The sequence below is a fragment of the Manihot esculenta genome, chromosome 2 (assembly GCF_001659605.2).
Source record: "Manihot esculenta cultivar AM560-2 chromosome 2, M.esculenta_v8, whole genome shotgun sequence".
Taxonomy (NCBI): domain Eukaryota; kingdom Viridiplantae; phylum Streptophyta; class Magnoliopsida; order Malpighiales; family Euphorbiaceae; genus Manihot; species Manihot esculenta.
This window is the reverse complement of record NC_035162.2, coordinates 1,154,558-1,209,725: the sequence shown is the minus strand read 5'-3', so window position 1 is coordinate 1,209,725 and position 55,168 is coordinate 1,154,558. Positions and strand designations below refer to the sequence as shown.

The window sequence follows — 55,168 nt, the reverse complement described above, 5'->3', positions numbered from 1 at the left end:
ATGCTCTCATGGAATGCAACACATAATCACATAACCTCGGCCGGACGGATCAAAACTCCCTCTATCTCATCTGGGGTACCTAAGTACCATGTGCCTGGTCCCCGTAGGGCTGTTCCAGGTCTTTATATATGTGCCTGGTCCCCGTAGGGCTGTTCCAGGTCTTTCCTCTGAGGGCTAATGAATCCTCACGAAGTCCGTGCCGTCTCACATAAGCAATGTACAAGGAGCAATGCCAAGTACAAGGATAAATGCAATGCATCATCTTTGTGTACACTAATGCACTCACCCTATAGCATATTCATGATGCATGAAGCATGATAAAATATTCAGTTCTCAGATTAAAACATTAAGTTAAATTCCACTCACCTGGTTATCTCTGCACTGACTCTGCAGGTTCTGACACTGGACTCACTGCTGACCTCCCTGATTCCTCTGGTCCGTACCTACACAGGTGGACTCAAATGAGGGACTAAACTCACTCAAGAACATCTCTACGAAACTCCCCAAAACCCCTCTAAACAATCCTCAAACCATCACATAAAACATGCAAAAGAAAGCTGGACAGGGCACTTTCGGCGGCAGGTTCGGCGGCCGAAACCCCACTCCAGAGACGAAACTCATGCATGTTCGGCGGCATCTTCGGCGGCCGAAGGTCTCGTCCAGAGACGAAACTCACACACTTTCGGCGGCCGAACTCCCTCTTTCGGCGGCCGAAAGTCCCTTTCTAAACCGAAAGCCTAGCTTTCGGGGGCAACCTTTGGCAGCCGAACTGCCTCCACAAAGGGTTCGGCGGCCGAACCTTCCTTCGGCGGCCGAACCTTCCTTCGGCGGCCGAACCTGGTTTTGCCCGAAGGACAGAACCCTGCTCTGTTTCATGCAAACTTTGCCCAAAAACCTACAAACATGCATCTCAACTACTCCCAACTAGCATATACACATATATATGCACAAAGGGGTCTAAACCTATCCTAAAACCCCAAACAAACATAGCACATAACACTTAAACATGTTTGAACACCACAAATCACCAAAAACCTCACCTAAACCTACACATGCATACGACCCATACAAACTTCATAAAACCTTTCAAAATCATCAAAGAAGCTCAGGATCTTCACTTACCTCTTACACAACTTGAGGATGAAGGATCCTAACGTGGAGATATGAAGAAAAGCTCTTCCAAAGCTTCAAACTTCAAAACTTGCTTCTTTTGCTCAAAACCTTCATAAGTCACCAAAACTCTTAAAACTCTTGAAAGATTTGATGAAAATCATGGAAAACATGAAAGTCAACGTAGGAGAGGCTGAAACTCACCTCTGGCTGCAAGTGGAGGAGAAATAACCTCCTTCCACCGACCCTTGGCCCTTTTATAGGTGGCTGGCCAGACCACCTTCGGCAGCCGAACGTGAAGCCGCAACCATGCAATGTTCGGCGGCCGAAAGTGACCTTCGGCGGCCGAACCTTTGCATTTCTCCCTTGTTGCTTTTCTTTCAAACCTCAAGTCTTTTAACCCTTCAAAACATGAAAACCAGTGAAAATACATTGAAAAACATATGCATTACCCTTTTCGAGGGTTCCGACACCCGAAATTCCACCGGACTACAGGAAGTCCAATGCCGGACTCGAGCCGGGTATTACAAACTAAGCTTACTCACACACACCTAAACCTGACCTCTTTCTGGATCTCAGATAATCAATTGGCACCATCTGTGGGAAACGAAGGAGATTTTTCTATCACCAGTGTTTTCATTCTCATAATACCTATTGAGATCCACATGGCTAACCATAACAAAAACCATACTACCAATACTCTAAACGACTTGAGTTCCACTCATGAAGATCAACAGTTCTCATTCTCCAGCCCTACAGCCCCATCAAACCAACCACCTGTATTGTTTAATCCCTCGCCAAGTTCGGCAGGTAACACACCCAGAACCACCCTATCTGACCAAGAGTTGCAAAACATGGATCTCCAGCTCCAGAACACCGCCCAATGTCTGGGGCAAATGCTGCAGCAAAGGGGTCTCAACACCCCGCTGAATATACCACTTGTAACCGAAGGCTTTAATGCTAGTGAACTCCAACCCACCTTAAACCACCAAGTTCCTCAACAAAGGAGCTGAAGGATGAGCGAAAGGAGTGGAGAGGCCGACGAGGAAAATGAGCCCCCTATGGCTAGAGCAAGAGGCCGGAGGGTAAGAGAGCTCATAAAAAATGACGAAGCTGAGAGCTATTTCATTGAGCCAACAAGAAGGTCGGAGAGTGAAGAGTTGGAGAGAAGATGCCATCTAGAAAAGAGGCCAAGGCAGGAGGAAACAGATGTAGACCAAAAGCTGGAAAGGTTGAAAGAATAGCTCTTAGCTGAACTGGGGGTACAAGACAACAACCACACCCTGCTGCCTACGTCCTCCCCTTTCTCAAGATGGATACAGCAGGAGACCATCCTTAAGAAGTTTATGATGCTGCCGATGGCAACCTATGATGGCACAGGAAACCCCAGGGAACACATCCTAAACTATAAGACGTTCATAGAGCTCCAAACTCATTCAGATTCCCTAATGTGCAAAGTCTTCCCTACCACCCTCACAAGACCAGCTCGAGCGTGGTTTAATAGCGTAGAGGCAGGAAGCATTAAAGGCTTCACGGATTGGGCAAACATCTTTATCAGTCGATTTATTGCGGGAGTCCCAGCAGAAAGAAAGACAAGTTACTTGGAGACAGTCCGGCAGAAGGAATGAGTCTCTAAGAGAATATGTAGCCAGATTCAACTCGGAGGCCCTGCAGATCCCTGAGCTAGACAAAGCAAGGGCCGTGGAGGCCATGCAGAAAGGCACCACATCTCCTGAATTTTTTGGCTCATTGTGCAGGAAATCGCTCAGTACCTTAGCTGAACTGATGAAACGGGCTGAGAAGTACATCAGGCAAGATGACGCCTTGACCATGAGCAAGTTCGCCAGAGAAATGGGGGACAGAGGAAAGGCAGTGGAGGATAGATGGCCTGAAAGGCAGGAGAGGAGGCAGAACCGGGGGCTAGAGATGCACAGACAACCGTGGGAAAGGAAAGAGCAGAGGTCGTATCAACCCCGGATCCCTGAGGCAATCACTCCTTTAAATGTATCTAGAGTCGAGGTGCTCATGGTTGTACAGGATAAAGATTTCATACAGTAGCCTAAACCCATGAGAGCCGAGACCAGTCGAAGGGATCCGGACAAATACTGCCAGTACCATCTTACACATGGCCATGATACTAATAGTTTCTACCAGCTGATAAACAAAATAGAAAGGCTCATTAAAAGAGGGCACCTCAGGAACTTCATGAAAAAACGGAAGGCAGAGAAACCTCAGCAGAGCGGTGGTGGAGAGACCTCGTAGATAGGAGGCAAAACCTGTGAATGACGGCTCCAATGGGATGATCAACATGATCGTGGGAGGAACAGGAGGATGGATGAGTAGGAGAAGAAAGAAGAGGAACCAGAGTAGAGAGGGAAGCAGCAATGAAGTCATGCAGATAGTAGAACACTCCCCGGTGACCATCTCTTTTTCTCCTGAAGATACCCATGGAGTCCAAATGCCTTATGATGACGCCTTAGTCATTGAGGCCGTCATTCACAACTTTCGGGTTCGCAAGGTCCTGGTGGATGACGGGAGTAAGGTAAACCTGCTGCCCTACAGAGCCTTTCAACAAATGAACATCCCGAAAGAGCAATTGGTTAGAGATCAGGCCCCAGTTAAAGGGATAGGGGGGACTCCCGTGGTGGTGGAAGGAAAGGTGAAAGTGGCCTTGACACTGGGAGAACTACCTCTGTCGTGCACCCACTATGCGGTATTTCTTATGGTGAAGCTGTCCCTGAGCTACAATGCTATTCTAAGAAGGCCGGTGTTATACGACTTTGAAGCAATGACCAATATCCGATACCTAACCATGAAGTTCCCTACAGAGGCAGGGGTAGGCGTAGTCCGAGGAAGGCAAGAGGAAACCCGGACTGTATATTTGGCCACAGTGGTAGAACCAGGCATAACACCAAAAGAAGTAAAGCGCGAAGGTTATAGAGGTTCGGGATGAGAAGAAGGAAGCTAGGACGGAGCCTGTTAATGAGTTAGAGACATTCTCACTGTCTGAAGAAGAAGATGACAAAGTCTTAAGCATCAACGTGAACCTTGAACAAGATCAGAAAGAGACAGCAATGGCTCTTATCAGAAAACATGCCTCAAACTTTGCTTGGAAACCTTTGGACATGCCAGGAATAAATCCTGAAGTGATGATACACAAGCTGAATGTCCTCTCTGGAGCCAAACCAATAAAACAAAAGAAAAGAGTATTCGAAAAGGAGAAACAATAAGCCACAAGAGAAGAAGTGCAGAAGCTGGTGGAGGCCGGCTTTATTAGAGAAGTTATGTACTCGTAGTGTTTTGTAGCTGGAGGGTCATGTTTTGCAGCTCCTGGTCAGATAAGGTGGCTCGAGGCACGGTCCCTACTGAGCTTGGTGAGGGATTAAACAACACGGGTGGTTGATTCAATGGGGCTATAGGGCCAGAGAAAGAGAACTGTGGTCTTTCCTGAGTAGAGCTCAGGTCGTTTGGGGTGTTTCCGGTATGGTTTTCACCGTGATTAGCCATGTGAATCTCAACGGTTGAGATAAGGATGAAAACTCCGATGATAAAAAGATCTCATTCGTTTCTCACAGACGGCACCAATTGATACTCTGAGATTCAGTAAAGGTAGGTTCAAAGTGTATTTTAGTAAACTTTCCCTAATTGGCTCATGCCTTCCTTACTTTATTCTTTTCTTTTTTGTCCTTTAGCGATGTATAACTGCTATCTTGCACCTGTACATTTTGTCATTGTCATATGGGGCCGTATGTACAGACATACCATGTCCTTTTCCATTATCTAATGGCCAATTAATTCTCTCCGGTGCTATGTTTACATGATCCCGAATGTTTAGGGGTCTGTTACCCAATGGGTCCATCAAATCGATCGGGTCGGACCTCCTTCATTCGAGCCCGATCCTTGCCCTATTCGGTCTGTTTAAGCAAGATCTAAGCAGTCCACTAAAGGATAAATTTATGTGTTGGATTTTAATGGATTACAATCCAACCTTCTAATGTGCATAGCCAAAATATCGAAAATCCGGTCGTGATCAATATTTATCAAAATAAAACACATCATAAGAGAAAAGCAAAAATTGGAATTTGTTTAAGAGCTATCCATAAAGCACGTCAGAAAAATGGGAAGATATTTATTTTGTTTACAAATAATTTGTCCAAAAATTTGAGAGACAAAATCATCAGCGTAATTATTATCCACGGTATTTTAAAGCATTCATTACTTAATTATAATTATTTATTAATAATGATTACTCAATCATCAGTTGATCTATATATCCATACTAATGGGATATATTTATCATTCAAATTATAATTTTCCATATCAATTACACTTATACTCATTAAAAAAATAATCTATAAAATACACATATAAATAATCTCTATAAATACAAATATAAAATAATCTTTTTATACCAAAAAAAATTCTATAAATAATAGTAAAACCAAATCACCATAAAATTAATTACTCTCCCATATCTCATGTCATTTTTTTTATTTATTGTAATTATAATTATTTCTTCATTTTTTAGATTAAATAACTAAAGTGAAATATAAAAATCTCACTAAGCTATACTTTTTTTACATTTAAATGTTATATAATTGTTTTAATTGTAATTATTATTAATTTCTTAATAAATTGAGTATAATCTAATTAGAAAACTTGATTATAAAGGAATTATGATAAATATGAAAACAATTAAAATTATTAGAAAACACAATTTGTAATAACTCAACTAAAATTAAATTATTTTTTATTTAATTTAAAATAATTAATTTAAATTATTTAATAATTTCATATTAACTATTGTATATAGATCCATTATAATTTTTAACACCTAATATAATATACATAATTAATTTCATAAAATCAAATTCAATAATAGTTAAATGTAATTATTCGTAAATTAATTAATAATTTAAATAAAATAAAATATTATTTCTGTACTAAGAAAAGCTTATTCGTTAACAAAAAAATCAGAAAAAAAAGGAGAGAGAAAGGTAAATTGACGAGATCCAGTGATCGAGGGAGTAAAAGACTGCCAGCTACAGCACACTAAGTACAAACACCCATCTTACTGGTTTTTCTTGTTTTCCCACAAATAACATATTTCATGTTTATCCTAGATAATGTCTTCAATGTCACTTCCATATTAACTCTAGACAGTTAACACCATTTCTTCTTCCATTGTTGTTTGTTTAGAGGGAGCTTGAGCGAAGCACAGCATTGAAGGGAAATGAACTTAATTTTGAGGCTATGGTCTCTTAACAAGCACAACCACTGGCTATTCAAGTTAGCAGTTGCTATTCTCTCGATGTGTCTTGCTTTTAGGCTCTTCTTCTATCAATCTACGAGATTTGAACCCAATTTGGATGACCCTTTTGCTGATAAAACTGAAGTGTCAAAGCCACCTCTTCCTGTTGATATTCGGAAGCCGCATATTGCTGTTGACATTGCTGTAGATATTCCAAAACCAACTCTTTCTGCTGATGGGCCACAACCTGAAGAGGTGGAGGCGCCCAAAAATGGTAATCAAATTCGATTGCCTTGAGTTGGGTTTTTGTTGTTTTTCTCTTTTACTTCATCTATTCGCGTTCAGTGCGCTGGCAAATTGAGTCAGCTGGGAGGGGACTGACTGTAAGTGAGAAGCGTGGGCTGTGTTGTTCATAAACGAGAGAAATAGCTTGAGATCTATGCAGTAAAAACAGCTACCCTTTTTTTCTAAAGAACAAATTGAAATTTGAGGTTTTTGAGGGGTTTGAATTCAGTTTGGTTGCTGCACAAAATATGGAAAAATTTAATCGCTTTTTGTCTAGTTAATTCTGCGTCTTTGGTGGATCTTTATCTTACTTCCCACAAAAATCTATCATTTCAGATTTTAGTGATCCTCTGTGAAGCATCCTTCTTTAGTTGAGTTCTTTAAAGAAAGTAAGGTTTGCTTTTGCAGAACATAATGCTGGGAAGTGTGATCTTTTTGTTGGAGATTGGATTCCCAACCCGTCAGGACCGATTTACACAAATGCTAGCTGCCCTTTGATTGATGGTCACCAGAATTGTATGAGGAATGGGAGACCGGATTCAGGTTATCTATTCTGGAGGTGGAATCCACGAGATTGTGAATTACCACCATTTGATGCACGAAGATTTATTGAGTTAATGCGGAATAAATCATTGGCATTGATTGGTGATTCAATATCTCGCAACCATGTGCAGTCATTGCTATGCATGCTCTCCACAGTAAGTTGAGTTTGAAATTTGGTTTTGGATGATTGAAATGAGTTTCTTGCCATAAATCAAATCAAATGAACAGTTTCTTACGATTTTATGCTTATTTTTTGCCTTGGTCTCTGAAATGCATTTCATGCTTTGATGCACAAGATGACTTTTCAGAATTTATTAATGCTTCACATGGATAGTTTCACTTTGTAAAGGTTAATATTGATCTTTTATACTGAGGAATGTTTGTTCAAAGTGGCATTATTTGGTATTCCTTGGAAGTTTCATTATGTCATTGATGTAGGCGAGAGGAGATTAATTCCTTCTTCTGATGGGGCCTGGAATTTGATGATTTTGTAGCTTCTTGCCATGTGATATTCACCCTGCCATTAAGCCTTTCTATGTTTGTAATTCATCTTCTAGGTTCATTTCATGAATGTAAAAGGAAACTATTAAATAAGAAAGCATGTTATAGGGGTTTCATCAATTTGTCCTAGTGAATGAACCATTGCCTGGTCTCAGGTTTAGTTAATATATGTTGTATTGTTCTCTTCCATTATCCACAGTTTCCAGTTTGTTGGTTCATAAGACGGTTGTTACCTCATGACATTTTTGCTTCATGTCACATTTTGATGCCAATTCATTACCTGATGCGTAGCAGTTGGAAGACTTCATAAGAGTTAGCCCTCATGATGACAATGTTTTCATGAATTGCATGATACTCATTCAGAAATTGAGGAATACTCATATAGAGCTTCTGAATTGTCGCAAATTATACCCAATGCATACGAGTTCCAAGGTGGGTGTTAACTAGAGCTGATTTAGGAATAAGATTCCAATCCTTTTCTTCGTATTGGAACCAAAAAGTTCTAACTGATAAATCCTATGATAATTGGACGCTACTCGAACCTTATTTCCTATTAAAATCCCTTCTTCTGACATTGTGAGTAGTTGTTTTGATCACAAATTATTTCTAGTGGACTTGCAGACAAATTGATAATGAGTACAGTTTTTTCTTTTTCTAATTTACCAACATTTGGCAGCTGAAAAGTGCTTTGATATCCATAGTTCGAAACTCTTACTAGTACCAACTGATTTTAATTTTGCAACACCGAATGCTTCTGTTACTATGTTTACTCTGGTGTGGCAGCATATAGTCTCTGTAATATGCCAGTTGTTACTGTTGCCCAAAACCATATTCTTTTGCCTGGAAGAATGATAGAACATTTATGGTATCTCCCCCCCTCCCCACCCCCCCCACCCCAACTCCATACCCCCCCCCGAAAGGAAGGAAAAATAAGAAAATTGATGCACAGAGTTATGTTTTATTTTAGGTTGAGCAAGCAGTCGAAGTTTATCATGACGAGGAATACAAATCAAAAAGATGGCACTTTCCTTCCTACAACTTCACCGTATCAAATATCTGGTCCCCCTTCCTTGTTGAGGCAGCAATCTTTGAAGATAGTGATGGTGTATCAACAGCTGAAGTTCAGCTGCAGCTTGATAAACTTGATAAGAATTGGACAAATTTATACCAGGATTTGGATTACGCTATTATCTCAACTGGAAAATGGTTTCTTAAAGCTGCAATCTATCATAAGAATGACACAGTAGTGGGCTGCCATATATGTCCTGGAAAGAACTTTACAGAGAAGGGATTTGTCTTTGCTTATGAGAAAGCCCTCCATTATGCGATGGACTTCATAGCAACATCCAACCATAAAGGGTTGATCTTTTTTAGGACATCAACTCCTGATCATTTTGAGTATGGAGAATGGCATAATGGAGGCACTTGTCCAAAAACAAGGCCTGCTAAAGAGGGTGAGATGCAGTTGAAGGACTTGAGCAGGATTCTGCGTGACACTGAATTAGCAGAGTTTGAGAGGGGATCAGCAAAAGCAGCTGAAAACGGAGTAAATCTTAAACTTCTCGACTTCACAAATCTTTTAGTATCAAGGCCTGATGGGCATCCAGGTCCATACAGACATTTCTATCCATTTGCTGAGGATAAAAATGCCACAGTTCAGAATGACTGTCTACATTGGTGCTTGCCTGGGCCAATTGACTACTGGAATGATGTGATAATGGAGATGGTAGTTAATAGTTGAGAGAAATCAGCAAGAGTTCTTTGGGGAAAAAAAAATTCAGCAAGAGTTAAAAAGGACTAAACCTGCTGCTTCTTGTCCTATAACTTTGAATTATATACGATTACTGGTGATGTTTTCCCCTGGAAGTCACAGATGATGGCAGCTTTCCGACCCCGTAATAGCCAAACCCGCATGGCACAGTTCATAGCTTTCTTCTTTTTAGGCTGGAGGATGTCTATCTTCGGTGTTCATTTGTTACTTTTTTAGTGGATTTTCACCATTCAATATATGTACCATTTGTGACCTTAGCGAAGATAGTTTTTTTTTTTTTTTTTTTTTTGGTTTCTTGTGGAATGGTGAGATAGTTAAGATTTATTATAATCCAATCTGTTGTTTGATCATGGCATGGCATGGATCTAAACAACCAAAAATTTTTTTGAATGATAGATCTAATAAATTTTTTTTTCTCCGGAAGTCACCCTTGATTTGCCCAAAATTGTGTTTTTCCAGCTCAAAACCACATTGCAAATATTATATAGTATTAACTTTCCAATTCCTTAGAAGAACCATTCGAAGAATTAACAATTCCTTAGAAGAACCATTCGAAGAATTAACATATCAATAAACAGAGAATCTTGCCAACGGTAAGAAAAATCAATAAACCCTTCATGGTAAGAAAATATACAGAGAATCTTGCCAACGGTCAAAAATCAATAAACCCTAAATCGGACGTCAAATACCTCTTAAATTTTCAACAATCCATTTGAATTTGAAAATACAACCGTTGCGCTCCCCCCACCCACAACAAACCCCAATATAAATGTTTTCACAATTTCATAACATTATCCTCAGTTTCTCGCTTTACGTCTCAGACGACAAAACTCTTTCTTCCTAACCTTCTTCGGGTCGATCATGGCTGATACTGCAATTGCCTCGCTCATCAACGTTGAGCCAGTCCCCACAAAGAAACCAAGAAACAATAGGAAAGCTCTGAAACAGAAAAACCCATCAACAAATGAGGTTAATATCATGGCTCAGAAGCTCTCCGAGATCTCTCCCGTTCCCCCTCCACCATCAGACACTGATCCTTTGAAAGAGAACCACGAAAGCCTCTCTCAATCTCGCTCTTCTCCCAAGAAATCGAAGGCTAAGGCCCCAAAGGCTAAGCAGACAAAGCAGACCTCTTCATTTGAAAAGGACATGCAAGAAATGCAAGAAATGCTTCAGAAGTTGAGGATTGAAAAGGAAAAGACTGAGGAGTTGCTGAAGGAGAAGGATGAGATGCTGAAGGCCAAAGAAGAGGAGCTTGTAACCAAGGGCAGAGAGCAAGAGAAGTTACAGATGGAGTTCAAGAAGTTGCAGAAACTGAAGGAGTTTAAGCCCAACATGGTTCGTTTGTTTTCTTTATTCTATTTTATTGATTTCACAGGTTTAGTTTCATTGAATTTTCTTGTTTGGTTTCAAAGAAAAGAAAGTGAACTAGAACTTGCATAGTCTCATTGTGATATGATATAATTGAAAATCTGATTCCCTTCAATCAAGAAACCCATGAAAATAATCTTGTTTTCTAGGACAGTTCTAGTTTTAATATGACCTCCCTAATTAATTATGATGCAGATTCTGCCGCTTGTTCAATCATCGCAAGATGACCAAGACAAGAAGAAGAAGAAAAAGAAGGGTGGCCTTGAAAAGAAAAGGCCATCTCCACCTTACATCTTGTGGTGCAAAGATCAATGGAATGAGGTAAAACAAGAAACGTGTCCTGACATTTTGCTTGAGTTGTTTTGATCTGAACTTGTTTTGGTTCTTACACTGTATCTTTTTTTTGGGGGATGCTGTTGCGTAGGTCAAGAAAGAGAATCCAGATGCAGAGTTCAAAGAGATCTCAAACATCTTGGGGGCAAAGTGGAAGAGTGTTAGTGCAGAGGAAAAGAAGCCTTATGAGGAAAAGTATCAGGCTGAAAAGGAAGCCTATCTGCAGTTAATTGCAAACGAGAAGCGAGAGGGTGAAGCAATGAAGCTGTTCGAAGAGGAGCATAAGCAAAAGACAGCAATGGAATTGCTTGAACAGTACATCCAATTCAAGCAAGAAGCAGAAAAGGAGAACAAGAAGACCAAGTAAATACAGTAATTTTACTTCTAGCTAAGCTTCTTGAGCATAGAATCGTTACTTATTTGTTTGTCCTGTTTACTTGTAGGAAAGAAAAGGATCCGCTGAAACCAAAGCAGCCCATTTCAGCTTTTTTCTTGTTCTCAAATGAGAGACGGGCTGCTTTACTTTCAGAGAAGAATGTTCTGGAGGTAATTGGAGATCTAGTACATCATTTCATATTGTTCAATCGTTGGTATTAACTTTTTTCTGAGAATTTGAAATTGCGATTTGTTAGGTGGCAAAGATTGCTGGTGAGGAATGGAAGAACATGACGGAAGAAGAAAGGAGGCCTTATGAAGAGGTTTGCTCTACAGAAAACAAATTCCTTTCCTTTTTCGATCATATATAATGCAGACAAAAGTTGTTTATCGAGTGATCTCCTTTCTTATTAGATGGCAAAGAAGAACAAGGAGAAGTACTTGCAAGAAATGGAGGCCTACAAGCAGAAAAAGGATGAAGAAGCTATGAATCTAAAGAAAGAAGAAGAAGAGATGTTGAAGCTTCAGAAACAGGAAGCCCTGCAACTGCTTAAGAAGAAGGAGAAAACAGAAAACATAATCAAGGTTAAATTGATTATTACTTTTCCTCGAGGCATCCCGTCATGTCTTTTTGTTGGATGTGTTTCTGTTGACTAATTTTGTACAACAATGTGCAGAAAACCAAAGAGAAACGCCAGAAGAAGAAGCAGCAGAATGCTGATCCTAACAAGCCCAAAAGGCCTGCATCTTCATTCCTTCTGTTCAACAAAGAAGCAAGGAAATGTTTAATGCAGGAGCGGCCAGGGATCACCAACTCTACCCTTAATGCACTGATTTCTGTGAAATGGAAGGTATGTATCTGGAAACCAACCTTGAGATTATCCTATAAAAGGAACATGGAAGCATACAAATAGGAGGAGTAATGTTTTTTTCTGGGTTTTGTAGGAACTTAGTGAAGAAGAGAGGCAAATCTGGAATGTTAAAGCTGCTGAAGCCATGGAAGTATACAAGAAGGAAATGGAAGAGTACAACAAATCTGCTGCATCCTCAGATGACAAACCATAAATAGCTTTTAGCTAATAGGCTGCTGTAGTTAAAATGATGTTCAAGTGTTGATTTTTTGAACATCTTGTAGCTTGGCCATCAGTTCCATGGCCTAATTTTCCTTTGTAGCAATTGACTCACTATCTCTTTTTTGTGCTCAATCTCAATTCCAAAATTGCGATTCAGTGAATTGCTTATCATCAACGACTCTGAATTGGGATGTTTTATTTTGTCATATTTATTCAAACAAACCATCAATCCTGCACTGTTCAACAATAATGAATGAAATTCTGGACGCAGCAATTAATTATAATGAAATCTATGTGCGTAAATTTTTTCTTCTTGAATTAATGCAGGTCTCTCAAAAAGAAATTAGTAATTTTTATTAGGTCTCAAGTTTGAATGAAGGAGACCTAACATTTGCAGGTGTGAATTGCTAGTTTTCGGGAGATGATTAGCTCTTCCTTCCATATTCTCTTTTCTTAATTTGTTCTTTTTTTTTCTTTTTTTTTTCTCTTGTTCACACATATAATATTATAGATATGAAAGAGAAGTCAATAAACATTTTAAATATGGTAATTAATCATTTCAAAAAAAATATGGTAATTAATCAGTTTCAAAAAAAAAGGTAATTAAAGAATTTAATAAAATTAAATATTGATAAATTTATTATTTAGTTTCTTTATTATAATGAAAATTTTTCTTTTATTTTTAAAAATATATATATTTTTTAAAAAATTTATTAATTAATTTATCAATTAATTTTATCCATTAAATATTATAAAAAAATTTAAAATTTCTAAAACTAATTAGTAAATTTTTTATAAATAAAAGGAATTAATAATTTTTTTTAAATTACAAAAATTAAATAATTAATCATTAAAATTAATAAAATAACTAATTAATTTATTGATATTTTAATATATATTTTAAAATTAATAAATTTCTCCTTTAACTTAGAAATTAAATTGTAATTTTCTCTCAAAACATTTAGGTTAATCTTTCCCTTCTTTTCTATACTTAAATTATTAAATTCAATTCTACTTTAATTTTAAGGAAGGATATTTTGGGCAACACGGGAATTTAAGCTGTGATTATATGGTTTACATATATGTATATAATATATTTTTTTCTTTTTCTGTGTGATTATTATACGCACAACGTTCATTCTTTTTATAAAATATATGGCTTTTTTAAGCCATACCCATAACAGTCAACAAAATTTGGTAAGAAAATTAGTTTTTAATTAAAATAAAATAAATGCCATTCTAAGTATATTTGGGAAAAAAAAAACTCAATTTTAATAATACAAAACAAAATAAAAATTACTTGTTATTTCAATACTTGAAAAACAATAGCTGATAGTCAATCTTAATACCTGGAGACTCTTGTATTCACAAACCACATTTCAATTAAAAATTACCCAAATAATAATTTTAAAAAACTATTTAGACAAATTATACATATTAATTCAGAGCAGTCGCTTGCATGTAACAAACAATGAACATGTGATCACCCAAAATTAAGAAAAAAAATTAATTAAAAAAAAAAAGAGTAGCAAACAACAGTTCACAGCACGGCTGTAGGGTAATATGGCTACTGGATGATGGACGATGTGGATACATATCCCTGGGGATGGCAACAAATTGGGTATCTTAGGTATCCGATCCGACCGAACCCTAATAGAACGGATTTGGATAGTTATAATTGAATTTGGATGAGTTCGGATTTTAAAAATAATACCCGTTACGGGTTCGGATCGGATTCGAATTTTATGTACAGGATACCACTGTCCGAACCCATTTATATAAATAATTAATATAATATTTAAAATATATTTTACAATAATATGTATAAATTTTTTTTTATTTTTTTATTTAAAAATTTAAATTTAAATATTTTTTAGAAATATTAAATTTTTTAAATGAAAATTATTAATAAAAAATATTTTTTATATAAATTATTAATTAAAATATATAAGATTAAACGGATTCGAATTTTATTCGGATAATAATAATTAAATTTGAAACGAATTTAGATAGTTTAAATTAATTTTTAATCGGGTTCGGAACGAGTTCAAATATTACTAATATAAATCAAATTTAAATTCGAATAATTTAATTTTTGCGAATAACCTACCATTTACATCCGTACATATTTCACTCAATTTACCTTTTTTTTTCTTAGCCTTTTAAATAATATTATTATCTTCGAAAAGAAAATTTTTCCCCCTTTTTAATCACACCCAGCAAATAAATGTATTCACACATACCCCTTTCCATTACTATCAAATTATTACTTTAAAATCTATCAAATTGGTGACTTCCCTCTCAATAAATGCAGAGTTAGGCCTTTGATTTTCCACCTACCTTCAACAAAACTCCTCTACTAATATATATATATCCCTCCACTTTCTCCTCTTTCACCTCCTCTCCTCCTGGTTATGGAAAACTTACAAGATTCAACCCACCAACAAAATCCCATTACTCATAATCCTCCTTCTGTCTGGGATTGTGGAAGCACTCTTTATGATTCCTTTGAGCTCAAATCTTTCGAGCGTCAACTTTATTCTGCTATACATTCCAGAACTTTATCCTTGCCTCATTTAACTGATCGAAGAGTGTCAGCCCCGGTTGAGTATTCTCTTCCTTCTAAAATTTCTCGCTCACTTCTCAAGTTCTTGAAATCCATGTTCAAGTCTAAACAGAATTCTAGCGACATTTTTGGTGTTAAAAATTAACCTGGCCATGAATATTATGATAAGTCCGGTGCTCTTTCCACTATCCTGAGGGGCCAGAGATTGATTTTGGTGATTCTCTCTGGAGATTAACTCCTTGGTGAGGCGAAGTGGGTCGGAGAGGTTTACAGTCACTTCTATGATGGGTATTTCATGTGCTTAGTGATTGTTTATAGATTATATAAATATAGTTTTTGTCTAATTATAATTTTTTTTTTAATTTTTAGCGGTCTATATATTTTATGTTTTTATTTTCACTTTCATGCATTGTTATTTAAGGGTTCAAACTTTGACCCGTTTTAATGGTTTATTAGAATAATGATCGATGGCGAAACTCAACTATATACTTAGAGTTGTTTTGATGATGAATGATTTGCTTTACTTTTTTTTCATCTCCCATTCTTCTCTGAACTTGCCTACAATCATCATCAAATAATACTTCATTTTGATTTCTAGGTCCTTTTGTTTTTGCAAAAATAAATTGTATATGAGATATATATTTCAAGATATAATTTTTCTTTAAAAAAACATTTTTCATTATTTTAATCTATTAAATAGAAATGAGTAATGTGGAAAAACATTTTCCCTTAATTTTGATACTTCACTTTCTCAAATATGCACTGGGAAAGGAACCTTTGCTGAGAAATAATGCCAGAAAGTAACAACTCATAAATCATAATTTACTGTATGTTTCAATTTGAATGCAATGATTCAAACTCCGTTTATTTTATGAAATTTTTTAAATATTTTTTTAGCATGTAAACTCTCAAGAGAATTGATTAATGAAAATTAATTTTTAACAAAAAAATTATATCATTTCTAAAGAGAATAACATTGTATTTTGAAAATAGTAAATAATTTTATATATTATTAATATTATTTTACATAAACTTATTAATATTCGATATTTTTAGTATTATAATTAAATAATAAAAATAAATTATTATCTTATTTATATATAAATTATTTTCCTCAAAAACACTGTTAAAAATCAGTTGAAATTAGTTTTTGGGTTTTACGTAAATGAATTGAAGGGTGGGTATTAAACAGTGGGCCAATGCAAGAGGCCCCAAATTTATTGGAAGACTATATTGCCGAAAGCAATGAGACCCACCAACTATTAGCACAGAAAAATTGAAGGGGAAGGTGTCTCTTACACCATGTTTGATAACTTTAGGGGAGGAAAAAGAAAGAAAGAAAATAATCGAGATATATATTTTTACATTTACCGTTCAGTGTTTTAGATAAATAAATAATGAAAGGAAATTTTTTTTTTTATTTTTTACAAATAGAATAGTTAAAAAAATTAAAATTACTATATTATCTCATTTTATAAACTACTATTAATATTAATCAATGTGTCTTGCACGATATCTTAATTAATTAATAATGTAATTATTATTTATATATATTATTTTAAAAAATTTAATATATTCAATTAATATTTTTTTGATACTATATAATTGTTTTTAATTTTTAATATTATTTTTATTTTACTGATATTGAAATTATATATTAATTTATCTATGTGCGTAAATTTTTTCTTCTTGAATTAATGCAGGTCTCTCAAAAAGAAATTAGTAATTTTTATTAGGTCTCAAGTTTGAATGAAGGAGACCTAACATTTGCAGGTGTGAATTGCTAGTTTTCGGGAGATGATTAGCTCTTCCTTCCATATTCTCTTTTCTTAATTTGTTCTTTTTTTCTTTTTTTTTTCTCTTGTTCACACATATAATTATAAATATGAAAGAGAAGTCAATAAACATTTTAAATATGGTAATTAATCATTTCAAAAAAAATATGGTAATTAATCAGTTTCAAAAAAAAAGGTAATTAAAGAATTTAATAAAATTAAATATTGATAAATTTATTATTTAGTTTCTTTATTATAATGAAATTTTTTTTTTTAAAAAAATATATATATTTTTTAAAAAATTTATTAATTAATTTATCAATTAATTTTATCCATTAAATATTATAAAAAAAATTAAAATTTCTAAAACTAATTAGTAAATTTTTTATAAATAAAAGGAATTAATAAATTTTTTTAAATTACAAAAATTAAATAATTAACCATTAAAATTAATAAAATAACTAATTAATTTATTGATATTTTAATATATATTTTAAAATTAAAAAATTAATTAATAAATTTCTCCTTTAACTTAGAAATTAAATTGTAATTTTCTCTCAAAACATTTAGGTTAATCTTTCCCTTCTTTTCTATACTTAAATTATTAAATTCAATTCTACTTTAATTTTAAGGAAGGATATTTTGGGCAACACGGGAATTTAAGCTGTGATTATATGGTTTACATATATGTATATAATATATTTTTTTCTTTTTTCTGTGTGATTATTATACGCACAACGTGCATTCTTTTTATAAAATATATGGCTTTTTTAAGCCATACCCATAACAGTCAACAAAATTTGGTAAGAAAATTAGTTTTTAATTAAAATAAAATAAATGCCTCTCTAAGTATTTTAATAATACAAAACAAAATAAATACCCATTGGATATATTTTGTTATCCTTGTGAAGCTACTTGAAATATAAATAATCCAATTGTTATTTTCTGATGAAATAGAAAAAATATTTTTTTCCAAATTTCTTTGATGAGGAATTTAAAAAAATAGATCAATATGTGTTGATAACTAATAATTAAATATTAAAATTTGCATATGCTGATTAAGTTTTGAGTATAGTGTTGGTTTGGACTTTTTCGATGCCTTTCTTGATCCGTTGGTTAAGTTCAACACCACAATCAAGTAAAATAAACCTACCTTGACGATGTACCAATATGATGCAACAAAAAATTTGACCAAAGACTGAATAATTAAAATATAAAATATTCCACAAAGTTTTGTATTTCGTTTATTTATTTTTACATGTCAAAAATAATTCAATAAAATTAATTTAGTCCATAAAGATGGGATTTCTCTTACTTAAAAGATTATGATTTTATTCTATTTCAAATACTCTAAAATTATTTATCTTGAATTTATTAATATAAAGAATGTACTTTTAAAATCATTAAATAATATGTTAAGCCATGACAAGGAAAATTTCTATCACCATCAAATAACAAGACCCGCAAATTATGTTAAGTTAAATACAGACATATTTGTATCTAAATGGGAGCATTTAGCCTTTAGAAAAAGAGTGTTCAAATATTTGATAGGACACTGGTTAAGAGGTTTCTTTATCTCTCTTGGGAGAAACTCTCAGTAACGCTAAAATAGATATATTTTTTATTGATCTTACAATTATTAAATTTTTAAAATATAGTAAATTTATTATGAAATTCAACAATAAAACTGTAGGAAGTGTTTTCAATTGTTTAAATCAATAAATTTTTATTGTTTTGAATTTATTCGGACTAAAAATATGTGAAATTATCGTTGTACCGATAATATGGCTACATTTATCTTGCGCATTAGAGTTTCGATCGAAATTTAGAATAATCTTAAATTATCTTTGAATTAGACTAATTTATAGTTGATTTGCTTAAAAAAATATTAAATTATTTTTTAAAATAATTTTAATGCATAAAAATAATCCTAAAATATCTGGGATAAAAGGCAGATAATATATTCTTATATTCAAACTTGTTATTTCAATACTTAAAAACAATAGCTGATAGTCAATCTTAATACGTGGAGACTCTTGTATTCACAAACCACATTTCAATTAAAAATTACCCAAATAATAATTTTAAAAAACTATTTAGATAAATTATACATATTAATTCAGAGCAGTCGCTTGCATGTAACAAACAATGAACATGTGATCCACCCAAAATTAAGAAAAAAAATTAATTTAAAAAAAAAAGAGTAGCAAACAACAGTTCACAGCACGGCTGTAGGGTAATATGGCTATTGGATGATGGACGATTTGGATACATATCCCCCTCAATTTGCCCTTTTTTTTTCTTTAGCCTTTTAAATAATATTATTATCTTCGAAAGAAAATTTTTCCCCTTTTTTTAATCACACCCGGCAAATAATTTATTCACACATACCCCTGTCCATTACTATCAAATTATTGCTTTAATCTCTAAAATCTTTAAACACTTTTCCACTACGCGTTGAGTTGTACATTTTTTTAATTCAAGATTTGGATCCACGTGTACGGCCCTGATTAATATCTGGCTTACCACTGGGATAACATTAGGGTCACATCATCAACTCTCAATTACAAATACATATAATGATTAAAAAAAAAAAAAAGGGAAAATTGCTGACTTACCTCTCAATAAATGCAGAGTTAGGGGCGATGAAGAAGCCTCTTACACGGAAATGGAGAATTTAATGGCTCATATGCATTCGCCGTGAACTCTGAAACGCTTCCTTTAGTTCATAACCAACGCCTTTGATTTTCCACCTACCTTCAACAAAACTCCTCTACTAATATCTATATATCCCTCCACTTTCTCTTCTCTTTCACCTCCTCTCCTCCTGGTTATGGAAAACTTACAAGATTCAACCCACCAACAAAATCCCATTACTCATAATCCTCCTCCTGTCTGGGATTGTGGAAGCACTCTTTATGATTCCTTTGAGCTCAAATCTTTCGAGCGTCAACTTTATTCTGCTATACATTCCAGAACTTTATCCATGCCTCATTTAACTGATCGACGAGTGTCAGCGCCGGTTGAGTATTCTCTTCCTCCTCCTGTATCCAAGAAGCCTTCTAAAATTTCTCGCTCACTTCCCAAGTTCTTGAAATCCATGTTCAAGTCTAAACAGAATTCTAGCGGCATTTTTGGTGTTAAAAATCGACCCAGCCATGAATATTACGTCGTTTATGATAAGTCCGGTGCTCTTTCCACTATCCCTGAGGGGCCGGAGATTAATTTTGGTGGATTCTCTCCGGAGATTAACTCCTTGGTGAGGCGAAGTGGGTCGGAGAGGTTTACGGCCACTTCCATGATGGGTATTTCATGTGCTTAATGATTGTCTATAAATCATATGAATATAGTTTTTGTCTAATTATAGATTTTCTTTTCTAATTTTTAGCAGTCTATATTATTAATTTCTTTATTTTCAATTCCATGCATGTTGTTGTTGCTTAAGGGTTCAAACTTTGACCCGTTTTAATGGTTTATTAGAATAATGATCGATGACGAAAGTCAATTATATGCTTAGAGTTGTTTTGATGATGAATGATTTGCTTTACTTTCTTTTCATCTCCCATTCTTCTCTGAACTTGCCTACAATCATCATCAAATAATACTTCATTTTGATTTCTAGGTCCTTTTGTTTTTGCAAAAATTAATTGTATATGAGATATATTTCAAGATATAATTTTTCTTTAAAAAAACATTTTTCATTATTTTAATCTATTAAATAGAAATTAGTAATGTGGAAAAATATTTTCCCTTAATTTTGATACTTCACTTTCTCAAATATATACTGGGAAAGGAAGCCGGAAAGTAACAACTCATAAATCATAATTTTTATTTTGTATATGAGAAATTGAAAATTGAAAGAGTGGAAACCTCTTAGATTTATTCATATGCACTCTGTCACCGAATTAAACTTATAAGTGCTCATAAATCATAATATAATGCACTCTATCACCGAATTAAACTTATAAATGCTCATAAATATAGCATTCAAATTCTGTGTATTTTATGAAATTTTTTAAATATTTTTTTAGCATGTAAACTCTCAAGAGAATTAATTAATGAAAATTAATTTTTTTAAAAAAAATTATATCATTTCTAAAGAAAATAACATTATATTTTGAAAATAGTAAATAATTTTATATATTATTAATATCATTATACATAAACTTATTAATATTCGATACTTTTAGCATTATAATTAAATAATAAAAATAAATTATTTTCCTCAAAAACACTGTTAAAAATCAGTTGAAATTAGTTTTTGGGTTTTACGTATATGAATTGAAGGGTGGGTTATTAAACAGTGGGCCAAAGAAAGAGGCCCCAAATTTATTGGAAGACTATATTACCGAAAGCAATGAGACCCACCAACTATTAGCACAGAAAATTTGAAGGGGAAGGTGTCTCTTACACCATGTTTGATAACTTTAGGGGAGGAAAAAGAAAGAAAGAAAATAATCGAGATATATATTTTTACATTTACCGTTCAGTGTTTTAGATAAATACAGACGAAAGGAAATTATATACTTTTTACTTTTTATAAATAAAATAGTTAAAAAAATTAAAATTACCATATTATCTCATTTTATAAACTACTATTAATATTAATCAACGTGTGTAATTATTATATATATATATTATTTTAAAAAATTTAATATATTTAATTAATATTTTTTTGATACTATATAATTGTTTTGAATTTTTAATATTATTTTTATTTTACTGATATTGAAATTATAAATTAATTTATTGCATTTAATAAAATATTTTTTTATTAAATTAATTTATTAAGAGTAATATTTATACATATATAAACACATAAATTAATTTAAATTCTAAAATTAATTTAAATAATCAACATATAAAACAATTTAAATCTAATAATAAAAAAATATAAATTTTTATATAATAATAAAGGTAATTATGATCTTTATATAAAAATCACGTAAATAAAATTATTTATTTTTTTCAATTTATTTTTTTTTTGAAAATTTTAATTTACTCCATCATCTTAAATAAATGTCGACGATATATTTTTTATTTTTTTCTTCAATTTTTGACCTTCTTCATACTCCAATTTCTTGAGATACTACTATTTTTTCTCCAACCTTTCAAATCTTTATTTTGATAAAAAAGTTATATTCTTTCCCTTAGTATAAAACTATTATTTTATAAAATAAATTCTTTTCGTTGTGAACCGGCATAATAAAAAAAATATATATAAAATATTTATTTAATTTAAATTTAAAATTATAAATTTAAAAATTATATATACATATCTCTTTTTAAATGTATTTATTAACTGGACATCCAATTAATATTTCAACATTATTAAATATGACAGTATAAATTACTTTCTCTTCATTTATAATATTATTTCTTTAAAATAACATTCAGTACTATGAGAAATAAATATAAAATCTTTATAAATAATCAAATAATTTGTTAAATTTGTAATTAAATATTATATGTTAAATAATTAAATATTCTATAAAATACTTACGTGAAATGTTATATCAACTATTTTTTAATTTAATTTTTAGTACTCCAATAAATTTTATTGAATTTGATAAAAAAATATGAATTCTTTCAATTTTATTACAATTATAACTATAAAAAATAAAATATTATTATAAATCGTTCTATCTATAATATAAGTATTGATCACCATTAAACTTCATCATTTCAGTTTGAGGTCGAGTCTCAAAAAGCAGTATTGACTTGAAATCCATGAAACTACTTTAACAGACCGGTCCAACATCTTCAGCCTTGATTTAGGCTCACGGAACGGGCCGGATCACTCACAAATCCAGATCCACTAACTACAAGCTCAGCCAGGTGACATGACGTGAGGAGGGATAATAGATCCAGTCATCTCGCAGTCCTACCTGTATGCTCGTCGGGGGAAATTAAATGGCCGTCTGACGTGGAGAGGACATCTGATACTTTCATATGTATAGATCTATACAACAGAAATAGGTGGCACTGTAATAAAAAAACCGTTACGCGTTACTAACAGACAAAGGAAAATTGATAAAAATAGAGAAACATACTCTTCTAATAATAAATTTATTATACAACCATTGTAAACTCTATTATTTTGATCTTAGAATATCAACTATTATAAAAATTAACAACTTACTCTTTACGAAATTTATCTTAAAAATATTTATATCAAACTATTATTATACTTGTCGAGATAGTTTGCTGTTGTAATTCACCTCTATATTAAAAAAATTAATAATTTATAATAATAACATTTATTTTCAAGATAATAATAATTACTTGCATAATATATCATATAACTTAATATTAATATTATCTATATTCTCTATATTAAAAAAAATTAATAATTTATAATAATAACATTTATTTTCAAGATAATAATAATCATTTGCATAATATATCATATAACTTAATATTAATATTACCTATATAGTAAGTAGCATGAGCATTTGATAATGCTATGAAAGTTTTAATCTTTGACAAGATTCTTTAGAATATGACCTTCATTATTAGCAATATTTTTTCATAAAATAAAAAATAAATTCTTCAATTTAATATTAAACAAAATAAAATAATTAAATAAAGAAATAAATTTAATTAAATATTAAAAAAATTATTATATATATAAATATATAAAATAAAAAAAGCTATAGTTAATTTTTTTTGACAATTATAATATCTCTTTTTCTTTCACCTTTTGCATTGTACGTTTATTTCACATGAACAATTATATTTAAAAACTCTATACATAAAAATAATAATTTAGTACGAAATATAATTTATTGAATAAATAAAAAAATAAAAAAATCTCTAATTTTAATTTTTTGACATTATATTTTAAATTATCAAAGTTACCGAAATAAATTTCAGTATTGTTTGGAGAATTACAATGGTACATTCTTTAATAAGAGTATAAGCGATATTTCAAACTTTTTATGAATATAAAAATAAGCTGTATTAATTTCCCTAGCCGCATAATTTATTATAGTATAAAATTTTCCTCTATCAAATAATCTTTTAAATATTTTAACAATATAATTAAATATGACAGCTTTCATTTTAATTTATTGCAAAACAACATGAATCATGAAAAGAAAATTAAATATAAAATATTAAAAAATATAATAAAATAATATTTACATTCATATCAGCTCAGCGGATATTATTTTTGTAACTCTTCTCCTCCGCTTTTAAAAGATTCAATAGATTAAATTCTAAAAATCAATAATTTAATACTTAATTGTTTTTTGTCCTATGCGTAAGTTATCAATTAAAATTTCTATCTCTACATTTTTGTATTTTTTTTTATTATTTTATTTTTTCATCATGGTATTACTATATATGAAATAAAAAAAAACTAGATAATTATATATAAAATTTAAAAAATAATAAAAATAATGAGTATTATGAGTTTATTACTTATATATAAAATATTATAATTATTACATGTTTACATGATTGATGATGAAAAAAAAATAAAAAGCTTATAAATCAAATAAAAAATTATTTTAATATAATTTCTACGGTCGAAATTATTTTAGTATAATTTATGTAATTTTAATTTAAAAACTTTTAATTCATTTGATATATATGGATTTTTATCCAACACCATGCGAGGTTTAGTAATTTGAGTAATATCAAATTTAGAATGAATTAGATTTAAATATTAAAAAAATATTTTTTTATTTATTTTAAATAGTAAATATAAAAATTTATAAATAGAAAAACTTTTTAATATTTACTTTAGACAATAAATATTTTTTGATATTTACTTTAACTAATAAATATCAAAAAATTTAACATAAGACGTGATTCAATATTGTTTAGAAACTTTTCACCATCCCTTATAAAGTTTAAATTTATAAAAAAATTTAATTAAAAAAATATTTCATAATAATTACACAAAAAATTATATATTATTTAATATTAATTAGCGTGAATTAAAAAATATTTTTATTCGTATACAGGCCATTTATAATTTTAGCTAAAATAAAATAAAATATAAAAATAATTCCTTAGCTAAATATTTTTAACTAAAATAAAATTAATATTCATAAATATTAAAATTATAAAAATAAATTTTAGCTAAAATTAGTTTATTATCATTATTTTAGGAAAGATTAATAATTATAAAAATAAATTGCGCTGATTAATTTTAGCTAAAATATTAACCTTTTTATTTACAATTATAATTAATCACAATTTGCATACACTATTAATTTTTTATTTTAAATAATTATAAATGCACGTTTAAAAATTTTAAAATTACATATGAATCTTTATAATTTTAAGAAATTTTAAATTAATATTTAGGAAATTTTAAATCAATATTTAGAAAATATTCTATCACCATGTTTAATTTTTAATATATATTTTTATTTTTTATATTAAATTAAATAATATATTAATAAATTTAACATTTATTTTTTATTATTTTATATTAAATTAAAAATTAAATAAAAATACTAAATAATATAAAAAAATAAAATCGATCATTCCAATATTCTTTCACGTTTATATATTGTAGATTATAGATAATGAGTTATAAGGACAAATAAGAAATCTATATAACTTCACACTTTTCAAAATCAAAGTCTCTCCTACGTTATTATTATTATTTTTTTTCTGAAATTGAAGAAAAATAAGAGAAAATGAAATTGTTTTTTCCTCTATATTTCCACTCTTTCAAGGTAAAACAAGGTAAAAATCCTCATTATTTTCCATCTTTTATTTTTCTTCTCTCCTAATTTTCTTATATATATAAAAAAAAAAAAAGGGTTAGGGCCAGCGAATTACCAATATCCACCTGGATGAGACATGCAGAGCCATAGATGGCATGGGAGGCCTTAAAATAATCTCACCGAGTAGTTGAGTTATTTATTATAGAGATGGGATTTGAAACCTTTGCAACTGAAACCCCATGTGATTTCATTTAATGACCTTAATCTCTCTCTCTTTTTTTTTTTCCATATAAATTATCTCATTAAAGCTTTTTTTTTTTTAATTTTGAAAAAAATCACAGATAAAAGAAGGAATTTCCAAGAATGACAGCAACTGAACCTTTAAAGGAAGACAACGAACAAGAAGAGATGTTGGATTAATATATAGAAACGCTACGCTGTAATTGATCTGAAAAAGCAGCTCCCAAATATTTAAAGTCCTCGTCGTACTCAAATTTTATTAACATTTTTAATATTTAAATCCAACCTATCACTTTCAATTTGTTTTACTTATTTTAAGAAATTAATTGGTTCTGAATTTTTGAATCAGACCAAACTGTATCCACCATTTTTAGTGAGGGCCCTTTAGTGTCACATTAGGCCGACAGTGTATACCCACCATTTTTATGAAGTCCGTCATATTAGGCTACCTTCACAAGGCGGCCTCCCAGGCCTCATCTCCAGCGCTCCAATCTCGATGGGCTTGACGAGTGACAATACCCTAGACACAGCCTAGGCGAGAGGTTTTAGAATTGGGGGGTTATGCTTTTCCGTGCAGTGTTCAAGGAACATGGAGAAGTCAGTGGCAACGCTAGACAAAGGCACGACTTGCTCGGCATGGAACTACTGTGGGCAGAGGCTGGCCGCTGGCTCCGTCGATGGCAGCCTATGCATTTTCGACGCGTGTGACCCCGCTTCTTCCTCCTTTTCCCGCACCTTCAAAATCAAGGTCTTGATTCTTGTTTCTTGCGAGCTCGTGTTTCCTAATTGCTATGATCCTATATCCGGTTCCTAAATCAAATTAATTTAGTGAATTAACACAGATTTTGTTGCTGAAAGTTTTTAAGTGAAGAACTCTTGTAGTTTCCCAGTGGATTACTTTTGTTGCCAGTTCTCATGTTTTTCTATTTCCGAGCTTGTTTTAGGTTCATGAGGCTAGTATTGTGAAGGTTGTTTGGGTTCCTCCTGAACATGGTGACGCAGTAGCCTGCATTTGTGCTGATGGGAGTTTATCTTTGTGGGAGGAGGTAGTAGAAGGTAGTTATCTAGTTCGTTATGATTTTGGTCCACCATAGATACTTACATTAAGGATGATATCAATCCAACAAGTATGATATTATGGTTCCTTTACCCAAGTGATGAAGCTTGTTAACAGTGTTACTATTGCTTTAGTGTTGAAGATAAATTCCTTGCATAGCATGTATTTCGTTACTTTTTTTATTAAACCCTTTTTTCTTGCCTAGATTCACAACCTCTTGAATGGAAGCTTTGTAAAAGCTTTGAAAGCAAGGCGACTAAAGTGTTGGATGTCCAATTTGGAGCCTTGCAGACAAGTTTGAAAACGGTGAGTTTTGCCAAATTTTGTTTATGCCACTGCAACCAAGCGATAGCTGCTACCAGTTTGTTTTACAAGCTTATGTAGCATATAAGTGTTTATGGGATTTAATTCTTGAGGGAACTGGCCTAATGAAGTATGCATATATGTTAAAATTACAGAACCTGTGTCAATAATTGTAGTATGGACTACAGCTAGAGCGGAGATTAGAAGAACCCATCAACTGTCATAATAATATAAAGTCACAAAAAAATAGGAAGTTTGACATCAGAATTAGGCTCTTGATTATCCCAGTGGTTATATCTTCTATTTTTGTGGCAATTCCAGCATCAGCTCTCTAGTCCATTAGGGCTCACTCCAGCTGGTGGAGCCCAAACAAGAGAAAAGCAATTAAGAGATCCTAATATACTAGAAAAAGTGAAGCAGTAGATGTTCAAGTACTTTTGCATTCACATGCTCATATAATTTTTTTTTTCAAAGTCAAAGATATAAAGATCCAAGCCAAGTACTAAGGTCTTCAAAATTGTTACTATTCTCTGCTCAGTATATAATTACGTTTATATAGTTTATAGGTTGTGGCATACTCAGATGGTCATGTGAAAGTCTATGAGCTCTTGGATCCCTTGGAGTTGAAGAACTGGCAGCTTCAGGTTATCATTCTCATATGAGATGCTAATTTAAAATCATTCAGACTTAAAAGACTTTTCTTTCCATCTTATTTTTCTCTATTTTCTCTTAATGAACAGGCTGAATTTCAGAATGCTATTGATTCAGTATCTACATTTGGGAGGGCTAATTGCTTTTCTGCATCTATTTCTTGGAATCCACGAATGGGTGAAAACCAGGAATCAAGCTTTGTTCTGGGTTTTAATTCAGATACACCACAACTGAACTCCCCAAAGGTAGGTCATGAATGTGTTGCTTGGAAGCAAAATTCTGCTTTTCTGTATCATTGTTGATGGGGAGCTTTGTCAATTCAATTTTAACAAAATTTCCTACAAAAAAGCCTGTCTTTCTGGTTACAATTCTTTTTATCTGATGTGACAATAATGTTGTTTTAGGTGCAGAAACTATCTTGTCCTTTAAAGTTTTCCTTGCAGCATTGCAAGGAATAACTGCCTGAGCATAAATGATGATGATGATTGTGATAATAATAATAAAAGAGTTAATGAGCTATATTTTGCTTAAAGTAATTGGATGGTAGATTTCTACAGATATGGGAGTTTGATCTGGCCCATCAACGATGGCTTCCAGTTGCAGAGCTGGCTTTGCCTGTAGACAAAAGCGATCAGGTTTTCGCTGTTGCATGGGCATCCAACATTGGCCGGTAAGGGATTTTCTGTTTTTGCTAGCCAAATGAGACTGCTTTTTTCGTTGGCAAATGGTAGGAAGCTGAAATTAGATGATGCAGGATGCTTTACAAATGAAACACTTGGGCCTTATTAGTGGAAGAGGTATAGACACTATGTGGAATGTTGGTGAGGAAAGAAATATGGCTGGTCCCAATCCATGAAGATTCAGTACAGGAACTAGTTTGAACCAAATTGCTTCAGGCTTTCAATGTCCTCCTTTTTAGCAGTTGTGCAAGTTATATTAGTTCCCTGAGTTTCACTAAACTTGGTTGTATTTTGATGTAGGCCATATGAGATGGTGGCTGTTGCTACTCACAAGGGAATTGCAATATGGCATCTAGGATTGAACCCTGACCTGGATGGAAGACTTTCAGTGGAAAACGTCGCCATGCTCTCTGGTTTTGAAGGCGAGGTATCAGAACAATAGTAACTTTTAGTATCCGTTTACTAAATTTTATTATACTCTTATGGAAATCGGAAATGGTACAAGCTATATGCTATGTTGACAACATCCTGATATGTTTGTTTTGAAGTTGCTTTATTTTGATTAGCATATTTTTAGTGAATGTGGCCTGTTTATGCTTAGGTGTGGCAGATGGAATGGGACATGAGTGGAATGACCTTAGCAACAACAGGAACCGATGGGATGGTAAGACTCTGGCAGTCCAACTTGAATGGCGTTTGGCACGAGGAAGCTGCATTCGATACCAGTTCTTAGACCTTCTGCTTCACATTTATATATCGCTGGTTTTGGTGGTAATTTTTCTCTGCTGCCCGAGGGAGAACATAGTTTCAACTGCTAAGGTTTCCTGTTGTGATTGGTTATCGAAATTTGTTGTACTGTGTGATGTGTTTTTGTTTCAATCTGAAAAGAGACACAAGGACTGGTCCATTTGCATTCAACGGTCCATTTGCATTCGCTTTACTTCTGGATTTATCATGATGTAGTTTTGATCATTCACTTTTACGGAACATGTGGGACATCTATATAAATATAAATATTGTAAAACTAAGCTCAAAAATAAATTAACATAATATGACAAGTGTAATTTTTATTTTTTGATCAAATGTTAAGAGAGAACACTTTTTTATCTTTTATTCTTTATCCTTTAATTTCCACCTTTCAACACAATATTCACTTTTTCTCTTTAATTCCTTTAATTCCTCCTTGATGTTTGTGATCCGAGAATGAGTTTAGAATTAAGTTAGTTTTGGTAAACTTAATTTCTATTTTCTTTTCCAGAGTTCTAAATGGCCTGAGGCAGAAGTCATTCTCAACATCACAACTAGAAATGTGATAGACTTTGTATAGGGTAATATCATCCATCGATTTGAAATACCGAGAACACTTATCTTAGATAATAGAAAGCAGTTCGATTATAATACCTTAAGAGATTTCACTATAAATATGGGATATGACACAAATTCTCCAAACAAATGGTTAAATCGAAATGACAAACAAGATTATAGACTTGAAGAAGTGGTTAGATGGGGTTAAACCGAAGTGACAAACAAGGGTATAAACTTGAAGAAGTGTTTAGATAGGGTTAAGAAGAATTGGGTATTCAAACTATCCAGCATCCTGTGGGTATTTAAGACCACACCTCGGACGCCTACTGGAGATACTCTATTCGCGCTGGCATTTGAAACAGAAGCCGTAGTTTTTGTGAAGCTGCAAATCCCAACACATCGAGTACAGTTTAACGATGAAGAATTCAATGGTGAGAACAACAATATATCAACAAAGAGCGGCTAGAAACTATAACCAAAAGATTCACGAAAGAAATATGAAGGTTGGGGATTTGACACTAAGAAGATTGGAAGACATTGGGAAAAGAGTTAGTGTGGGCAAGCTGGCACTGACTTGGGAGGGTCCATTCAGAGTCACTAAAGTCATCAAGTTAGGGGTATACAAAATCGAGGATCTGCAAGAGAACTCAGAGTCTTACTCCTGGAACATCCAACATTTAAAGATGTATTTCCAATAGAAAATGTAATGTTATTGTAACATTGGAGAAATGAAATTCCCCTTCTGAGTTCATTTTCTCTTTGAAAGTTTTCTACTACAAAATTTTAGAGTCCAACCACAGCAAATGTTGGTCTCAGAAAATGACTCCTGACACCATATAAGCCGAATTGAGGACTTAAACGAAGAAAGAAGTCTAACCACGACAGGTGTCGACCTCGAAAAATACCCCTAGCACCATATAAGTCTAGTTAAGGACTTAAATAAAGAAAGAAAACCAATCACGACAGGTGTTAGCCTCGAAAAATGATCCCTAGCACCATATAAGCCAAATTAAGGATTTAAACGAAGAAAGAATCCCAGCCATGACAGGTGTTGGCTTCGGAAAATGACCCCAACACCACATAAGCCGTGTTGAGGACTTAAGCGAAGAAAATAAATCTAACCATGGCTGGTGCCGGTCTCGAAAATTAACTCCTAGCACCATATAACCCGAGTTGAGGAGTTAAGCGAAGAAAAAAGTGCAACTACTGCAGGTGTCGGCCTCGGAAAGTGACTCCTGACGCCATATAAATTGAATTGAAGAATGAAATAAAGAAAACCTAAGGTAGGTGCCTATCTTGGAAAATAACTCCACGCACCATGTAAGCCGAATTGGAAAATTAAATAAAAGAAAGAGACAATTGTGGCAGGTGCCGGCCTCAAAAAATGGATCATGGCACCAAACTAATCCAACTAAAAAGATAAAATACGCGTAAAAGAATCTTAAAACTTAACCTTGGAAGATGTTTACATAAATAGTACCGATTGATTTCTGAGATTTAAGAATGAGTTTAAAATTAAGTGAGTTTTGGTAAGTTTAGTTTCTATTTTCCTTCCCTTTCTTTTATTTCCACACCCTCTTGTCTTTTTTTGAGTGTGCTATCACTGTCCTACACCTATACTCTTTGTCACATTCACATGAGCAGCCTATATATATGTATTCTATCCTTACTCTTATCAGACAGATATTTAATTTCTTCTTGTGCTATTTGTATACGATTATTATTATTATGGGCTTTATTTTTATACGGAAATCGATGGTTGTTCGGACTTGAATTGTCTCGAGTCCATTCAAATTTTATCTAGTCCGCAGAACCAGACCTGAACTGATCTGAGGTGGTCCTCATATTACGTTTTTGGGCCTGCTTTTAAGTTGACCCAGTCCCTTTTTGCTCGAGTTGCAGTAGGCTCCAATGAGAAGCATTGGCACATGCTTCAATTATATTTTTTGTAGAGATTATTAGACATTGGTGATTAATGATGCTATAATTTGAAAAATACTTGAATCATGTACTCAAATCATGTCTTGATTACTAATTATCTGAATGAAGAACTGAGTGTCAAATTAGGTTTCAAAGTCAAATTATCAAATTATCTGGTGTTCATATAATTCCTTTCTACACATATGCGATTAATTATTCGAAATTCAGTTGTAGAGACGTATAAGATTCCAACTCTCAAGCAGATATAATTACCAAACCTAGTTATGTGTAATCTTGCTCGTTAATGAGCCCTAGGTCTAATGATAAAGCTAGTGAAAGAGAAGTTTTAAATGAAATTTTGTATGAAACTAAAACTTAAACATGTAGATAAAATACAATCTCAAAAAAAAAAAAAAAAAAAAAGAACCATAGAAAGTAACTATTAAACAATTTTTTAAAATAATTATATTTATTTACGTGTTAATGTTTTTAGTGGTTTGCCATATTTATAATATAGTCACCTCTGAAAATTTGACGATATAGTGATTTGCCACAATACTTATAATGAGAGCCACACATGCTCAATTTTCGTGTTTGACCAAAATTGCCCTTGGAGCAATGGTACCCCTTGGAGCAGAAGCCAACCTCATTCTATTTCAAGCTGATATATACAATGACAACGAGTTTGAACCTGCAATTGATGGCTGTGAATCTGTTTTTCACGTCGCTACTCCTATCCACCATGGCCTCGAAAGCTCTCAGGTAGGCATGAATTTCTTCTTCAGAATTCTCTCTTTATTTTGGTGGGGAGGCTACTGCCTAGCTCCTAATTATTAACACATATTAAATCTTGAATCTCAACGTTACAGTACAAAGACAGAGCTGAAGCAACGGTGCCGGAGCGAAAAGCATTGTTGATACTCGCATCAGATGGAAAACTGTTAAGCGTCTCATCTACACAGCAACAGTTTTGGCAGCTTCTCCATTGAATGAAGCTGGGAATGGCTTCAATACTTGCATGGATGAATGCTGCTGGACAGCTTTGCATCTCTTTTTTTCTCATGGCAACGACTACGTAATGGTATTTTTTTTTTCTTCTCTTCTAGTTCTTACTTCTCAGTCTTCGTGGCTTCTTTTTGCTTAAATCCAACTACTTGGGAAGTCGCCATGTATATCGCACAGTATTACCCAGTATTCAAGATCGAAGACAAGTAAGAACCCTTTCAATTTAATTTAATCTTCACCTTTTTTATATAATTTTCTTTTGACATTCAATTAATTAGCAATGAGATGATGGGAATTAGATTAATAATTTTATTTTGACATTCAATTAATTGCAAATTGCTCCCTTTAGTGAATATGTATATATTATGAATGATGACTCTGAATTTAAAGTTATGGATTTAAGAAGGATAAAAAATTAATTAATTACTAACTAAAACACTTCATTTATTACACTTTTTATTTCTTGTTCGAAATTAAAGTGGTCTTCACGTCCACATGAGAATATATCAGGTTAGAGAGTCCACCATATCCTCATCACAAATTATATAATATCAGTGATAGTTAGAAAACCATATTTATTTACAAGATCAATTATTTTATTCTTAAATTTTATCCCTTGTTACAATTGGATTATTGTTTTTGGAAAATGAAATAATGTAGTCAATAGTTTTCAAAAGCAAATTGCCGTTAATTAGGTGAAGTACAAATATATACCTTTAACTTAATTAAATTATTTTAATAATTTTATTCCTTTAATTTTTAAAAATGGCAAATGCATGAGATTTAAAAAAAAAAACTCAAAATGGGAGACAGGGATTAGTATTTTAATCATGTAAAAGCTTGAAAAATTATTAAATTTTGTCTTAACTTAGTCGTGATCTGTACGTGTGCTTTCTAGAAATCATAGTTAATTAATTAATACATTTTAAAGATTACATCAATATTTTTTAATAGATGAAGTAATTAGTAAATTATACAGCTAAATCAAGACAGTTCTTTTTATTTAAAATATAAATTCGTATTTAACATGCGTATATAATATATATTATTAACTCTAAATTCCATGTGATTTAAAAATATAAATACAAAAATCAAGGGCCATGCAACTTATTTATATGTCCCCTTAGACACATGCCAAGCCCAAGGAAAATTAATCTCCTGCTCTTTCATCAATGGCATCTTCCATTGTTCTAAGTCTTCTGCTCCTTCTTTCTCCAATCTTCTTTGTTTCCACATTTGCTCTCGGCGACACATCTCCTGCTTCTGTAGATACCCATCTCTCTTCCCTAAGAGAATTTTGCAATGGCACACCATATCCTGATGCCTGTTTTAACTCATTAAAGCTTTCCATCTCTATAAACATCGACACAGACCTCATTAGTTATCTCCTCCACACTCTCCAGACAGCAATATCCGAGGTTGAAAAGCTAACCAATCTATTCTCGAGTGCTGGTGGGTCAAATGATATCATTGAAAAACAACGAGGGACAATCCAAGATTGTCAACAACTCCAACAAATCACGCTGTCTAAATTGCAAAGAATATCAGTTTCAGGAATCCAATTAGGTGATCCTCGTAAGCTAGCAGATGCAAGATCCTACCTTAGTGCAGCACTCACAAATAAGAAGACTTGCTTGGAGGGACTAGATTCTGCATCAGGTCCATTGAAGAGTGTCCTAATCAATTCATTGACCAGTACATACACCCATGTTAGCAACTCTCTCTCAATGCTCCCTAAGCAAGGTCCTAAAAAAGGTGGCAAAAATCGTCGCTTGTTAGGATTTCCAAGATGGATATCGAAGAAAGATCGTCGATTTTTGCAGAGTGGTACTAGTAAATATGACACTAGCGAGATGATTGTAGTAGCTGCAGATGGAAGTGGAAATTTCAGCACCATCACGGATGCTATAAAATTTGCTCCAAGTCGTAGTGAGTATAGAATATTCATCTATCTCAAAGAAGGGGTATACAAGGAGAATGTAGAGATCCCAGCAAATAAGCCCAATATCGTTCTGCTTGGAGATGGAAGTGATGTCACATTCATTACTGGTAGCAGAAGTGTAGGTGATGGTTGGACTACTTTCAGATCTGCAACACTTGGTAAGCATCATGGAGGTTTACTATATTATACGTTAAATACAAATTATATAAATCCCTTCTAATAATCTCTTTGCAGGTGTTTCTGGTGATGGGTTTCTAGCCAGGGACATAACCATTGATAATATTGCTGGAGCAGAGAAGCATCAAGCAGTTGCACTTCGCATAAACGCAGACCTATCAGCAATGTACAAGTGTAGGATTAATGGGCACCAAGACACACTATATGCGCACTCATTTCGACAATTTTATCGAGAATGTGAGATTTCAGGGACTATAGATTACATATTTGGCAATGCTGCTGCAATGTTCCAGGGATGTAATATCATCTCCAGAATGCCAATGTCTGGCCAATTCACTGTCATCACCGCCCAGTCTCGAGACAGCCCAGATGAAGACACAGGATTTTCGATGCAGAATTGTTCGATTGTAGCTACAGATGACTTGAACTCTGCTCATAACAGCAGAAGTGTAAAAAATTATCTAGGTAGACCATGGCAGGTGTACTCTAGGACAGTCATCCTTGAGTCCTTCATTGACGGCTTTATCGATCCAGCTGGGTGGATTCCATGGTCTGATGATAATCCAGACACAGATGATTTGTACTATGGAGAGTATCAAAATAGTGGAGGTGGGTCTGGTACAGATGATCGAGTAAATTGGCAAGGTTATCACTTAATGGATGACGATGATGCAGATGAATTTACTGTATCAAATTTCATCGCTGGTGATGAGTGGCTAGACTCTACTTCATTTCCTTATGATGATGGGGTTTAAGAGTTCATGCTTTTCTTCTTAAATTTTATTTATTTTTTTCATCGTTGTGTATGTAGGCTCTCTATAGCCAAGCACTTGTTATTTAATAAACATGAGTTGGCAAATAATTTTATTTAATTTAATATCAGATTTTAGTTGTCAAATCTGTTTCTGAGATTCTAAACTATCAAGCGTGGAAATTGAGAGTACGAGCATTGACAATGAAATTTAAGTCAACGTACAGGTGGAATGAGTTGGTAAGAATTTCTATTCCATATAAATGAATGGTTGATTTAGATAGTTATTGCTTGGGCCACCGGACGAACATTAGGCCCCCCCTCCGCACGCCCAATTCAGATCGGACCTGAAATATGTGGGCTGAAAGAAACCAGCCCACTTCCCGCTGTAAAGATGAAGAATCTCAATTGTCCACCAATCGGATACAACTCTGACATCTGTCGCAAGTCCGAGGCTCCTAGCTTATAATCCACACAAAGAAGTAGATACTAGATACCCTGCATTGCAAAAGCCAAGAAAAAAACACAAGCTCCCTCTAATGACGATCTCTTGTTTGCGACCTCCATGCATAGTTCCTTGTTCTTTGCTCCCTGTTTCCTTTATGGGTTCTTCTTCTCTCTTGCAAAACCCACAAAATGATTCGTGTAAAATAGTTAAAGATTTGAGGTGCTGGAAAGAAAGAAGACTTGGTGGAAAGAAGAGAGGAGGGATTGTGTGTGCTGCCTCGTTGCTTCCGGTTGATCCATGGGCACCCAGCATTGATTCACAGAGCATTGCTTCTCAGCTCTTTGCGTTTTCTTTGTTTCCTTACATTGGCTTCTTGTACTTCATTACCAAATCCAAGTCTGCTCCTAAGCTTACTCTCTTCGGTTTCTACTTTTTGCTTGCCTTTGTGGGGGCTACCAGTAAGTTTCTTTATCTATGCCCGCGCCCAATTGTGTTGTTTTGGTGCTTGAATGTTTTCAAGTGATGCTGAATTTTAGGGTTGAGATGGCTTTTTTACGCGGAATAGATAAGTTTTGGACTTTTAGTACAGTGGGCATTGTGGGGTTAGATACACAATACTCTGTGTTTAGTCTCTTCATGCTATATCCCCTTGTACCATAGATAGATTCTAATGCCTCAATTACCCTGCATTATGCACAATTTGGCAGCACGACTTAATAGCAGCCAATCTAAATGGTTGGAAGTTTGGAACTTGGAAGGAGGAAAAGTTTTATTCCTTATTGCTCATTGGTCCAGGGAAAGTGGATTTTGTAGTTGGTTTTGAGTGAATTTTGATATCTCATGGGGCTTCTTTCTATAGCTCTGGGGTCTGTCTTCTATCAAGTATTAGTTACTACTCCATTGATCTAAATTGGTCTCTCCATTTTTGCTGTTGTTGTCGTTGAATGTTTATTTCTAGACCACCATGAAGTCAGTTAGAATTTACTTCAGTCTCTCTCTGAATTGGAGAGGGAAGGCAGACAGGAATATGATCAATCCAAAGGAACAAATAGCATGCTGTATTTTATATTTTGCCATATGATTTCTAGCACACTTTCTTCCTGCATCAAATTTGTTTTGGCTGACACAAAATTCTTATTGCATTTTCCTGCATTGGTGGATGCTTTTTTTCCTATCTGGGCTTTGTTTAACTTTACCTTGTTCCTGATGGTCCTCGATGCTTTCAAATCTGTTGAGCAGTCCCAGCTGGAATTTATGGTAACTCTTTCTGTTAAGCAAGATTTGCTTTCAATATTAATAATGTTTACCATGGATGCCTGTAATTCTACTGAAGCTCAATGTTTATATGTTTGAGACAGCTAAGGTGCACTATGGAACTTCCTTGTCTAATGTGGATTGGTTACACGGGGGTGCTGAGTCACTTCTCACTCTAACTAACTTATTCATTGTCTTGGGGCTGAGACAAGCTCTCAGGTATAATACGAGGGATACCCAAAAAGGAACATCAAACCTTGTTCCAGCAATCAAAGAGGAAGAGAAATCTTCAACCTAGGTACAGCAGAATTCAGGCTTAGTCTTTTCCATTTTTTTCACTTCATTCAATCAATCCCCAAGTATATTACCCACATGTAGATTATACTCTTTTGCTACTTCTGTTCTCTCATTGCAGTTGGAGTTAGATGGCATGTGCTTACTGGATTGCTGTATTTTCTTGTGCGTTGCTCTTGATTGTCATCACCGGTTAATTAGCATCCAGTCCTAGCTTCTCACCAACTGCTTCAGATATTGTATCACTATAAAGAACATCCAAAGGATCGGCCACTTCCAACTGGGAATTATGTGTATCTTTTATTTTTCGGCATAATTCTTATCATTTAGTTCTTGGAAGGCAACCTCTTTATCTTTCATTTTCTCCTGGTGTCTGGACCAGTTTACATGATTTCCTAATGACAGTGGTCGTAGAACGTCACTGCATATCCTGTCCACCAGAGAGAATGCTTGTATACTAAATTGATGCTGTGATTGCTTTCATATATAGAGTGATGTATAGATTTTGTTATTCTGCCTATGCATATAATCCAATTTGATCACTTTCATTTTCTGGCATTGATATTTGGCTTGTCCAATATTTATGGAGATTGTTATATTTAACAATATAATTAATGTTGTTATTTATTAGAAAACTTCAAAATCCCATAATATCATCATAACTAATCCCATTTGGCATGACTTTCTCATCGCTTGCGATACAAGCTACACTACTTTGGCAACTGCAAGCCAAAAGTTATCTTTTCTCATTTCTTATTTTTATTGTTTTAGTGGATTTAGGAGAAAAATTCTGGCATGTCAAACGGAAAGTTTGGATCCAATTCCAGTGCCTGAAGAGAGAAGTCAGGCTCCACAATTGGGGAATTGGCAGCAGAAGTATTGGCTGAAATGATCTCAGCGAAATCGGATTCGGAATGGTGCTGCAAATTTTGAACTCCTGCAAAATTGGCCATCTGGAATGGTGAAACGTAGTAGTTTGGTTCTGGGGTGGCTGGAGATATAAAAGATGGAGAATAAGTGCCTGAACTTTTTATGCTTCCATATGTAGGAGAAAAAGAGAAAGGAACCGCAATCTCTTTGTTGTCATCTTCCTTAGTATTAACTATCAGGCTCTTTTGAAAGTTAAAGAGGGCTTCTTGTGATTGCAGTTGTTGATTAATGTTCTGTTTCTGTTCTTGTTTTTCTGGTGATGCTGGTGGTGGAACGGAATGTTGGCCATGAGAACAAGTGTGTGTTCCTCTGTAAGTGACATCAAGTATGGTGGGGTCTTCATCAGATCTTTGCACTTGCTTTGTAGCCCAGCAGTTCTGGCTATTTCTGTAGGTGCATCTGTAATAGCTTCTGCAAGTATAATAGTCCTTGTTAAATTTCCGTACGGTGGGTATATATATATATATATATATATATATACACATAGGAACTTTGCAATTGTTGAGTTTACATGTTGACTATGAAAATTTAGTGAAGGAAAGTTCAGCAGAAAAAGTGTTTTATTTTCATTTCTATGTGGACTTATGGGCTGCAGTGTGGCTGATCAACTTTGGGCAGCAAACTTTGGGTGGCTTTGATGTCATATTCAGCGTAATAAAGGAACAAGATGAAAAAAGGGTTTGCATTTCAGAAAGCTTGTGGTCATGCAGCCATTTTCGGTAGCATAAATTGTGAATTTCAAACAAGAGAAGGCTAATAACCTGGGATATTTGGTTCCAAGAATGTCTTTCTGCCCATATTTTCTCCAGCTATAGCCGTCCTCGTGGGGTCCTTCCAGCCCATTCTCAGAGCTGACTCTAACTTGATCTGTCCATCTGGGCATTGTCTTTCTGCATAGCCATTAGACTAATAAGTTAGCTTCCACACCTATAATATTGGTGCAGATGCAAGAGTTACTACTGATAGACCATAAGATGTGTCTCACCTCTTCTTTGAGAAAGCACTGTGACCTCCATCAAAATCATCACTTCCAGGACTTCCATTCATTGATATGGGAGACTCTGGAACAATACCAACTGTAGCTCCAACATTTTGCTGCTGCCCCATCGACCCACTCCAGTTGAGAATCAAAAGAGACTTCTCGTAAGAAGATAGAATTCTCTGTACTAAAGAGTCCCTAATTTCAACCGAAGAAGCTGTGTTCAAATGTAATCTCAACTGTTTTGCTAGCTCCATCCCTTGGATTAGCTCACTGACCAGTGTCTTCTTCTCCCAGTTGCAACTATTATCCATCGTTTCTTTCTACACTTAAATGAACAATACAGAACCAGTCTGATGCGCTTGAAATAATGGATTGCTTGGAAAGGAAAACTTTGCACTTAACAACACCCAAAAGGAGTCGAAGAACCACAGTGATAAAGAATTAGCAGCAAATAACATGGAAGTGGCGAGAACTGTGGAGAATAGCAAGTTCTTTATGAATTCTGTTTGAAAAGTGGAGGCAGAAGCTAAGGGTTGGAAGTTGAAAGAATTGCTGGGTTGAGTTAGACACTGAAGGAGAAGGCAGATAATTATAAATATGCATTGGAACGTATAAAAAAAGAATGAAGTTTTGACTGAGAAACCGAGTTTTTCAGCTTAGACCAGTCTTTGGTCATAAGGGGAATCAAAAAAACAAAGAGTGTGAGGTCCAAATGCTGAGTGCTGACCAATTCTCCCTTCAAACATTTCAATACAAGGTCTCTTTCCTTGCATTTGATTTGTGCTTTAGAAGATAGAATGATTAGGTTTTAAGACTGGAAAAAAAAAAAAAGAAGAAAGAAAGGGAAACTAGAAGGTCAAAGTTCAAGAGTAAGAGCAAGTGTGGACCAAGAAAATTCAAACCTAAATTCCGCGTTCGCTACTGTTAGTGCTACTTGTAAAAATACTAGGATAATTACAGTAAACTAAGTAATTATTTTTTAAATTGAGTATATCAAATCAGAGAAAAAAAATTGGAGAAATGAAATTACCTAGTAATTGTTTGGATGTATAAATTGTAAATTACGCATTAAGAAACACTGGCCAATGGCCTTCTAGTCTTATCCTACGGAAGGCCAATGGGACTGGAATTTTTTTGTCTGAAGGGGTGCGTGGAGTTTAACTTTGGGTTGTTAGGAATTTGTCGTTTTCTAAAATTTGAAAAATAAAAAAAATAATTAAATTCATCTTATTTATGAGTTTGGGTCCCTTTAATAAATATTAAATGTTAGTAATATTTATTTTAAACAATTAGATCTTTATATCATAGTGTTAAAAACTAAAAATTGGTTATAGCAGCACTCGGTGTTTCCCCAAAAAAACATAAATTCAAAGCTCACCGTTTCATTAAGTCATTCTACGCAGTGTAACCTTTGGAAATAATTTAATTTGTTTTTTATGTTTTCTGTTAGCAACTGTAAGGTAAACTACTCCAATATATTGTGAAGCGCGTTTTTGTGGAAAATAATGTCACATTTGGAAATGGAAATTAATAATTAATGAAGGGAAAAAAAAGTAGCTAGTATCTGAATATCCCTTGATTAATTACCACAAAAACATAATAAAGGAGGTTTCTCTAGAGTCTTGACCAAGTCTTCGTCTTCATATCACGGCCATTTGCATCCTATTCTGCAACCTAACATCCCATTTGGATATTTCGTGGAAGAGAAAGGAAAATATGTGAAGGAAAAAAACTTTCTTTTATCTTTTATTATCTCTTTTTTTTTTAAAATAAATGAAAATAAGTTTGTTTTAAGTTTTAGAAAATAATATTTCTTTTTCTTTTCTTTTTTTACTCTCCTTCGCTCTAAGAAAAATAACAATAGTTTCTTATATATTGATAATATAATAATAATAGGTTCCGCTAAAATCACAACGCTTGTACAAGAGAAGTAGAAGAGCTCCTATGCTAGGACCTCGGTCTGATCGGACTACGTAAAGCCCGTCTTACACACTGTGCAGATCAGATCTCTTATGCCTCCAACTATAGTCATGCCCAAAACAAGCGAACCGACCTCACCCACGCTCAGAGCCATCTGACCGATCTCTTCAATGCATATAGAGTATTCATAGAGTCATAATTACGTGTGCAGCACTGGCAAAAAAGACACGCGTGATGAATAACATATAGACGAAGCGACTTAGTATTAATTATACGACTTCACGTCATTAATGAGTCACCTGATACACCTGCTATGACACATTACTATCCAATCCGAAAGGACGTCTGTCAGAACATTCTAACATGGTCAAGGTATAAATACCACTGAACCAACCACCTTTGAGGACAGATTTTAGCTATCATTGAACCACAAAATATACAACCTCTCTTTTAAACCTCAATCTCCACGAACCAAAAGCTTATCAGCCCTATTGACTCGCAATGACCCTATCAGAGCCTTTAACTTTCTCGTGAATCAAATACTTGTCCACGTGTTCTCATCCCATTACCTCACCGATGTCAATTGGAGCCGTTTGTGGAAAAATGAAGGAAGATTATCCCATCAACTGAAGTTTTCCAAACATAAATCCATAGAGATTCACTATGGCTAACTAAGAAAATAACCCATCAACACCCGTCGGAAATAAAAATCCAACTTCAGAAACTCCAAATCCTCAAAATTTTTCCATGACACGATTCCTTCCCCCCGTTCAGACAACATTTAATACACCTTCCACCAGCAACCCTATTTCAATAAACACAGTCCCACAAAGACACATATCAAACCAAGACTTACGAGCAATGTCTATGCAACTGCAACAAATGATGATGTGGATGAACCAAATAATGCAGTAAAGAGGTCTCACAGCACCCGTGACCATGAATCCAACACCCATCACAAACCCCAGCCAAGTGCCAACACCAACTTGTGTTGCAAAAACTGAAAACCATGATCAAACTGCCACAATACCCTTAACCCAAAAGAGGAGAGAAGGGGAATCTACCAAGGAACCTCCAACTAAATCCAGGAGCCGCACAATGAGAAACTTGATAGAGGATGATGCTGATGTGCCGGAAAGGTACGAGGTAGAAAGTGAGGAAGAGGGCACAAGTTCGAAAGCTCTTATGACCAGTGGGAAAACCAGCACAAAAGAAGAGGGAGTAGCTGAGAAGTTGAAAGAAGAATTGTTAGCAGAGCTAAAAAACCAAATAGGATCTCACACGAGCTTCAAAACTACCTCTCTATTTGTAGCCTGCATTCGAGAAGAGACTATCTCCAAGAAGTTTCAAATGCCAACTATGGGAGCATATAACAGAACAAGCAACCCCAATGACCATGTGATCAACTATAAAACCTTTATGGAGCTACAAACACATTCTGATACCTTGCTTTGCAAAGTTTTTTCCCACTACTCTTATAGGGACAACCCTGACTTGGTTCAATAACCTGGAAGCGGAAAGCATCAAGATCTTTTATGACCTGACAAGTTCATTTATAGGGAGATTCATAGCCAGCATCCCCGCCCAGAGGAAAATCAGTTATCTGGAGACGGTTAGGCAAAAGAAAGATGAAACTCTGCGGGAGTATGTTGCTCGATTTAATGCAGAAGCTCTCTAGATTTCTAACTTGGATGAATTTAGAGCGGTAGAAGCAATGCTGAAGGAGACGACCTCAGCGGAGTTCTTTGGGTCCCTAAGCAGAAAGCCACCAACCACATTAGCAAAACTAATGCATAGAGTAAAAAAATATATCAAGCAAAATGATGCCCTCATGACCAGTCAATTCGCTAGAGAATCTCGAGAAAAGGACCAGACAAGAGGTCGACCAGAGGATCGAAGGAAGGAACAGGTAGACCGGAGGCCTGACCGGAATGCCGAGGCTTTAAACAAATACCAGGACAGTAGGCAAGCTGATCGCCGACCCAGCCCCCCTCCCCATCAAGACATTACTCCATTAAATTTTTCTGTGGTAGAAATAATAGTCATCGTGCAAGATAAGAATCTGATCACATGGCCACAACCTCTGTGATTGGCTCCCAAGACTAGAGACCCCAACCAGTATTGTCAATTCAATAAAACTAATGGTCACGATATGAATAACTGTTATTAGCTGATGAATAAAATAGAAAAACGAATTAAGAAGGGCCATTTGAAATTTTTTTTTGAATAAAAAGACAATGCCCGGAGGCAGGCCAAAGGAGAGAAGGGAACCCATCAGGGAAAGGGTGGCAAGACCCGAGAATGATGGATCCAACAGGACCATAAATATGATAGTGAGGGAAGAGATAGAGCAAACCCTCCGAGCCAACAGAAAGAGAAGAAGAAGTGGGAAGTTAAAAGAAGTAGAAGCCATGCAGATCACTGCTCACATCCCAGAATAGTGAGTTTTTTAGCCGCCGATGGGTAAAGTGTCGAGATGCCGCATGATGATACTCTGGTGGTAAAGGCCATCATTCAAAATTTTAGAGTCCAGAAGATTTTTATGGATGATGAAAGCAAGGTGAATCTCCTATCGTATTGAGTGTTTAAAGCCATGAAGATAGCTAATGAGGACATGGTTAAAGACCAGGCACTGGTGGAAGGCATAGGTGGAGTGTTGTGCCAGTAGAAGGGAAGATCAAGCTGCTATTGACTTTGGAAACACCATCGACCACCCGGACCCAGTATGTTCCGCATCTCATAGTCAGTGGATTCAATCATCTTGCAAATTGTGCTCACCATCCAAGGGTCGGTTAAGTTAGGGGATGGCCAAAGACGTGGTTACTTAGCAGCTTAAAATTGAGGTAGAAGTAGAATCAGGGCTCAGTTGGAAAGGCAACCCTACCTCATTAGAAATTAAAGCAATAGGAGGACCCTTACCGAACTCTCGAGTCTGGCCCTCCTTACCTTTGTCTGCTTTATGCGAGAGTCTTCTCGGAAGAGAGGAAGATGAAGTCCCCTTTTAAGAGGAGATTAGCTCGGATTCCTTCACCAACCTTCTTTTCTTCCTTGTCACCCCCGAAGCAGTGGCGGTCGTCTCCTGAGGTAGATGAGAATTCTTTCATTTCAAGCCTCCCTCGACCTCCTCAGTAGGAGAGGACCTGTTCGAGCTGACTACTGCCCTTATTATGGCCACCTTCGAATTACTCCTGAGAGGAGGAGCACCCTTAACTGCTGCAGGCATGACCTCTATCTGGTCGGAGCTGACTAAAGCCAACTCCATACTGGCTCCAGCGGAGGACAGGGGAGGCACAACCTGAGCTGGCACAGGCTCCACCCCTAACATCTCAACGACCACGTCCATGATTTTCCGGGTCTTGAATGCCTCCACAACTTGCCACACAGCAGCATCACGATTGAGGGAGAAATTATGGGGAGTCAAAATATCCTCTATGGGGATGATAGAAGTTGAAAAAACACGGATAAAAAGTAAAAACACAAAGTAATAAAATCAACAGAGAAGCAACAACAAAGGAATAGTCGAATACCAGCAGCATAACACCCCTACCATGGGTGGATGTCTAGGTACTTGAAAACATCGTATTTGAAAGGAAAGGAGGAGATTCGAGAAAAATACAACTGCTCCCACTCGGAGAGAACAGGGAAAGCATTACACAAGGTATTCACGGTTCCCCATCGTAACTCTAAACCCCGCTCCAACTATGGCGAAATTGTCTACCCAGTGTTTAATAGAGTCCTTGTGGCCAATAAAGACGGCCAGGCCATTCTGGCCACAAAAACTCAAGAATCCATTATTAGTCTTTAAAATTTTTAAAAAGGCTCTAAATAAGCTTAAAGAAGGAGCAAAGCCCCAACTTCGACACATCACCTCAAATGCACTCATGAACAGAATTGAATTCGCAGTCAACATCCTAGGGATGACCTGGTAAAATCTAAAAACAGAGTGCACAAATTCATAAAAGGGGAAAGAAAGGTGGTAATCAATCTATTTTAAATAGAAAATGAGCCTTCTCTCGGATTGGATATCCATTAGATCAGGAGGAGGAGGCAAGGATAATAGGGCAATCCGTTCATTTAGATTCGAAGCCCGAATATAATGAGTCTCTGTGGAAAGAAAAGACCGATGGAAAGTTTTCCAAAGAAAGGTGGGGTTACCCTAGAAATGATTTTTTTGATCCGAGGAATGTCAAAGGAGCCATCGAAAAAGAAGTGCGTAATTGAGATTTGAAAATCCTGGAAGAGGAAGGGAAAAGCGAGAAAGACTTTAAGAAATAGCAAACAGAAGGCAGCAAGACCAGTAAAAGTGAGAAAGTGGAGATAAAGGCTCATTTTTATACTCGAAACAAAGTATTTATGAGCATTCAAAAAACTACACTTCAGTAATCCAAATAGCAGCAGCCATCAAGATGCCTCTAGAAGGACATGTGCATAGGCTACGCACACTTATGACAACTCATCGTAATTTAAAAGGAAATTAATGGGTGTATACTTGGCAATAAAAGCGTCAAACTTGATTCGCTCCTCTAACCACCATTAATACCCCTTGGAAAAGCTAAAGGGCATTTGATAACATAATAATGATAGGTCCCACTAAGATCGCGACACATATACAAGAGAAGCAGAAGAGCCCTCACGCCAGGATCCCAGTCCGATCAAGCTACGTAAAGCCTGTGTTACACATTGTGCAGATCGAACCTCCTACGCCTCTAACCATAGTCATGCCCGGAATAAGCAAACTAACCTCACCTATGCTCGGAGCCAGCTGACTGGTCTTTTCAATGTATATAGTCTCTATAGGGTCATAATTACGCATGCAGTAGGGCTGACAGAAAAGACGCACGTGACAAACAAGATATGGAGGAAGCGACTCACCATTAATTAGCCGACTGTCCGCCATTAATGAGCCGTCTGACACACCTACCACGATACATCACCATCCAATCCCAAAGAACGTATGTCAGAACGTCCTAACATGGTCAGAATATAAATACCCCTGAACCAACCACCTTTGAGGATAGATTTTAGCTATTACTGAACCACATAACATACAACCTTTCTTTTATACCTCAATCTATGCGAACTAGAAGCTTATCAGCCTTATTGACTCGCAACGATCTTATCAGAGCCATTAACTCCTCCGTGAATCAAACTCTTGTCCACGTGTTCATATCCTGCTACCTCATCGAATCAAACATATCACTTTTTTTTTTAACCTATCCAAACAAGGAGCAACTCTAACAATTTTTCCATGTCATTTTCTTGAATTTGTTGACATATTGGTCTTTGCTTTTTTAGGAAGGAATAAAAATCATAACCATTATAGAAACTCCAGCAACTAGTATGAGTAGAATTAATCAGCAGTATTAAGATGATAGCAAAAGGGATCATTTTTTCTCTTATAGTATGACCAAATAGTCATAGAAGTAATTACAAATTTTTTAACTAAGATACTATCCTATAATTCTTATCCATTTTTTTAGATATTTTAAAATTGTTGTTCACTTTTGTTTTACACTATAATAACATATAAATTGGCTATTATAATCCTATTTAATTTTATTTTATTTCTAAGGAATCTCTCAAAATATCTCTTACTATTTAATAAAATTTAATATTTTTAAAATGAGTATAATTGAAAAGTTAAAAAAAATATTTTTTTTAATATATGAGAAATGAGAAAAACTAAAGGGAATAAAAATTATGAAATGTATGGAGTGACTTTTTAAATTTTAAAAATAAATTAAATACACATTCCAAAAATATATAAGTCATTTAATAAATTAAATAAACTCTTCAAATTCAAAAATTAAATCTAATAAGTCATTACTTATTGCAGGATCCAGTATTTAGTACCATACCAAAAGTTTTAGTTATTAATAGAGGCGTGCGCAAGTCTAAGGAGAAGATGTTGGCCCATTTGGCCAACAGTCCCCTCCCCAACACTTGCTAGGATTTGAACTCATAATCTTAATTTTGATACTAATTATAGAATCGAACGCTTATTATCATGCCAAAAGTTTAAACTGTTAATAGAAGCGCAACTCTAATTTTTTATAGTGTGATAAGTTTAAGCGCCATGATTTAAAAACATTCTATTGGACAACACTTATATTATGATTTATATACGTTTTTCATACACAATCTTATCTCTTTGTTATTAAAATTCTCAGATGATGTCATAACTCATGTTGTGTTACTCCGTGCATATCAATATGTGCATATCAATGAAATCAAAAATAGCCATGGAATAAGTGTATTTTTTTATAATAAATATTAATGATAATATTTTTTAAGTGTGTTTAATATTTTTTATTTTATTAATTGATGACCGCTGGATTCCTTCACCCCGGACCAGGGGCTTGACCACAGCCCAAGGCCCACGATGTAGGGGTCCACACACTTGATATGCATAACAAGCCCGGCTCATCCAACCTTCAAGGCTGGGCTCGGCCCATCTTCCTCACTCAAGCTGGCCCGGCCCGCACGAAGCAGACCCTCTCCACTCAAGCTTAGTATCCGGCCCAACTCTCAGCCCAGCCCAGGATCCGGAATAATATTCACCAGACAACAGATCCGCTCGAACGTACGCACGAGGAGAATCAGAGGCCGTTACGCATGGAGCAGGCAGCTGATACCCTAGTACCTCCGAATCCGCATGGCAGAGACGCGTGGCCCAATCCTGGAGAGACCTTCACACGCCACCAGCAAGCAAGACAATGTATAAAAGAGGAGTCTCCTCCTCAGGAAACTTAAGCCTTAATCTGTAACACAAAACCTTGGTAAAACTCTATTCTATTGGATCTCAGATCATCAATTGGCGCCGTCTGTGGGGAACGAAGGAGATCTTTTCGTCACCGGAGTTTCCACCTTCAAAACCCATTGAGATCCACGATGGCAAACCACCAAGACAGTAACCTTAATATTCCAAATGACCTGAGCTCTGCCCAAGATGGACAGCAATTCTCCTTTTCTAGTCCTACAATGTTGAATAACCAAACACCTATTTCTCTTAATCCCTCGCCAAGCCTGGCAGGGAATACTCCCACCATGACCTTGTCTAACCAAGACATTCAAACCATGGCTCTCCAGCTGCAAACCACTGCTCACTGGTTGGGCCAGATAATGCAACAAAGGGGACTTAGCACCCCAGTAAACACACTCCCAGTAGTGGAGGAACCCAGAACCGATGAACCTCAACCTACCTCTACCCGCCTCCGAACTAACAACCACGATGCCGGAGAAGAGGAAGAACCGGAGGCCCGAATTCATGGGCGAAGGGCAAGAGAGTTGATAGAAAACGAAGAGGTGAACGACTATTCTGCCGAAACAACCAGAGAAACGGGAACTGAGACAGAGGAGGAAGAATGCAGTTTGGGCAAAAGATCCAGCCCGGAAGACGAGAAAATGAACCAAAAGCTGAAAAGGTTGAAAGAGCAGCTCCTAGCCGAGCTAGGTAAGAAAGATCAGAGTCAAACCTCCTTGCCTACTTCTTCTCCCTTCTCAAAGTTAATGCAGCAGGAGACCGTTCCCAAAAAGTTTATGATGCCGCCGATGGCGGCCTATAACGGGGCTGGTAACCCGAGAGAGCATGTCATGAACTATAAGACCTTCATGGAGTTGCAAACCCTATCAGATGCTCTAATGTGCAAGGTGTTCCCAACAACGCTCTCGGGACCAGCGAGGGCATGGTTCAACAGCCTGGAGGCCGGAAGCATTCAAAGTTTCGGAGATCTGGCCACTCGCTTCATTAGCCGGTTCGTAGCTGGGGTGCCTGCAGATAGGAAGACGAGTTATCTGGAAACAGTGAGACAAAAAGTTGGTGAATCCCTCAGAGAGTATGTCGCCCGTTTCAATACGGAGGCCCTGCAGATCCCCGACCTTGACGAAGGAAGGGCGGTAGAGGCCATGCAGAAGGGAACAACTTCTGCCGAGTTCTTCGGTTCACTAAGCAGGAAACCTCCGACCTCGCTGGCCGAGTTGATGAAGAGGGCGGAAAAGTATATAAGGCAGGATGACGCCTTAGTAACGAGTAGATTTGCCAAAAGGGCGGAAGGAAAAGAAAAAGCCCCGGAGGAGGGGAGGTCGGAGAAGCATGAGAAGAAGCATGGAAAGAGGCCTGAACCGTACAAGCAGGCCTGGGGAAGAAAGGATCACAGGCCTCCTCCTCCTCGGATTCTCGAACCGAGAACGCTCCCTCCTTGGGTTCCGGAGAAACCGACTCCATTAAATGCGTCTAGAGCCGAGGTGCTCATGGCTGTCCAAAATAAAGAGTTTCTCCAGTGGCCTCAACCTTTGAAGTCGGAAGCAGATCAGAGAAATCCCGATAAGTATTGCCAGTATCACCGAACGCATGGCCACGACACAAATAACTGTTTTCAGTTAATTGCAGAGATTGAGAGATTGATAAAAAGAGGGCATCTCAAAAATTTTGTGAAGAAACCGGAGGGGCAGAGGCCTCAACCCGGTCCGGCAGCCCAGATGCCCAGGAGAACTGGAACGGGGCCAGTGAATGATGGGTCCAGTGGGACTATTAACATGATCGTTGGAGGAACTGGAGGACGGATGAACCGTCGAGGAAAGAAGAGAAACCGGGAAGGGGAGACCAGCAATGGCGAGGTCATGCAGATCGTTGAACACTCTCCCATGACCATCGCTTTCTCTTCGGAGGATGCACAGGGCATTCAGATGCCCCATGATGACGCGCTTGTCATTGAAGCAGTCATTCATAATTTTCGGGTGAAGAAGGTTCTGGTGGATGATGGAAGTAAGGTTAACTTATTGCCATATCGGGTTTTCCAGCAAATGGGAATCCCAGAGGAACAGCTGGTTCGGGACCAGTCACCCATCAAAGGGATCGGAGGAGCACCGGTACTTGTAGAAGGGAAGGTGAAGCTGGCCCTCACCTTGGGAGAAGCACCCAAAGCTCGCACCCATTATGAGGTGTTCTTGGTGGTCAAACTCCCACTAAGCTACAATGCAATTTTGGGGAGGCCAGCGTTGTTCAGTTTCGAAGCTGTCACTAGCATCAGGTATCTGGCACTCAAGTTCCCAACGAAAGGAGGAGTGGGAATGGTCCGGGGAAGCCAGGAGGAAGCAAGGGCAGTATACTTGGCCACAGTGACGGAACCGAACTTAACCAGAGAAGCGCTTGATTCGGAAGTTTTGGAGGTCAGGGACGAGACAAAGGAAGCCCGGACAGAGCCCGTTGGAGAACTGGTGACTTTCTCCCTATCAGAAGAAGAAACGAGTAAGGTTTTCAGTCTCAATGCCGGCCTCACCAAAGAACAAAAAGGTGAAGCCATGGCCCTGATCCGAAGTCACTCACCGACCTTCGCATGGAAGCCCTCAGACATGCCGGGAATTGACCCCAAAGTAATGACACACCGATTGAATGTCCTCCCCGAGGCCAGACCAGTAAAGCAAAAGAAGAGAGTAGTGGGAAGAGAGAAGCAGCAGGCTACCCAGGAAGAGGTGCAGAAGCTAGAAGAGGCAGGCTTTATTAGGGAGGTTATGTACCCACAGTGGTTAGCAAATCCTGTGTTAGTCAAAAAAGCCAATGGCAAATACAGGATGTGTATAGATTTTACCGACCTGAATAAAGCCTGCCCTAAAGATTGTTACCCCCTCCCCGATATTAATAAGATGGTCGACTCAACGGCTGGTTTTGATTACATGTCTTCTTTGGATGCTATGTCTGGTTACCACCAAATCCCAATGGAAAAGACGGATGAAGAGAAGACCTCATTTATAACTGAAGACGGGACTTACTGCTACAGAGCTATGCCTTTCGGATTAAGAAACGCCGGGGCAACTTACCAACGATTAATGAACAAAATCTTTAAAAATCAGATCGGCAGGAACGTAGAAGTGTATGTGGATGACATGGTGGTTAAAAGTTCAACTTTTCAACAACATATAACGGACTTAAGGGAGATATTTCGGGTGTTAGATCAATACAGAATGAAGCTGAATCCAGCAAAGTGTGCTTTCTTCATCAGAGGAGGAAAATTCTTGGGGTACATGGTAAGTGGAAAAGGCATTGAGCCCAATCCGGAGAAAGTGGAAGCCATATTGAATATGCCAAAACCGACCTGTGTAAGGGACGTCCAGAGATTAACCGGGAGAGTAGTGGCGCTTAACCGATTTATGTCAAGGTCGGCAGAAAAGTGTTTGCCGTTCTTCAAAAAATTGAGGAAGGTCCCGAATTTTGAATGGACAGAAGACTGCCAAAAAGCCTTCACAGAGCTTAAGGAATACCTCAGCTCACCTCACGTGCTCAGCAGCCCCGTAAAAGGGGAAGAACTCCTGATATACTTGGCAGCCTCAGAGCACGCAGTCAGCGCAGTACTAGTACGAGTGGAAGAAGGGGAGCAGAAACCTGTTTTCTACGTCAGCAAGGTACTCAGAGACACTGAGGTCAGATACTCGAACATTGAAAAATTGGGGTATGCCTTGGTGTTAGCAGTCCGGAAATTCAAAGTCTACCTGGAAGGCTACCAAGGAGTTGTGATGACAGACCAACCGCTAAAGAAGATCCTACGTAGGCCGGAAACTTCAGGACGGATGTTAGCATGGTCCGTGGAAATCAGCCCTTACTGCCTGGAGTACCGACCTCGGACAGCTATAAAGTCTCAAGCGCTGGCTGACTTCATAGCAGAATGCTCATTCAACAAGGAGAAGGAAGGATCATCCTCGGAGATACCAAGCAAAGAAGGAGAGGGAGATCTTTCCCAAGAGTCCAGCTGGAAACTATATGTAGACGGAGCATCAGGCTCTAAGGGCAGTGGCGCTGGGATAATACTTAAAGGGCCGGAGGGCTTCAAAGTATGTTATGCCTTACGGCTAGAATTCAAAGCTTCTAATAATGTGGCCGAATATGAAGCTTTGGTGAACGGAATGTTGATAGCTCTGGAAATAGGGGTAACCGACCTCGAAGTAAATAGTGACTCTCAGCTGGTGATCAACCAGGTGACGGGAATATATCAGGCCAGAGATCCCATCATGCAGAGTTATCTTGATAAAATAAAAGCTGTGGAAGCCGACCTCACGAGCCGTGGAATATTGACGAAATTTCAGAGGATACCTCGAGATGAAAATGAAGAGGCAGACCTGCTTAGTCGGCTGACCAAAGAAGAGTTAGAGCAGCTCCCTGATGAAGTCTACATACAGCATGTCAGCATACCTGCTTTCAAGAAGATAAACACAGTACTACAGGTGGAGCAGAGCCCAACTTGGATGACTCCATACTTGAGATACTTGGAAAAGGGCGAACTCCCCGAAGATAAAGTCGAAGCCAAAAAGATAGCAGCCCGAGCTGCCAATTACCAAGTAATAAGGGGAACTTTATACAGAAAAGGGAAATCCAGCCCATGGCTCCGGTGTGTGAGTCCGGAAGAAGCTGCAAAGGTAATGGAGGAAATACATAGAGGCCTATGTGGGGCTCACGAGGGAGCAGGGACATTAGCTAACAAAATATTCAGACAAGGATACTACTGGCCGACTGTTAAAAAAGAAGCAGAAGAGTTTGTCCGGAGGTGTGACGTATGTCAGAGATTTGCCAATGCCATCAGGACCCCTGCCACTCCTCAAGCAAGCATATCCAGTCCATGGCCTTTCTCACAATGGGGAATTGACATCCTGGGACCTTTCCCCAAGACTACGGGGCAAAGGAAATTCGTAGTAGTGGCTGTGGAATATTTTTCGAAATGGCCAGAGGCAGAAGCGATAGCCACAATCACAGCTCGCAAAATGATAGATTTCGTATGGGGGCATATCATCTGCAGATTTGGCATACCAAGAGTACTCATCTCAGACAACGGCAGACAGTTTGACTGCAGCACTTTCAGAGCCTTCACAACGAACATGGGTATATGGCATAAGTTCTCCTCTGTGGCTCATCCTCAGACTAATGGCCAAACGGAAGTCACTAATAGAGCTATCCTTCAAGGATTAAAGAAACGGCTGAATGGCGCAAAGGAGAATTGGGCAGAAGAGCTCAATAGCACTCTATGGGCACTCCGGACCACTCCCAGAGCGCCCACTCAAGAAACCCCGTTTGCACTTGCTTATGGCACAGAGGCTGTAGTCCCAGTTGAATTGCAGATCCCCACTCATCGAGTTCAATTCGTTAGCGAGAACGCTAATGGGGACAAACTGAGAAGCAACCTAGATGCTCTTGAAGAAGTTAGGGAAGACGCCCAAGTCTGAACTGCCGCTTACCAACAACGAGCAGCAAGATATTACAATCAGAAGGTCAGAGAAAGAAGCTTGAAGGTGGGAGACCTGACTTTAAGAAACCTGGAAGCTACTGGAAAAAGAGCAGCTGCAGGCAAACTAGCACCGACCTGGGAAGGTCCATTCAAGGTGACAAAAGTGGTTAAGCCCGGGGTATACCGAATTGAAGACATGTAAGGAAACCCCGAGCCCCACGCTTGGAACATCCAGCACTTAAAAAGGTATTTTCCTTGAAATATTTGTAAAGAAAAAACATCGTATTTTGACAAATGTGAATAAATGAAAATTATGTATACAATATGATTATCTTCGTGAAAACAAAAAAAGGATCCCGTAAGATCTCCTGAAGACAAAAATAACCGGCGAGGCCCCGAGGTCGTCCCGGAAATTCAAAGAAAAACAGGATCCCGTAAGATCTCCTGAAGTCAAAAACAACCGGCGAGGCCTCGAGGTCGTCCCGGAAATTCAAAGAAAAACAGGATCCCGTAAGATCTCCTGAAGTCAAAAACAACCGGCGAGGCCCCGAGGTCGTCCCGGAAATTCAAAGAAAAACAGGATCCCGTAAGATCTCCTGAAGACAAAAATAACCGGCGAGGCCCCGAGGTCATCCCGGAAATTCAAAGAAAAACAGGATCCCGTAAGATCTCCTGAAGTCAAAAAACAACCGGTGAGGCCCCGAGGTCGTCCCGGAAATTCAAAGAAAAACAGGATCCCGTAAGATCTCCTGAAGTCAAAAACAACCGGCGAGGCCCCGAGGTCGTCCCGGAAATTCAAAGAAAAACAGGATCCCGTAAGATCTCCTGAAGACAAAAATAACCGGCGAGGCCCCAAGGTCGTCCCGAAAATTCAAAGAAAAACAGGATCCCGTAAGATCTCCTGAAGTCAAAAACAACCGGCGAGGCCCCAATGTCGTCCCGGAAATTCAAAGAAAAACAGGATCCCGTAAGATCTCCTGAAGACAAAAATAACCGGCGAGGCCCCGAGGTCATCCCGGAAATTCAAAGAAAAACAGGATCCCGTAAGATCTCCTGAAGTCAAAAAACAACCGGCGAGGCCCCGAGGTCGTCCCGGAAATTCAAAGAAAAACAGGATCCCGTAAGATCTCCTGAAGTCAAAAACAACCGGCGAGGCCCCGAGGTCGTCCCGGAAATTCAAAGAAAAACAGGATCCCATAAGATCTCCTGAAGACAAAAATAACCGGCGAGGCCCCAAGGTCGTCCCGGAAATTCAAAGAAAAACAGGATCCCGTAAGATCTCCTGAAGTCAAAAACAACCGGCGAGGCCCCAAGGTCGTCCCGGAAATTCAAAGAAAAACAGGATCCCGTAAGATCTCTCGGAAACAAAAACCCGCGAGGCTCCGAGGTCGTCAAAAAAAAAAAAAAAAAAAAGAGAGACCGAGCTCCCAGCTCGACCAGACTTATATTCTTACGCAAC

At 36.2% G+C, this 55,168-nt stretch overlaps 8 protein-coding genes across 8 annotated transcripts; 7 read left to right on the top strand and 1 right to left on the bottom strand.

Moving 5' to 3' along the window:
- The first annotated feature begins 6,152 nt into the window (after positions 1–6,152).
- LOC110608466 (protein trichome birefringence-like 23) lies at positions 6,153–9,718 on the top strand. Its single transcript, XM_021747702.2, has 3 exons — positions 6,153–6,635; positions 7,055–7,344; positions 8,658–9,718. The coding sequence occupies exons 1-3, from the start codon at positions 6,344–6,346 to the stop codon at positions 9,429–9,431; spliced, it is 1,356 nt and encodes a 451-aa protein (XP_021603394.2). The 5' UTR covers positions 6,153–6,343; the 3' UTR covers positions 9,432–9,718.
- A 531-nt stretch (positions 9,719–10,249) lies between these two features.
- On the top strand, positions 10,250–12,788 carry LOC110607846 (high mobility group B protein 6). The gene is made up of 8 exons (XM_021747013.2): positions 10,250–10,799; positions 11,028–11,153; positions 11,257–11,528; positions 11,609–11,711; positions 11,798–11,863; positions 11,955–12,125; positions 12,218–12,391; positions 12,486–12,788. Exons 1-8 carry the CDS (start codon positions 10,323–10,325, stop codon positions 12,603–12,605), a joined length of 1,509 nt encoding a protein of 502 aa, XP_021602705.2. The 5' UTR covers positions 10,250–10,322; the 3' UTR covers positions 12,606–12,788.
- A 6,774-nt stretch (positions 12,789–19,562) lies between these two features.
- On the top strand, positions 19,563–20,470 carry LOC110608518. Its single transcript, XM_021747763.2, has one exon. It carries the CDS (start codon positions 19,788–19,790, stop codon positions 20,274–20,276), a length of 489 nt encoding a protein of 162 aa, XP_021603455.2. The 5' UTR covers positions 19,563–19,787; the 3' UTR covers positions 20,277–20,470.
- Positions 20,471–26,312: 5,842 nt separating this feature from the next.
- On the top strand, positions 26,313–29,512 carry LOC110610188 (protein SEH1). Its single transcript, XM_021750072.2, has 8 exons — positions 26,313–26,629; positions 26,826–26,937; positions 27,144–27,244; positions 27,808–27,885; positions 27,982–28,137; positions 28,450–28,562; positions 28,873–28,999; positions 29,174–29,512. Exons 1-8 carry the CDS (start codon positions 26,471–26,473, stop codon positions 29,303–29,305), a joined length of 978 nt encoding a protein of 325 aa, XP_021605764.1. The 5' UTR covers positions 26,313–26,470; the 3' UTR covers positions 29,306–29,512.
- Positions 29,513–32,251: 2,739 nt separating this feature from the next.
- Positions 32,252–32,952, top strand: LOC122723099 (anthocyanidin reductase-like). The gene is given in 3 exon segments (XM_043953873.1): positions 32,252–32,559; positions 32,667–32,688; positions 32,691–32,952. Coding segments are annotated over 3 exon segments (471 nt in total). The 5' UTR covers positions 32,252–32,361; the 3' UTR covers positions 32,942–32,952.
- Positions 32,953–33,958: 1,006 nt separating this feature from the next.
- On the top strand, positions 33,959–35,811 carry LOC110609253 (probable pectinesterase/pectinesterase inhibitor 12). The gene is made up of 2 exons (XM_021748703.2): positions 33,959–34,902; positions 34,979–35,811. Exons 1-2 carry the CDS (start codon positions 33,975–33,977, stop codon positions 35,674–35,676), a joined length of 1,626 nt encoding a protein of 541 aa, XP_021604395.2. The 5' UTR covers positions 33,959–33,974; the 3' UTR covers positions 35,677–35,811.
- A 326-nt stretch (positions 35,812–36,137) lies between these two features.
- On the top strand, positions 36,138–38,226 carry LOC110609255. Its single transcript, XM_021748705.2, has 4 exons — positions 36,138–36,578; positions 37,360–37,377; positions 37,479–37,672; positions 37,790–38,226. The coding sequence occupies exons 1-3, from the start codon at positions 36,212–36,214 to the stop codon at positions 37,670–37,672; spliced, it is 579 nt and encodes a 192-aa protein (XP_021604397.1). The 5' UTR covers positions 36,138–36,211; the 3' UTR covers positions 37,790–38,226.
- A 40-nt stretch (positions 38,227–38,266) lies between these two features.
- On the bottom strand, positions 38,267–40,469 carry LOC110609254 (probable WRKY transcription factor 53). Its single transcript, XM_021748704.2, has 3 exons — positions 39,584–40,469; positions 39,360–39,488; positions 38,267–39,009 (listed from the first exon to the last, which is right to left on the bottom strand). The coding sequence occupies exons 1-3, from the start codon at positions 39,889–39,891 to the stop codon at positions 38,445–38,447; spliced, it is 1,002 nt and encodes a 333-aa protein (XP_021604396.1). The 5' UTR covers positions 39,892–40,469; the 3' UTR covers positions 38,267–38,444.
- Positions 40,470–55,168: the final 14,699 nt, after the last annotated feature.

Coding starts and splice junctions, on each gene's coding strand:
- LOC110609254 (XM_021748704.2), bottom strand. CDS start 39,891: ATGGATAATAGTTGCAACTGGGAGAAGAAGACACTGGTCAGTGAGCTA. Junction 39,489..39,583: donor AGTGCTTTCTCAAAGAAGAG/GTGAGACACATC, acceptor ATGGCTATGCAG/AAAGACAATGCCCAGATGGA. Junction 39,010..39,359: donor CTTGGAACCAAATATCCCAG/GTTATTAGCCTT, acceptor TTATACTTGCAG/AAGCTATTACAGATGCACCT.
- LOC110610188 (XM_021750072.2), top strand. CDS start 26,471: ATGGAGAAGTCAGTGGCAACGCTAGACAAAGGCACGACTTGCTCGGCA. Junction 26,938..27,143: donor GTGGGAGGAGGTAGTAGAAG/GTAGTTATCTAG, acceptor TTTCTTGCCTAG/ATTCACAACCTCTTGAATGG. Junction 28,563..28,872: donor TGGGCATCCAACATTGGCCG/GTAAGGGATTTT, acceptor ATTTTGATGTAG/GCCATATGAGATGGTGGCTG.
- LOC110608466 (XM_021747702.2), top strand. CDS start 6,344: ATGAACTTAATTTTGAGGCTATGGTCTCTTAACAAGCACAACCACTGG. Junction 6,636..7,054: donor GGTGGAGGCGCCCAAAAATG/GTAATCAAATTC, acceptor TTGCTTTTGCAG/AACATAATGCTGGGAAGTGT. Junction 7,345..8,657: donor TGCTATGCATGCTCTCCACA/GTAAGTTGAGTT, acceptor GTTTTATTTTAG/GTTGAGCAAGCAGTCGAAGT.
- LOC110609253 (XM_021748703.2), top strand. CDS start 33,975: ATGGCATCTTCCATTGTTCTAAGTCTTCTGCTCCTTCTTTCTCCAATC. Junction 34,903..34,978: donor TTTCAGATCTGCAACACTTG/GTAAGCATCATG, acceptor ATCTCTTTGCAG/GTGTTTCTGGTGATGGGTTT.
- LOC110607846 (XM_021747013.2), top strand. CDS start 10,323: ATGGCTGATACTGCAATTGCCTCGCTCATCAACGTTGAGCCAGTCCCC. Junction 10,800..11,027: donor AGGAGTTTAAGCCCAACATG/GTTCGTTTGTTT, acceptor ATTATGATGCAG/ATTCTGCCGCTTGTTCAATC. Junction 11,154..11,256: donor GCAAAGATCAATGGAATGAG/GTAAAACAAGAA, acceptor GCTGTTGCGTAG/GTCAAGAAAGAGAATCCAGA.
- LOC110608518 (XM_021747763.2), top strand. CDS start 19,788: ATGGAAAACTTACAAGATTCAACCCACCAACAAAATCCCATTACTCAT.
- LOC110609255 (XM_021748705.2), top strand. CDS start 36,212: ATGACGATCTCTTGTTTGCGACCTCCATGCATAGTTCCTTGTTCTTTG.